Source organism: Thalassophryne amazonica, chromosome 16 (genome assembly GCF_902500255.1).
Source record: "Thalassophryne amazonica chromosome 16, fThaAma1.1, whole genome shotgun sequence".
Taxonomy (NCBI): Eukaryota; Metazoa; Chordata; class Actinopteri; order Batrachoidiformes; family Batrachoididae; genus Thalassophryne; species Thalassophryne amazonica.
In genome coordinates, this window is record NC_047118.1 from 785,821 (window position 1) to 857,909 (window position 72,089).

The 72,089-nt window shown below is 42.3% G+C and overlaps 3 protein-coding genes and 1 long non-coding RNA gene across 6 annotated transcripts in view; 2 read left to right on the plus strand and 2 right to left on the minus strand.

Moving 5' to 3' along the window:
* paqr4a (progestin and adipoQ receptor family member IVa) overlaps positions 1-3,853 on the plus strand; it is a 14,614-nt gene extending 10,761 nt beyond the window's left edge. Inside the window, exons 2-3 of the mRNA XM_034191275.1 lie at positions 2,563-2,781; positions 3,392-3,853. Coding sequence (XP_034047166.1) covers positions 2,563-2,781; positions 3,392-3,825 — 653 coding nt within the window. The 3' untranslated portion in view covers positions 3,826-3,853. The remainder of the gene's footprint in view (positions 1-2,562; positions 2,782-3,391) is intronic.
* A 6,723-nt stretch (positions 3,854-10,576) lies between these two features.
* LOC117528644 lies at positions 10,577-32,650 on the minus strand. Its single transcript, XR_004565841.1, has 3 exons — positions 32,638-32,650; positions 14,940-14,943; positions 10,577-11,218 (listed from the first exon to the last, which is right to left on the minus strand). It is a non-coding gene; the product is annotated as an uncharacterized LOC117528644 (long non-coding RNA).
* On the plus strand, positions 21,282-39,684 carry coro1a (coronin, actin binding protein, 1A). 3 transcript variants are annotated; one of them, XM_034191274.1, is made up of 11 exons: positions 21,282-21,448; positions 22,247-22,450; positions 28,646-28,768; positions 28,857-28,986; positions 34,100-34,281; positions 34,751-34,870; positions 37,215-37,319; positions 37,401-37,546; positions 37,636-37,693; positions 37,777-37,992; positions 38,083-39,684. In XM_034191274.1, exons 2-11 carry the CDS (start codon positions 22,253-22,255, stop codon positions 38,167-38,169), a joined length of 1,365 nt encoding a protein of 454 aa, XP_034047165.1. In that variant the 5' UTR covers positions 21,282-21,448; positions 22,247-22,252; the 3' UTR covers positions 38,170-39,684. The 3 variants fall into 3 exon arrangements, with proteins under 3 accessions (XP_034047165.1, XP_034047164.1, XP_034047163.1); XM_034191273.1 differs by lacking the exon at positions 21,282-21,448 and adding an exon at positions 21,544-21,749; XM_034191272.1 differs by lacking the exon at positions 21,282-21,448 and adding an exon at positions 21,847-22,136.
* A 991-nt stretch (positions 39,685-40,675) lies between these two features.
* Positions 40,676-46,786, minus strand: cldni (claudin i). The gene is made up of 3 exons (XM_034191276.1): positions 46,635-46,786; positions 43,636-43,768; positions 40,676-41,773 (listed from the first exon to the last, which is right to left on the minus strand). Exons 2-3 carry the CDS (start codon positions 43,765-43,767, stop codon positions 41,270-41,272), a joined length of 636 nt encoding a protein of 211 aa, XP_034047167.1. The 5' UTR covers position 43,768; positions 46,635-46,786; the 3' UTR covers positions 40,676-41,269.
* Between the last annotated feature and the right edge of the window lie 25,303 nt (positions 46,787-72,089).

Consider the following 72,089-nt stretch of genomic DNA (forward strand, 5'->3'; position numbering starts at 1 on the left):
GGGTGCTCCAATGAGTACATACTATTAGTACATACTCAGTGCGCCCTGTGCCATTACACACAGCGATCACTGAAAGCAGACGGAGAGCCTCTGATGACAATCTTACGTGAAAGCTGCTTTAGGAGCAGCACAGAACAGTCCAAAACAGTAGAAGTAGAAGTTTGTGTTGTAACCTTTGTGTAATAGCAGACAGAAATTGCTTTGAGATGAAGACAAAAAAATAAAAATAAAAAATGCATAGACCATCCATCCATTTTCTTCCGCTTTATCCTGAGTCGGGTTGCGGGGGCAGCAGCTCAAGCAAAGCCGCCCAGACCTCCCGATCTACACACACCTCCCCCAGCTCCTCCGGGGGAACCCCAAGGCGTTCCCAAGCCAGCCGTGCCTGGAACACCTCTCCAGCGGGGCATCCGGAAAAGATGCCCGAGCCACTTCAACTGACTCCTTTCGACGTGGAGGAGCAGCGGCTCGACTCCAAGCTCCTCCCGAGTGACCGAGCTCCTCACCCCATCTCTAAGGGAGCGCACAGCCACCCTGCGGAGGAAACTTATCTCGGCCGCTTGTACTTGCAATCTCGTTCTTTCGGTCATGAGCCAAATCTCATGACCATAGGTGAGGATCGGAACGTAGATCAATTGGTAAATCGAGAGCTTTGCCCCCCTACTCAGCTCTCTCTTCACCACGACGGTCCGATACAGCGACCGCACCACTGCAGATGCTGCACCAATCCGTCTATCGATCCCACGCTCCATCCATCCCTCACTCGTGAACAAGACCCCGAGATACTTAAACTCCTCCACTTGAGGCAATGACACTCCACCAACCTGAAGAGGGCAAAGCACCTTTTTCCGGTCGAGAACCATGGCCTCTGATTTGGAGGTGCTGATCTTCATCCCAGACGCTTCACACTCGGCTGCAAACTGCCCCAGTGCACGCTGAAGGTCCTGATTTGACGAAGCCAACAGAACCATATTGTCTACAAACAGCAGAGACAAGATTCTGTGGTTCCCAAACCAGACCCCCTCTACACCCTGACTGCGCCTAGAAATTCTGTCCATAAAAATAATGAACAGAACCGGTGACAAAGGGCAGCCCTGGCGGAGGCCAACGTGCACTGGAAACAGGTTTGACTTACTACCGGCAATGCGAACCAAGCTCCTGCTGTGGTAGTCCTCCTCCATGGCCTCCCCAAACTCCTCCCAGACCCGAGTTTTTGCCTCTGCGACCGCACGGGCTGCGGCACGTTTGGCCTGCCGGTACCTGTCAGCTGCCTCTGGGGTCCCACCTACCAACAAAGATAAGTAGGACTCCTTCTTCAGCTTGACGGCATCCCTTACTTCCGGTGTCCACCACCGGGTTCGGGGATTACCACCGCGACAGGCACCAGAGACCTTGTGACCACAGCGACGAGTGGCAGCATTGACAATGGAGGTGGAGAACATGGTCCACTCGAACTCCATGTCTCCAACCTCCCCCGGGATCTGGGAGAAGCTCTCCCGGAGGTGGGAGTTGAAGACCTCGCTGACAGAGGGTTCTGCCAGTCGTTCCCAGCAGACCCTCACGATACGTTTGGGCCTGCCAGGTCTGACCGGCTTCCTCCCCTCCCAGCGGATCCAACTCACCACCAGGTGGTGATCGGTCGACATCTCTGCCCCTCTCTTCACTCGCGTGTCCGAGACACGTGGCCGAAGGTCAGATGATACGACTACAAAGTCGATCATCGACCTCCGGCTCAGGGTGTCCTGGTGCCACGTGCACTTATGGACACCCTTGTGCTCGAACATGGTGTTCGTGATGGACAAACTGTGACTAGCACAGAAGTCCAACAACTGAACACCACTCTGGTTCAGATCGGGGAGGCTGCGCTTCCCGATCACCCCCCCTCCAGGTCTCACTGTCACCGCCCACGTGGGCATTGAAATCCCCCAGGAGAACAATGGAGTCCCCAGTTGGAGCGCTATCTAGTACCCCTCCCAGGGACTCCAGGAAGGTCAGGTACTCTGCACTGCTGCTTGGCCTGTAGGCCGAGACCCACAGGACCAGGATGTGCATAGACCATTTTGTATATATTGTTCAAAATGTGCATTTGTGTTTATTCTTTGAACCTTTTTGTTGTACAGTCTTTCACACAAGACCTCAAATTACCTTTCTAAAGTGTCAAAACAGTTGTTTATTATAGTTTGCTGTGTGTTTTGAATAAATGTGTGTGGAAAATTATTTTCCGCTTTACTTTTTTCTTTCTTATTTTTGTTTGTAAACCTTTATTACACCTATAAAACACAACAAAAACATATATATTCTGAAAGCACAGGTTGTCCTGAAAAAAAGAGACATAAAACTTGATTGTGGGATGCAGGGAGAGCTGCTAAAAGCAGTAATAAAACATTTATGCCAGGCAAGTGAACTGTCCAAAAAATGCCCTCGGACACCAGAGGGTTAAAACAGTCCTTAAACCAGAGCGCAGAGGGAGTTTTAATGTCGTCTGCACTGTATTTTTTTAAGACTTCAGAGGGACGTGTTTGATTTTGATGAAAGTGGACCTGCGTCCTGTTTTGTGTGCAGGCATCCCTTTGGTTTGCTTCGTGGTGCTGCTGCCTCTCAACATCCCCTGGTCTCAGATCAGTGTCACGTGGCTGGGCGTGGTGCACTTCCTGGCCTGCCTGTCCCCCCAGCTGGGCTCTGTGGTCTACCACCTCTTCATGAACCACGAGGGAGGGGAGCCCGTCTACCACACCCTCCTCAAGCTGGACGTGTGCGGAATCTGCATGATCAACACACTGGGTAAGTAGGAAAACCCGCCACACTTATCATGACTGTCCATGTTTTTGCGCTCTTCTCCTCTGGTACCACCTCTTAGTTCCTGCACCAGCTACAGATTTTTAATTCTTTTTTCAAACCGTGTTGAATCGTTGATCTTTATAAGCCGCATGTTGGTTACAGTTACAAAGGAAATCTTGAAAAAGAGCAGAAACACACTCACGCTACAATAACATGAATCTTCTGCTCAAGAAAAAACGATCTTCCTCTTAAAACCTCATTGTTTTTGTCTCTTGACAAAACCAGTCTGTGCAGTATCTCACCAAAGTACCAAATAGTCCTGTTGCATTTTAATGATGAGACACGGCGAGAGCAGTGTAGTGTCAGTTCAGGTAAAAGGTCAAGCAGTTTGACCTCTCAGCTTTCTGATTTTGCATTGCTTTGCATTTTTTTCTTGAGCACTTCCCTGCACGTCATGGTGCCGCGGCCTTGTCGTTGCAGTGTTCCCGTCCTGAATGATTCACACGGGGGAAACACTCCAGCAGCTGTAGTTGGGTTGCTTAGGGAGTAGAAAATGGCAGATATGAAGCAGCGAATCTCTGCACTGACTTTTCTCTGTGTTTCCACAACACAGGAGCGCTGCCTATCGTCTACAGCACGCTGCTGTGCTACCCGTTCACCCGAACCGTGGCCCTGCTAGTCTACATACTGCTTTCTAGCTACGCCATCTACTGTGCCGTCACCGCTCGGAGCAGCGTGCGCCGGCTGCGCTCCTTTGCCTGGCAAGCGCTGTTCCGCTTCTCCTTCTTCCTGCTCCGATGGGTGGGCGTGGGTGGCGGCAGCCCCACGTCGCTTCGACACTTCATCACCATGGACGCGCTGGCCGTGCTGGGCGGGGTCATCAACATCACACGCATCCCAGAGCGCTTTCGACCGGGCCTCTTTGACTACTGGTGCAACAGTCACCAGATTATGCACGTGCTGGTGGTGGGCTCCATCCTGTACCTGCACTGGGGCGTGCTGGACGATTTGCTGTGGATTAACAGTTACAACTGTCCGTCAGACTGACCACGCCCACCGAGACAGGCGGCACCGACACTTAAGGCTACAGGACCTTTGAGGGATTACGGGGGTGTTTGGAGGAGGGACTCGTGTGCTCATAAGTGCACATTTGACTCAAATGTTCATATCTTTGTCTGTCTCTCAACATTTGTACGAGCGCAGGCAAAAAGTATGTGAATCGACACACACGAGCATTTTGCTCTGAACACGGACTCGCAGGCAAACACACACAGAGAGAGAAAATAAATCTTTTAAACTGAGGTCTAGTGTTAAACACTGTAAAGTCTCACGTAAAGGCTTGAGCCATTGCTAAATATGAAGCCTTTACTTAGATGTGTCATTTTTACTTGAGCATTTGTTAACACGGTTGGATAAGACGGTTTGTCTCTAATTGATATCACACGCTAACAGAAGCCTCTCAGATGTCATAGTTGCTAACTATGCAGCACACCCATATCTCACCTCAGGCACATCCCATACAGCACCACAGTGGCAAGCTGTTTTAACATTTGACACGGGACAACCCACAACTATCACATGCATCCAATCAGAATCTGCTGCTGTTGTCAGCGAATGTTAGTTCTGACTTTTTAGGCATGTTGAGGGACCCCCGCTACTGCAAGATTCTAAGAGGAAGGCCACATGTCATCTATATGCCACATAGATGTGTACATTCAGGAGATTAGGATGGACCAGTTGTCCGCCTGGGTGCAAAGGGCACTGAAATCAATAACAGTTTTAAGAAATTGACATACTGCAGATATATATTTTTACAGGCAGCATACTGTGGCATCTCATGCTGGCTCAAGGGTTAGGGTTAGGGTTAGGGTTAATACTTATTTCCAGGGGTAAAAATTATTTAGACACACCTTTTTATCTGTGGAAAAGTAATCCTTAATTACAGAGGAAATTACAAAATTTGTTTTGGATTCAACTTCTTTTTGTGGCCAAAGACCCAGACTTGGGTACTTTTTTTTTTTCTTTTTTTTTAATGGCTAAATACCCAGACTTGGGTACTTTTTTTAATGGCTGAAAACCCAGACTTAGGTACTTTTTAAAAATGGCTGAAAACCCAGACTTGGGTACTTTTTTAAGTGGCTAAATACCCAGACTTGGGTACTTTTTAAAAATGGCTAAATACCCAGACTTGGGTACTTTTTAAAATGGCTAAATACCCAGACTTGGGTGCTTTTTTAAAATGGACTTGGGTACTTTTTTAAAATGGCTAAATACCCAGACTTGGGTACTTTTTTAAATGGCTGAAGACCCAGACTTGGGTACTTTTAAAAAAAAATGGCTAAATACCCAGACTTGGGTACTTTTAAAAAAAAATGGCTGAAAACCCAGACTTGGGTACTTTTTTAAAAAAAATGGCTAAATACCCAGACTTGGGTACTTTTTTTTAATGGCTGAAAACCCAGACTTGGGTACTTTTTAAAAAAATGGCTAAATACCCAGACTTGGGTACTTTTTTTAAATGGCTGAAAACCCAGACTTGGGTACTTTTTAAAAAATGGCTGAAAACTCAGACTTGGGTACTTTTTTAAATGGCTGAAAACCCAGACTTGGGTACTTTTTAAAAAAATGGCTAAATACCCAGACTTGGGTACTTTTTTAAATGGCTGAAAACCCAGACTTGGGTACTTTTTAAAAAAATGGCTAAATACCCAGACTTGTGTACTTTTTAAAATGGCTAAATATCCAGACTTGGGTACTTTTTTTTAAAAATGGCTGAAAACCCAGACTTGGGTACTTTTTTTAAATGGCTAAATACCCAGACTTGGGTACTTTTTTTAAATGGCTAAATACCCAGACTTGGGTACTTTTTTAAAATGGCTAAATACCCAGACTTGGGTACTTTTTTTAAATGGCTAAATACCCAAACTTGGGGAATTTTTTAAATGGCTAAACACCCAAAAGTGGGGAACTTTTTAAATGGCTAAATACCCAGACTTGGGTACTTTTTTAAATGGCTGAAAACCCAGACTTGGGTACTTTTTAAAAAAATGGCTAAATACCCAGACTTGGGTACTTTTTTAAATGGCTGAAAACCCAGACTTGGGTACTTTTTAAAAAATGGCTAAATACCCAGACTTGGGTACTTTTTTAAATGGCTGAAAACCAAGACTTGGGTACTTTTTTCAAAAAAATGGCTAAATACCCAGACTTGGGTACTTTTTTTAAATGGCTGAAAACCCAGACTTGGGTACTTTTTTTAAATGGCTGAAAACCCAGACTTGGGTACTTTTTTAAAAAAATGGCTAAATACCCAGACTTGGGTACTTTTTTTAAATGGCTGAAAACCCAGACTTGGGTACTTTTTTAAAAAATGGCTAAATACCCAGACTTGGGTACTTTTTTAAAAATGGCTGAAAACCCAGACTTGGGTACTTTTTTAAATGGCTAAATACCCAGACTTGGGTACTTTTTTTAAAATGGCTAAATACCCAGACTTGGGTACTTTTTTTTTAAAATGGCTAAATAGCCAAACTTGGGGAATTTTTTAAATGGCTAAATACCCAGACTTGGGTACTTTTTTAAATGGCTGAAAACCCAGATTTGGGTACTTTTTTAAATGTCTGAAAACCCAGACTTGGGTACTTTTTTTAAATGCTAAATACCCAGACTTGGGTACTTTTTTAAAATGGCTAAATATGCAGACTTGGGTACTTTTTCAAATGACTAAATACCCAGACTTGGGTACTTTTTTTAAATGACTAAATATGCAGACTTGGGTACTTTTTTTTAATGGCTAAATACCCAGACTTGGGTACTTTTTTAATGGCTAAATACCCAAACTTGGGGAATTTTTTAAATGGCTAAATACCCACACTTGGGTACTTTTTTAAATGGCTGAAAACCCTGACTTGGGTACTTTTTTAAATGGCTAAATACCCAGACTTGGGTACTTTTTTAAATGACTAAATACCCAGTCTTGGGTACTTTTTTAAATGGCTAAATATGCAGACTTGGGTACTTTTTTAAATGGCGAAATACCCAGAGATGGGTACTTTTTTAATGGCTAAATGCCTTGAAATGGGTACATTTACCACACAGAGTCCTTTATTGCTTGTTTTTGATTGCCAAACAGTTTTGCAATGTCTCCTTATCTTTCATGGTTTAATTATATGCAGAAATACTGTTAAGTCCAATATTACCCAGAAAAGTCCAAAATCACTGTCAAATCAGAAATTAATGTCATAAATAAATAAATAAATAAAACAACAACAACCCTTTGACATCAACATCTTGACCATCACATGTCCCTCATTCAGGAAAGTCCTCCTGCCTAGAAGGTTTGCATTAAAATCAGACCAGATCAGAAATGCAAGAACAAAACCAACTCTTAAGAGTATTAAAAAAAAAAATCACATTTTGAGAGGTTGTCACATGATGCGTACTTGCACTTTGATCGGTTAACCACAGACTTAAGAACTTCTTGCGTAGAAATTACGGGCTTGATTATTTCTTCCACTACATTTTAGTGAGTTCACCACCATCTGCATATCAATGTACTGGACTTGAGTACTGATTTTCTTAATGTCTTGGTTCCAAATGATGCTCTGGTGGCCTTAGTGAATTACAGTACTGGTGTCAGCTCATTTAAAAAGTGACTTAAGTACTTCTTGCACCCGGGTCTTCATTTGAAGTCTGCAATGTCGTCACAAATGTGATGTCAAATTTACTCAACAAATATCTTCAGTGTTTTTGTTACCCCCCCCCCCCCCCAAAAAAAAAAAAAAAGTTGTGACTTGTCAAACATGATGTTTATTGAAATCTTGATTTTTAATATTGAGATAAAAGTTTAGGGAAAAATTGCTGTCATGGTATTCATTAAATGTGAGCTTCGCTTTACAGATAACGAATGTTAGTTCTAACTTTTTAGGCATGTTGAGGGACCCCCGCTACTGCAAGATTCTAAGAGGAAGGCCACATGTCATCTATATGCCACATAGATGTGTACATTCAGGAGATTAGGATGGACCAGTTGTCCGCCTGGGTGCAAAGGGCACTGAAATCAATAACAGTTTTAAGAAATTGACATACTGCAGATATATATTTTTACAGGCAGCATACTGTGGCATCTCATGCTGGCTCAAGGGTTAGGGTTAGGGTTAATACTTATTTCCAGGGGTAAAAATTATTTAGACACACCTTTTTATCTGTGGAAAAGTAATCCTTAATTACAGAGGAAATTACAAAATTTGTTTTGGATTCAACTTCTTTTTGTGGCCAAAGACCCAGACTTGGGTACTTTTTTTTTTTTTTTTTTTTTTTAATGGCTAAATAACCAGACTTGGGTACTTTTTTTAATGGCTGAAAACCCAGACTTAGGTACTTTTTAAAAATGGCTGAAAACCCAGACTTGGGTACTTTTTTAAGTGGCTAAATACCCAGACTTGGGTACTTTTTTAAAATGGCTAAATACCCAGACTTGGGTACTTTTTTAAATGGCTGAAGACCCAGACTTGGGTACTTTTAAAAAAAAAAAAGGCTAAATACCCAGACTTGGGTACTTTTAAAAAAAAATGGCTGAAAACCCAGACTTGGGTACTTTTTAAAAACAAATGGCTAAATACCCAGACTTGGGTACTTTTTTTTAATGGCTGAAAACCCAGACTTGGGTACTTTTTAAAAAAAATGGCTAAATACCCAGACTTGGGTACTTTTTTTAAATGGCTGAAAACCCAGACTTGGGTACTTTTTAAAAAATGGCTGAAAACTCAGACTTGGGTACTTTTTTAAATGGCTGAAAACCCAGACTTGGGTACTTTTTTAAAAAATGGCTAAATACCCAGACTTGGGTACTTTTTTAAATGGCTGAAAACCCAGACTTGGGTACTTTTTAAAAAAATGGCTAAATACCCAGACTTGGGTACTTTTTTAAATGGCTAAATATCCAGACTTGGGTACTTTTTTTAAAAATGGCTGAAAACCCAGACTTGGGTACTTTTTTTAAATGGCTAAATACCCAGACTTGGGTACTTTTTTAAAATGGCTAAATACCCAGACTTGGGTACTTTTTTAAAATGGCTAAATACCCAGACTTGGGTACTTTTTTTAAATGGCTAAATACCCAAACTTGGGGCATTTTTTAAATGGCTAAACACCCAAAAGTGGGGAATTTTTTAAATGGCTAAATACCCAGACTTGGGTACTTTTTTAAATGGCTGAAAACCCAGACTTGGGTACTTTTTTAAATGGCTGAAAACCCAGACTTGGGTACTTTTTTAAAAAATGGCTAAATACCCAGACTTGGGTACTTTTTAAAAAAATGGCTAAATACCCAGACTTGGGTACTTTTTAAAAAATGGCTAAATACCCAGACTTGGGTACTTTTTTAAATGGCTGAAAACCAAGACTTGGGTACTTTTTTTAAAAAAATGGCTAAATACCCAGACTTGGGTACTTTTTTTAAATGGCTGAAAACCCAGACTTGGGTACTTTTTTTAAATGGCTGAAAACCCAGACTTGGGTACTTTTTTAAAAAAATGGCTAAATACCCAGACTTGGGTACTTTTTTTAAATGGCTGAAAACCCAGACTTGGGTACTTTTTTAAAAAATGGCTAAATACCCAGACTTGGGTACTTTTTTAAAAATGGCTGAAAACCCAGACTTGGGTACTTTTTTAAATGGCTAAATACCCAGACTTGGGTACTTTTTTTTAAAATGGCTAAATACCCAGACTTGGGTACTTTTTTTTAAAATGGCTAAATAGCCAAACTTGGGTACTTTTTTAAATGGCTAAATACCCAGACTTGGGTACTTTTTTAAATGGCTGAAAACCCAGATTTGGGTACTTTTTTAAATGTCTGAAAACCCAGACTTGGGTACTTTTTTTAAATGCTAAATACCCAGACTTGGGTACTTTTTTAAATGGCTAAATATGCAGACTTGGGTACTTTTTCAAATGACTAAATACCCAGACTTGGGTACTTTTTTTAAATGACTAAATATGCAGACTTGGGTACTTTTTTTTAATGGCTAAATACCCAGACTTGGGTACTTTTTTAATGGCTAAATACCCAAACTTGGGGAATTTTTTAAATGGCTAAATACCCACACTTGGGTACTTTTTTAAATGGCTGAAAACCCTGACTTGGGTACTTTTTTAAATGGCTAAATACCCAGACTTGGGTACTTTTTTAAATGACTAAATACCCAGTCTTGGGTACTTTTTTTAAATGGCTAAATATGCAGACTTGGGTACTTTTTTTAAATGGCTAAATACCCAGAGATGGGTACTTTTTTAATGGCTAAATGCCTTGAAATGGGTACATTTACCACACAGAGTCCTTTATTGCTTGTTTTTGATTGCCAAACAGTTTTGCAATGTCTCCTTATCTTTCATGGTTTAATTATATGCAGAAATACTGTTAAGTCCAATATTACCCAGAAAAGTCCAAAATCACTGTCAAATCAGAAATTAATGTCATAAATAAATAAATAAATAAAACAACAACAACCCTTTGACATCAACATCTTGACCATCACATGTCCCTCATTCAGGAAAGTCCTCCTGCCTAGAAGGTTTGCATTAAAATCAGACCAGATCAGAAATGCAAGAACAAAACCAACTCTTAAGAGTATTTAAAAAAAAAAAATCACATTTTGAGAGGTTGTCACATGATGCGTACTTGCACTTTGATCGGTTAACCACAGACTTAAGAACTTCTTGTGTAGAAATTACGGGCTTGATTATTTCTTCCACTACATTTTAGTGAGTTCACCACCATCTGCATATCAATGTACTGGACTTGAGTACTGATTTTCTTAATGTCTTGGTTCCAAATGATGCTCTGGTGGCCTTAGTGAATTACAGTACTGGTGTCAGCTCATTTAAAAAGTGACTTAAGTACTTCTTGCACCCGGGTCTTCATTTGAAGTCTGCAATGTCGTCACAAATGTGATGTCAAATTTACTCAACAAATATCTTCAGTGTTTTTGTTACCCCCCCCCCCCCCCCCCCCCAAAAAAAAAAGTTGTGACTTGTCAAACATGATGTTTATTGAAATCTTGATTTTTAATATTGAGATAAAAGTTTAGGGAAAAATTGCTGTCATGGTATTCATTAAATGTGAGCTTCGCTTTACAGATAACAGATAAAATAAATCTTTGCACGTTTATTATCTATAGACAACAGTGTAATGACAATTTACACCAGCAATATTACCTGATGCCAAATTAATTTGGGATCTCTGCAGCTGTATGATCATCATCCTCCTTTACAGATGGTCATAGTTATTTTTTGTGCTCTCTTAAAAGGAGTTATTATGAAGAACTAATTCTCATATTGCCTTTTTAGTGACTATGATTCCTGTCCATGTAATAAATGTCAGAACAGCTTGCCATAGCCACAAACACTCAGGCACTGTCGCACCTATATTTTTATAAACGCTAAAAGCACGTCAGTTTCTCTTTTAAGCCCAAGAGGACTGAGTCTTATTTATGGCACAGGACTGATTGTTATGCTTTCTGTGATTACCGCTCTGTCTTTACATTCTGCACGTGTCTCGCTCTGATTTCTCCTCACCGTCACTGACTGACGAGGAAAGAAAGTTGAGGAAGGGGTTCATTCTGGAACATGCTGGCATGTTGGGAAACACTCTCCTTCCGTTGGGCAGTGGCGTAGAACGCACATTAGAATAAATCGTGTGGCATTAATGCACAGTACCCAAGACATCTGTACATTTTTGAATCAGCAGAACATGCACGTTTACAACCTCTGCTGTGCAGTGGCATTAATATCTGTAGTTGTTAAGATATTTAAGTTGGCCGCTCGCTACATGATACAATGCGCTCTTGCTTTACCAGTCTAACATAATACCGTATCAACATAATGCAGAAACATATGTTAGAAGCAATGCAGAACACAGTGTGGCACAGGTTCTGCTATTAGCAGAGCTCCATTTAAAAAAAAAAAGAACTAAATATGTCACCAGGTTTTATTCAGCACTCAAAATGCTACCGTTTGCACAAAAGTGGCTGTTATTTCCCCCGTTTGATTAGTTCCTGCGCAACATAAACCTTTGTGCAAAATTCCTAAGTGCACAGAGAACTGAGATAGAAATTAACACCCTGCACTGTAGATGTTATTATCGGGTGTATCTGGTGATAATAATAAATACTGAAATACATTTACTGAGCATAGAATAGTTGTTTTGCATGCATATGAGCCAGCACCTGGAGGTTCCCAACAGCTGCATGCCCTGCAGAAATTATTTAAGCATTTACCTCACGCACAAAAATGAATCAGACCGTGGGAACAAATTATATGTTGCTTGCGCGCAACAAGATTTTGGGTGCAGTACTTTCTGTTTTTATTTATTTATTTAATTGTAATTTTATTTCTGTTTGTCCACTGTATGGCCACTCCAGTGCTCCTTGAGGCTTCAGAGTTGCATCCGTAAAAGGAGTGCTGCTTTTCTTTCTTTAAAAAAAATATTTCAGCTGCTTATTTTGGGGTTTCAACAATAGAAATGCACATTTCCACCTCACAGTCTTTATGGAAGCTCAGTGGATTTAGCCACAGGTGAGTGTTTCTTTCTGTTTTGCTCGTGTGCGCACAGGGTGCACCCCTCTGTGTCTGTATGTGCATTATGATGTAATAGCATTAGTAACACAGGTTCTGCACACGCGTTGCACATGAACTTGCTGTGCGATGTTTCTGTACTATCCTGACAAAATGTGCATTTGTATTGCATCATTGTATAGAGAGCAGCCATCTTTCATGCCCCAAATGTTGATTGTAAGTTTGTGGTAATTTTTGTGAGGACACATGCTGTGTGTTTCTCTCATGTTAGAGTTCATACAAATGATGCACCATTATAAAATAACAAAATAGAAACAGCAGTATGTCTAACAATTAAGATTCCCAGTGCGCTGAAGCATAACTTTAAAACTTTGACGCTAAACAGTTGCTAAAGTGCAGTAATCTGGTACTACATGTACTGAATCTGTAGAGATGAGCCCTAAAAGTGACCTCACACTATGCAGACAGAAATACTGTCATATAAAATCTATTTTATTCAATATGTGTTTTGTTGATTATGATGCCGGTAAAATCATTTAAATTGCAAATATGATGTGACTCAGCTTTTTAAACTATATTTGCATGTCACTGCAACTTCCTTATTTTCTGTTTAGTTCATCCTGCTTCTCTAAAACATGACTGGTGAGTTATTTTCTGGCTAGATGATGTACTGCACACATGGGCTGCTGTGCGCATCTGTGACAGCAACAGCTGCCAAAACACTATGTGTGTCAGATCACTGGCTGACAAATCGTGTCATAGGTCACAGAAAAATCTTTTGTTTTATTCACAGTGTGTAAATCTCAACGATTAACGTCTTTGTTTCACTAATCCACATACTTTGTTTTTTTCTTTTTTTGGTTAGACATATGTTGAGAAAGATCTCCATGCCGTTGGGTTTGTATTGACAATAATTACTGCAAAAAGGCCATTTTTAAAAACTGTATAGCTGTTTTCTGAACACGATCTTCAGCTCTGGACGGTCGTGTTCCCGGGTGCGAGTGACGCCACAGAAAGGGCCTCAGTTTACATCACATGTTACAGTTTGAATCCTCTCTTCTTTCAGTCCTTTCAAAGTGGAGTAACATTTTGTTGAGCTGGCTTTAACAAACGGGAATGAACCCCTTCTGAGCTCTCTGTGAGAATAGTTTTGGTGTGAGGTTTCATTTCTGTTCAAAGTAAGCGAACGGTTTATTATTCAATTTTCAAGAAGGCTAGTGGTTGAGAGAATGCTTCCTTTGCAAGAGGCCGACTTTTCTTTCTTATTGACGTTGAACTTGTTTCTTACAGTTGCTCACTGGCTCATTACCAGTCTCGTCAGCCCCTCTTCGTCTTGCCAAATTAGCAACGTCTGAGGTATATTGTGTCCTCCGCTTCCTGTGCCGACGCTGACTCATCGCTGAAGGAGGATTTCCCACAGCCTCAGACGGCACCCCCTCGCTGCTAGGCGCACGCTGGCACAGGGATTTATTCTCCGCAGCATAAGAGCTGGAAGTCAAGCCAGAAAAATAAATGCATGACATTAGCTGTAAAGCAGAAATTGCCTCGTACACTTAAGTAAAAATTCATCGTATCCATCCACAAGCTATGAAATGCTTTTGATGATCATGTGGATATGCACAACCCAAATCAGGAAGAGTTGGGATGGTATGGAAAATGCAAAAAAGTAAATGATGTAATTTCAAACAGGTGATTGGAGATCCTTTGCCCATTTTGCTTCTCAGAGACGCAGCCTTTCATGGATACAGCTTTTGTACCAAATCATGATTACAGATTGTCAACAAATGCCTGAGAAAATTATTGAAATGTTTAAAACGATGTTCCTCAAATTAAATGGGAAGGGATTTGCATGTTTCTCCCTCTACAGCAGACGTCTCAAACGCATTCCACAAAGGGCCAAGAGGATGCAGGCTTTCTTTGCAACCACCTGCTCCACCAGGTAATTTCAATGATTAGGTGATTACAGCTGCTCAAAGTGATGCTAATCAGTGAAATCACCTGGTGGAGTGGATGGTTGCAAAGAAAACCTGCACCCTCTCAGCCCTTTGTGGAGCAAGTTTGAGACCTCTGCTCTACAGTGCATAGTATCATGTAATGATTCAAGGACTTGAGCATTTTCAGTCCATAAAGGCGAGGGTGCGAGTCTAAGATGAACACCTGTGATCTCTGATCCCTCATCCAAGATTGCATCAGAACAGTCATTCATCAATAACTGATATAACCATATGGGCAAGGGATTACTTTTACAAGGGAAATATTTGTCAACAACTACAGTATAGAGTAGCAATCAGAAATGCCACTTTAAACTTTATTGTGCAAACAAAGAAGCCTTATGCTAACCTCACCCAGTTGAGACTTTGACATCTGTGGCGACTTTTGTTGCAGGCCTTAAATGCAGGAATGGATCCATATTAACAAATGAAATTAACTTGACCACACATAGCATGGAATATCTCTGGTTCATACTGAAATAAAAAAGTAAATGTAAGAATTACTGCCTTGTCTGTTTTTTACTTAGCATTTTCCATACTGTACCACCTTTTTGTGATTTTGGGGTTGTATTATACATATATTCACCTCTCAAACTGTACTGTTCTCCAAAAGGGCTTTGGATCAGACTAAATCAAATATTCAAAGTCTGTATAATTAATGCAAATACATGTATGTAGATAATCTATACATACAGCACAGACATTTTTAAAACGGAGACATGGGGGTTGCTAGTGTACTCTTGTCTTTCTGAACCAAAGTGAAACAGGAGTGCGCGATCAGACCGAGGCACAGCGTGATACTTCAGATTTGTGTCAAATGTGTTGGTGTAGCTGTTTCCATCCATATGTATGTGAAAACACACACAAAAAAAGACTGACAGTGGTTCAGTCTAAAGTTTTGTGATCCAAACTAAGAATGCTTTTGATCATTTAAATGTAACCCTCTTTGAAAAGACATTTGTGAGCCTTGTGGGTAATGCTGGCGGGCATGTGAATACCTCGTGACTACCACTGGTCTATCTATGCATTATCAGATGACAGATACACAACAGTGAAATATATTTGTTCAGGTGTCTGATGCCCTCAGCTCTCTAATCCACTGTAGCTCAAACATCCTGGGTCTCGCACTTCTCAGGGTGCCATAACAGTAGCTGTAAGATCCCAGTCCTGAGTTCTGCTGTTTGACACATGGCAGAGACGCTCTCACACTCCTCCGCCTGCTCCCTTTGTCTGATCTCTGCAGGCTCTGGATGAATAGACTACGAGACTGGACTGGAGGGAGAGGGGACGTCCGCTCTACAACCTGACAGCTTAGTCCAACTCAGAAGGTTTGAGGGAACTGATTACCTCAAACCAGTTAAGTTAGCTCATGTAATTCACACATGAATAAAATAAAATTATTAAATCATTGTTACTGATTAAGTCTTTTGAATGCTCTTCTCACTTTTGACAAATGTGTCATTTGAGAGAAATCTTGTTATCCATAAATGACATAGACGGGTATGAGTAAGTCACCTCTACCGCAGTGTTCAATCAACTCAAACCGAATTCTCAAATTATTAGCATATTCTTATGATTACTTAAAAATATGTTGCTGGTGATATTTTTACATTTCTACTGGTATTATTTGTCCACCATTGGTACTTCAACTGTAGATGTCAGCTGGAGATTCAGTGTCCACTTTTGTTGTCGAATGATCCAAAAATCTGAAAATATGAACTGCAAGTTATCTTGTAATAGTGCCAATAAATAAGTTTTGCTTCCATGTTGGCTAATGTAATGGAAAGGCTAGCAACATAGTTTGTTGTTCCACTAACGTACCAACTATTCCAAAACAATTCGGTGGCATTCTTTCTTTCTTTCTTTTTTTTTTTGTAATTCCAAAGCTCATTCTTCACCTGGAGGCCTGATTACTAACAGTTATTTTATATGAGTAGGGCTGAAATAAGCTTATCTGTTCATTTTAAGTATGTAGCATTAATTTGTAACATTCTAGGCTCAATGACTGAACACGTTTTGGACGCCCAGGTGTATAATTTATTGATTTACTTTTAGAACATAACATTGTTATATTCATGTGCATTAATGTAACTACAATTAACATCTGATACTGATCAAAGCTAACTTTTGATGGTTGAATTATTTTGAGTAACCTGAACTTAATTGGTTTGAGGTCATCACTTTCCTAAAAATGCCTCACAGCTAGAAGGTCATGGGTTCGATTCCCACCTGTGGTCTTTCTCTGTGGAGTTTGTATGTTCTCCCTGTGTTTGTGTGGGTTTCCTCCGGGTGCTCCGGCTTCCTCCCACATCCAAAGACATGCAGGTTAGATGGACTGGAAACTTTAAATTGCCCGTATGTGTGAATGTGTTTGTTTGTCTGTATGTGACCCTGTGACAGACTGGCGTCCTGTCCAGGGTGAATCCTGCCTCACGCCCCGTGACTGCTGGGATAGGCTCCACCCCCCGTAACCCTTAACTGGAGTTAGCGGTTGAAGATGAGTGAGTGAGTGTTTCTCTGAAAACCATGTTGCGGGAGCAAAACCAGGACCAGGAAAATTGTCATTTGTTTGTATATTACATGGAAAAAGAGAGAGCGAGAGAACTGTATCTGGAATCATCACTAACAGCAGTTTCTTTTTTAATTTTTTTTAGAAAACGTGGGTGTGGGGATACCCTGTTAATGACCTGTTTACCTGTCTAGAGCTCTTGGAACATACAGATTATTAAGATAACAGTTATTCTGTGGAGAAACTGATCCTCATGGCACTGGTCCACGTGTACAGATAAGGAGACGTCTGTCCGTTTGGAAGAAGGGAGCTGTTGGAGAGTCTGTCTGTTGCCATCTTGACTGTGGCTCCATCTGCTGTAAATTGTTGCACACTGCTGCAGAGGTTACTGTAGGTGGATGTGACTGCGGCTGTGTGTGTGTGAGCTCTCCTGTGGATCTCACACAGGTGTAAAATCTGCATGCAGGTGAACTCAGATTCTATTTTGTCTTATTGCACTGACAGGGTGCTGACTGCTTCCTCAGAGTGCCTCACCGCCCAGTCGGTGTGCACAGGTTCTCTGTGTGTGCTGGTTCTTGTGTCTCCTGTGATGCTGTGACAGACAGGCTCTCACACTCCTCCGTCTCCTGCAACGATTGTGCAATAAACTGAAATCTATATTTTTAATTCTACTTGTCAGTTGTCTCTTTCATTCTCTTTTAGAACTTCAGTTTCAAATGGAAGGTGTCAGAGGGCCGATGCACAGCCTGCGTGCTCGTGCTGCACACAGCACGATATAAAACCTGTCATGCTGGTTTTGATCACGTATGACTTTGTCACATGACTTCATTATGAAGACATTCATACTAATCCATCTAGACTTCTTGGTTGTTGAGATGTACTAAAAAAAGTGTTTTTTGGACCATGTCTTCCTTGAGCTTGGACCAAAATACTCCAAAATCTAGTCACCGCTCCATAATCCCAATAAAATTCCCACCAAGATGGAAGGAAATCTGTCCAGCCATTTTTGAGTTGTCTTGTCCACAGACACACATACATACACACCACTGTGAAAACTATCCTGATATCGCTGCTTCACTGACATGTAGGTTTATTAAAGCGTCCTCGCCTCTGTAGTTTTGTAGCCCAACAGTGGGAATGTTTTGGTTTATCACGTCTTCAAAGTGTTTTTTGAGGATTAAGGCTTAAGTTGAGTTAGCGGCGAGGCTAGCATCTTAAAATTCCATGGGGCCATTGGTAATGTGCTGGTTTGTGGTCCAGTTGTTTTCTCTTCTGTGACACGGCGGGTTTCCATGTATCCATCCTCTGTCTGACTGAAAGAAAAGGGGTTTCAGGAGCAATAATTTGTGTGGAAAAAAAATAATCCTTATTTTTAGTTGGTCCAAATATTTATGGTATCTACTGGAGGGACCGTGAACACAGAAATGGCTGAAATTCCTAAATACAGTTGTGCACAAAACTTTACATACCCTGGCAGATTTCTTTTTTTTTTTTTTTTTCTTTTTTTTGTTGGCCATTTTTCAGATAATATGAATGAAAACTCAAAAACTTTTTTTTCACTCATGGTTAGTGGTTGGGTGAAGCCATTTATTGTCAAACAACAGCTTTACTCTTTTCAAATCATAATGACAACACAAACTACCCAAATGAATCTGATCAAAAGTTTACATCCCCCTGTTTTTAATACCGTGTGTTGCCCCCTTTAACATCAACAGCTTGGAGTCTTTTGTGGTGGTTGTGGACGAGGCTCTCTGATGGTGAAGCTGCCACTGAATATCTTTCAGGCTTTATTTACATCAATTACAATGAAATACAAACAGTATGACACTTTATGGTAAATCTGCATGGAGCAGACAGTTCTCAAAAACTGAGTGACTGTGCAAGAAATACAAGAGTGAGGAAAGCCACCAAGACACCCAGACAACCCAGAAGAAGTTACAGACTTACATGGCTGTGATTAGAGAAATTATGCAGAGTGCAAGCTTTGCATTTTGTATCACCAGTTATCCATCTTCATGATGAAATGGTCTAGAGGAGGATTTTTCTTAAAAAGAAGACCTGAAAGTTTAGTTACAAATTGCCAGAGTGTACATCTGAGATGCAAGCCTGGATTTGATCTGTTTTGGTGAAAGAAAATCCTTCTCTGCTCTACTCCACTGTGAAGCTAAGAGTAGTGGTGCAAAATGCAAAGCTTGCACTCTGCACAATTTCTCCAATCACAGTCACATAAGCCCATAACTTCTCCCATAACTTCTTCACTCAGTTTTTGAGAACTGTCTACTCCATGCAGATTTACCATAAAGTGTCATACTGTTTGTATTTCTTTGTAATTGATGTAAATAAAGTCTGAAACATATTCACTGGCAGTTTTACCATCAGAGAGCCTCGTCCACAACCACCACAAAAGACTCCAAGCTGTCAGTGATGTTAAAGGGGGCAACACACGGTATTAATAACGGGGATGTAAACTTTTGATCAGAGTCATTTGGGTAGTTTGTGTTGTCATTATGATTTGAAAAGAGGAAACACAGATGTTTGACAATAAATGGTTTCACCCAACCACTAACCATGAGGTGGGGAAAAAAGGTTTTTTGTTATCATTCATATTCTCTGAAAAATGGCCCAAAAAAAAAAAAAAAAACTAAACTTCTGCCAGGGTATGTAAACGTTTGAGCACAACTGTATTAAACAGTGTTTTTGATAAACCCCCTGAGCTAAAGCTGAAAGTCTACACCCCAATCACGCCTTGATCATAATTACTCTTCAGAATCACAAAAATTGTGCTACTGTCTGAATACTGATTATAAGGCTGAACTTCTCAGAAGGTTCCATGTGATATTTCCTGACAAAAGAATGTCTAAAAGGAACTTGACCCTCAGAACTTTCAAGGACCACAATGGAAATAAGTGCTGCTTTATTGTTATCTTTTTATTGTGATGGTGTTGTATTTATTTTATACAATGACATTTTAATAATAAATAAAATCAAGCAATCAACCTAAAGGGTATTTTCTTGATTTTATCACAATGAAATTCCTGTTTTAAGGTACTTTATTTTAGCATAATACCCATGTGTTACATATCAAAATGTTCAGAACAGTCTTACCTTTATGTTTGTAAGACATGTATTTGTCTAAAACACTGTATAAAGTTATGGCTGAAATATGATGAAAGTCAACCCCCCCCCCCCCCCCCCCACACACACACACACACACACACACACACAAATAAAATTTAAAAACAACACAAAAACACAACTTGGTGCAAGAAAAACGCATCATCTGTTTGAAGATGATTAACTCTGCAATTTAAATTGCAACATGATTCTGAAGTAACTGTACAGCCTGATATCCTTAATTTATGATAGTCCTTTATTAGTCCCACAAGAGGAAAAATAGTGTGATCCTGATGTCCGCCCTCAAGAAGAAGGAGACTGGAGCAGGGACGCTAAGACAGCCCTCCACTTTCAGATGGTCAGATTGTGTACGTCCCGTAAGACAAGACAGGTTACGAGTGAGTGCTCTGGGCACCCCCTGTTGGGTTGGACATGGTCAATGAAATAAGGAAGTAATTTGTGAACAATTACAAGGACAAAACGTTCCTCTTAAGAAAAAAAAAAAAAAAAAAAATCAATTCTCACCAGTGTTGCTGATTGCAGTGTCCTGATGGGCCACTGATGTGTATGGGCGGGGCATATAGCCTTATTTATTAATTCACACCTGTGGATGTGTGTTGAATTACATGTAAGAATTCAGAAGGTTTAACACATCTGGATTTATGAATGTGTTCATACAAGTTACAAAAGGTACGAGAGAAATTAGACCAAGTTTACAAAAATGTTACACGAACATACAGCCCATGCTGTCTCATGGGCTGTATGTAGCCCCCGAGCTGTTAGTTTGAGACCCCTAAGAAAAGAAATTCCTTGTTTCACTTAATGTGCCCTCCCCAAGTTTAGTGTGTGGGTGTGTGTGTCTGCCTTTCTTCACACAGGTGAGTCTCCAATTGAACCCCTGTAATTTTTCCTGAAAATCTCCCAAAAGCTACAATATAACTTTGTGTTTATGTAATTTTGGTAAAATTATTTGCAGATATTTGAGAGTCACTGATCCTGGAGCTTTCTGCTCTCAGCAGGTTCCAGTTTGTCACGTTCCACTGACAGCTGTGTGACATGTGAGTGACATCACCACTTTTCCTCTCAGGATTCAGGAAGAACCTCCGACTCACTGATGTTCTGAAGCTACAGCCACCTCCCAGTTCAGGGCCTTCCTGCAGTCGCAGCCTGGACGAGCTGCTTCCGCCTGCTGCAGCCGTGAGACTGAACAACGATATCACTGCATTTTCTTGATATTTTAACAAAGCTGATGCTCTCTTATGAAGAATTTCAGAAACTTTGTCCTGTGTCCTCTCTGCATTACACCGTTTGAAACCCAGAATCTCAGAGCAGACGCCGCCCACTTCTACCTTCCTCTGAAACTGACTTCCTCCTCTGTGTCATGCATTAAGTGAACGTTGTCTCTCTGAGTCCTCACTCTGGTTTCTGGTCCGCTGACGAGCCTCCCTCCTCGAGCTGAATCGTTCCCGCGCTGCTCCCAGGTAGGCTCGGCGTGCTGGACTCATGCAGCACACTTCAAACCCAAAAATCCTTTTGTGCATCATTAATTTATTGTGTGCTTTGCACTAATGAGTTCTTCATGCTCCAAGCTTGAGAGAAGTTTCCTATTTCGTATGTTTGTGTTTTTCACCACAGCAGGGTTTGCTGCTGTATTTAGTTTCCTGCTAAAAGTCTGTTAAAGGATTATTAAATTAGCAGCAGTGAAGCTGCTTTGGTCTTGTGATGCACATGCAGCGGAACGTACTGTGCTTTTATTTCAATCAACAAAACCTACAAATGGAGTTAAACCACATTTAGTCTCCTTGATCTTTTTTTTTTTTTTTTGTATTTGGTGTTGAACTCGACGCTCGGCTGTGTGAGCGATCTGTGACTTTAGAGTGACTGCAGCTTTGTTGCGCTCGTAGGATGTGGTGTAACTGACATTTGGGGTCACTTCACCTTTTGAAGCATGCTGCATGTGCAGACCAGTTTGATTATTTGCATGATTGCAGCTTCTGATTTGATAGAGCGGTGGTTTGTGTGTGTGCACAATAGCATTTACATGAGGCTTAAATTAGAAAAATGAGATTCAAAGAAGTGCCATTCTCAGAGCAGAGCAGAGGAAGCACTTGTGAAAGCCCTTTTCTTCCTCTTTTCTTAGCAGCTTTCCTGTGCTGTCTCTTTCAGCATGTGCGTGCTCTCAGGTTTTTTTGGGGTTTTTTTCCCATACATTTGGCTGGTTGGGGTTTTTCAGCTTGACCCTCTCATTAACCTGTGCTGTATTTCCCCCCAACATGTAGCTGAAAATGTCCAGGAAGGTTGTGAGGTCCAGTAAGTTCCGCCACGTCTTCGGCCAGGCCGTGAAAGCCGACCAGTGCTACGATGACATCCGTATCTCTCAGATGACGTGGGACAGCAACTTCTGCTCCGTCAACCCCAAGTTCGTGGCCATGATCGTGGAGGCCAGCGGCGGCGGCGCCTTCATGGTGCTGCCTCTGAACAAGGTCTGTCTGCACAAAGTCACAGAAAGCATGTTGTGTTGCAGACAGAGACGCAACAAGATCTTGATCATCTTTGCTGAAACTTCCTGTTTGTAAAACTGTGTTTTTATTTGCTGATCTGCACTTTACTGTTGCTTTTTTAACTCACAGCTTGCATGCTGTGAGGCGGCATCACACATTCACACAAAAGAGGAAGTTTGATGGTGGCTTTAGGTCTTTCTGCATGTCACTTGCTCTGCCTCTGACTTTTTCACCATATTTGGAGTTGAGTGTTGGCTCAGTCAGGGCAGGATGTGGCGTCTCGTACACGGATATGTTGTAGACTCACACTGTGGAGCGCAGTAGGCCGCCAACAGTTTGATTTCATGCCTCTTTATACACCTGGGAAAGAGGAGGTTTGTTAGCTTACAACCCCAATTCCAGTGAAGTTGGGATGTTGTGTAAAATGTAAATAAAAACAGAATCCAATGATTTTCAAATCCTCTTCAACCTATATTCAATTGAATACACCACAAAAACAAGATATTTAATGTTCAAACTGATAAACTTTATTGTTTTTGTGCAAATATTTGCTCATTTTGAAATGGATGCCTGCAACACGTTTCAAAAATGTGTTGCAGGCATCCATTTACTTAAGGACAAGGGGTGGGAGTAAATACGTTTTACTTCTTCTCACTCCATCGATTATGGTTTTTCTTTATATTATTATTGTTGTTATTTATTTTGTGCCTTGATATTCAAAATAAACATTTCAATCAATCAATCAAAAGCTGGTACAGTGGTATGTTTCCCACTGTGTTACATCATTTTTACTTCTAACAACACTCAATAAGCGTTTGGGAACTGAGGACACTAATTGTTGAAGCTTTGTAGGTGGAATTCTTTCCCATTCTTGCTTCATGTGTGACTTCAGTTGTTCAACAGTCCGGGGTGTCCGTTGGCCAGTCTAGTACCCGCAGTCTTTTACAACAAAGCCACGCTGTTGTAACACGTGCAGAATGTGGCTTGGCATTGTCTTGCTGAAATAAACAGGGACATCCCTGAAAAAGACGTTGCTTGGATGGCAGCATGTGTTGCTCCAAAACCTGGATGTACCTTTCAACATTGATGGTGCCATCACAGATGCTGGCTTCTGAACTTGGTAACAATCTGGATGGTCTTTGTCCTCTTTTTCTGGAGGACACGACGTCCATGATTTCCAAAAACAATTTGAAATGTGGACTCATCAGACCACAGCACACTTTTCCACTTTGCGTCTGTCCATTTCAAATGAGCTCAGGCCCAGAGAAGGCGGCAGCGTTTCTGGATGATGTTGATGTTCAAATGATCTTCTTATGGCCTCGGACAGTGGACTCATCTCTGTGCTTGTTCTGTTAGACCTCAGTGCTGCTTTTGATACTGTTGACCATAAAATTTTATTACAGAGATTAGAGCATGCCATAGGTATTAAAGGCACTGCGCTGCGGTGGTTTGAATCATATTTGTCTAATAGATTACAATTTGTTGATGTAAATGGGGAATCTTCTTCACAGACTAAAGTTAATTATGGAGTTCCACAAGGTTCTGTGCTAGGACCAATTTTATTCACTTTATATATGCTTCCCTTAGGCAGTATTATTAGATGGTATTGCTTAAATTTTCATTGTTACGCAGATGATACCCAGCTTTATCTATCCATGAAGCCAGAGGACACACACCAATTAGCTAAACTGCAGGATTGTCTTACAGACATAAAGACATGGATGACCTCTAATTTCCTGCTTTTAAACTCAGATAAAACTGAAGTTATTGTACTTGGCCCCACAAATCTTAGAAACATGGTGTCTAACCAGATCCTTACTCTGGATGGCATTACCCTGACCTCTAGTAATACTGTGAGAAATCTTGGAGTCATTTTTGATCAGGATATGTCATTCAAAGCGCATATTAAACAAATATGTAGGACTGCTTTTTTGCATTTACGCAATATCTCTAAAATCAGAAAGGTCTTGTCTCAGAGTGATGCTGAAAAACTAATTCATGCATTTATTTCCTCTAGGCTGGACTATTGTAATTCATTATTATCAGGTTGTCCTAAAAGTTCCCTAAAAAGCCTTCAGTTAATTCAAAATGCTGCAGCTAGAGTACTGACGGGGACTAGAAGGAGAGAGCATATCTCACCCATATTGGCCTCTCTTCATTGGCTTCCTGTTAATTCTAGAATAGAATTTAAAATTCTTCTTCTTACTTATAAGGTTTTGAATAATCAGGTCCCATCTTATCTTAGGGACCTCGTAGTACCATATCACCCCAATAGAGCGCTTCGCTCTCAGACTGCAGGCTTACTTGTAGTTCCTAGGGTTTGTAAGAGTAGAATGGGAGGCAGAGCCTTCAGCTTTCAGGCTCCTCTCCTGTGGAACCAGCTCCCAATTCAGATCAGGGAGACAGACACCCTCTCTACTTTTAAGATTAGGCTTAAAACTTTCCTTTTTGCTAAAGCTTATAGTTAGGGCTGGATCAGGTGACCCTGAACCATCCCTTAGTTATGCTGCTATAGACGTAGACTGCTGGGGGGTTCCCATGATGCACTGTTTCTTTCTCTTTTTGCTCTGTATGCACCACTCTGCATTTAATCATTAGTGATCGATCTCTGCTCCCCTCCACAGCATGTTTTTTTCCTGGTTCTCTCCCTCAGCCCCAACCAGTCCCAGCAGAAGACTGCCCCTCCCTGAGCCTGGTTCTGCTGGAGGTTTCTTCCTGTTAAAAGGGAGTTTTTCCTTCCCACTGTAGCCAAGTGCTTGCTCACAGGGGGTCGTTTTGACCGTTGGGGTTTTACATAATTATTGTATGGCCTTGCCTTACAATATAAAGCGCCTTGGGGCAACTGTTTGTTGTGATTTGGCGCTATATAAAAAAATTGATTGATTGATTGATGTTTGGCTTTCACTTTGCATGGTAGAGTTTTAACTTGCACTTGTAGATGTAGCGACGAACTGTGTTAACTGACAATGGTTTTCTGAAGTGTTCCTGAACCCAAGCGGTAAGATCCTTTACACAATGATGTTGGTTTTTAATGCAGTGCTGCCTGAGGGATTGAAGGTCACGGGCATTCATTGTTGGGGATCGGCCTTGCTGCTTACATGTAGAAAGTTCTCCGGATTCTCTGAATCTTCTAATTATATTATGGACTGTAGATGATGGAATCCCTAAGTTCCTATTTTTTCATGTAATTGTTCACAAAGTGGTGTTCCTCACCCCATCTTTGCTTGTGAACAGCTGAGCCTTTTGGGGATGCTCCTTTTATACCCAATCATGACACTCACCTGTTTCCAATTAACCTATTCACCTGTGGAAGGTTCCAAACAGGTGTTCTTTGGTCATTCATCAACTTTCCCAGTCTTCTGTCACCCCTGTCTCAGCTTTTTTGAAATGTGTTGCAGGCATCCATTTAAAAAATGAGCAAATATTTGCACAAAAGCAATAAAGTTTATCAGTTTGAACATTAAATATCTTGTCTTTGTGGTGTATTCAATTGAATATAGGTTGAAGAGGATTTGAAAATCATTGGATTCTGTTTTATTTTCATATCACACAATGTCCCAGCTTCATTGGAATTGGGGTTGTAGTTAATGGTCAGCTGAACGTGTGTGTGTGTGTGTGTGTGTGTCTGTGTGTGTGTGTGTGTGTTTTCAAACCAACATAACTTCCCGTGAGGTCACCTGCATATTCCCTCAGGACTATAAACGTAACATCATCATCTGTGCTCATTTTCTTTCATGGCCTCATAATCAGCAATTGAAGCAAATATGTGTGATAGTTCAGGAAAATGCTGTTGTTGGAGCTCAGTAAGTTGTGATGGAAAGTTATGAGTAATCATAAAACCCTCATTCATTCACATTAAACTTTCCTACCAGAAAGACTCAGGAGTCAATTTTGAAGTTGACAATTTTAACACGTCGAGATAATGTACAGATGTTATAGTCTTTGGGGTAATAGATTTGGTGCTGGTCGTTGTCACCGTACAGAGTAGAGTTGAGATGATCACAAATCCTGCCGATGGAAAAGGTGGGGGTGGAGCCTGCCCCCAAACAGCAGACAGGGACCAACTGGTGGTCAGTGAGGTGGAGGAGGGGATGTGTTGTCAGTGATCTGCAAATAGTGAGAGGTGAGTGAGAAGATTAAAACCCTGGTCCCACCAAATAATGAACAATGAATAATGAGCCACGTCGCGTGTTTTTTTTTGTTTTTTTTTTTGGTACGAGTCCAGTTATTCAACAAACGTGGGAGAATAGTGGCTCTTAGAGCCAGAATATTTGGCTAAAGATGCTCATCTCTGAGTGTGGCGCTAATTTCAAGAAGTTCAAAATTGAGCAAAAACAGAGTGGGGCAGTTTGTGTATGAGGTACTACGAGGACAAACAAGGATGTTAGAGGCATGTTTATGGTGAGGAGAGGCTGTTAGAAGCCCATTATCCGAGCACCTGGCGGCTACAAAGACAGGACAGGCTATTTTGGCTCCCCCCTCTTGTCCACTTTGTCGTGACAGTCCCACCCACTTTGTGCGCTGGACACTGTATATAAAAGAATTATTTCAGAGCGGATTAATAATTTTCTGTCAGAGTTTGGATGTTGAAAACACCCCTAATTGCTTAATGAATCACAGAGGACTGTTTCATCTGCAGCTTTTTTCTCTCTTTTTCCTGCACTGCATGAGGTGGAGAAGGTATTTGGAACAACCTAAAAGGTAATTATTTGTAATGTTTATAGTGTCATGGTTTGGTAAAACAGTTGCATGTAAATTCCTTCTTATAAGCAGCTTTAAAAGTATGTTTATGACAGATTTAACATCTTGTTTATAATTGATCAGATGAGCTGCACTGTGATGTGGTGCGCTGACACAATCACTCACACTCACTCGCAGTGTTTTTTAATTGTTTGCACAATGTTCATGCTGCATTTGTAGGACACTGTTGGACATATAATACTTTAATCATTGGCTACTTGTAGCTAAATGATGTTCGGCCATTCATTCATTTTCCACACTCACTTCCTCCTGTTAAGGGTCATGGGGGCCTGGAGCCTATCTCAGCAGTCAGTGGGTGACAGGTGGGATTCATATAGACAAACACATTCACATTCTTGCTGAGAGCTTTCAGCTCACCGAAACCATGTGCTTTACAATAATGCCTCACATTCACTCTGATGTGAGGGTGCTGCCATACAAGGATGTCCACTACACACCGGGAGCAACTAGGGGATTAAGGACCTTGCCCAAGGGCCCTTAGTGATTTTCCGGTCTGGCTGGGGTTTGAACCAAGGATTCTCTGGTCTTAAGCCCAACGCTTAACCACTAGACCATCACTTTAAATAAAAATGTAACATAATGCCAGTCACTTCTCCTGTTTTTGTCTTTTTTTCATATTCCAAATGGTCATAACAAAAAGCCCATAAATTACGTTTTGGATTATGTATAAATTTCCATCAAACTAGTGTGACTTGTTAGTGTTGAGGACAGACAAGTTTGTTTGATGTTCAGAGATTCCTGTCTTTTAACACCGAAGTCCACTCTACAGTAATCTGACATCAGTGTTAATACACAGCTGACTTCTGGGTATGATTACTCCCTGGCATGTCCAGTGGGACTAGTTGAGTTGGGGCTAATTGGTAGTGGGACAAGTTGGTGATGGTATGAGTTTGGTGGGGCTAATTAATGATGTGTCTAATTGGTGAAGGGGCTAGTTGGGTTGGGGCTAGTTCACCATCAAGTGTTCTCTCCAAAATCAGAAGATTGTCTCACTGATATTCATGATTTCAAAAATACTAACATTCAATACCTTAAATCATGTGAAACAAAAAACTACTTTTTATAAATCACTTCACCAGGAAAATATTGGAGATAAAGCTGCAATAACAATAGAAAAATACAGCTTTCCAAAATCTGCTGTTGTGGAATTAATAAAGGTTGTCCTATCTTTGACACAAATATAGCATTCCTGTACTCCATACAGCATCTAATTAAACTAAATATTAGGCCTCGTTCAAGAGTCGGGTGGATCAGAGGACGACCAAATTAACTTCCTGGCCCAGATTCTGAGGCATTGGAAGCACAACTGGATGGTTTCTCTCAGCTGTCACTGTTTATCGTTGATCTCCTTTGCACAGTCGCTGTTTTACACTTTTGACCTTTCTGAATTCACCCTCCTGGCATTTCTCTCTGCAGACGGGTCGTATCGACATGAATTACCCCACCGTGTGTGGACACACAGGCCCGGTCCTGGACATTGAGTTCTGTCCTCACAATGACAACATTATTGCCAGTGGCTCTGAGGACTGCAGCATCATGGTAACAACCTCATATTTACTTCAACATCTTCATCATCTGACGTTCTACGTATGTTGTGTTATTTAAGTCCTGTATCTGCAACCAATAGATCTGGGAGATCCCAGACTGCGGGTTGACCACGTCACTCACGGAACCTGTTGTCAAGCTGGACGGTCACTCCAAACGTGTTGGCATCCTGAGCTGGCACCCCACCGCCCATAATGTGCTCATGAGCGCAGGTATGACACTAAACCACAGCAACAAGACCTAACGCACACATTCCACAAGCGTCTGTGCAGAAACCTCAGGACCTGGGGTGAGACACAATCTGGTCCATAAGTACTTGGACAATGACACAACTTTTGTCATTTGCTCATTTTGACTGAGCAAGATGGAGTCTACTGAGGGAAGCCGTCAAGGCACCCATGGCACTTTTGAAGGTGTTATATGCTTCTGTGGTTGTGATTGGACAAATTGTGCAGTGTTGTACAGCTTCATGGACCAGAGACGGAGTTTTTTCAAAGAAGACATGAATTTTCAGTTATATTTGTCAGAAGGCAACCAGGAGACTCCAGCTTAGATTGGAGGTGTTTTGTATGGTATCATAGTATTTAATTGTGCATAGATAGCAACATGTGGCTGGCCACACCCCACATCAATTACACACTGTCAAGATAGGGCCCAAAGACTCCGCAGCTTCCTCCAAAGATGTGCGAACATGAGTGGTCTAGAAAATGTAGCTTCAGTAATTAATTTAAAAATGCAGAATATTAACATCAACAAATAGACAACCCTTACCAAAAAGTAGTATATGCAAGTATGTTTCAAGTATACTTCTAGTTTACTTTTTATATAGTTATCAGTACTATTTTTTGGTAAGGGAAAGATGGACAGAAAGATGCTGCGAAGTTTGGCAACAGGGATTTTTATAAATATGCAGACTTTTTAGGGTTTATCTGAAAGCAGAGTGGCAGAATTTTTCAACCTGGGCTCTATTTTTAGATGATTTCTGTGAGTCCTGTGTTGTTTAGAATGCAAACACATCGCAGCCTTAACAGCTACATAATGTAACTGTGAGACAAGCTAAAGCCACCAAAACTGCAACATGTTGCCAGTAATCAGACAAAAATGACATTAGAAGTGTCTGGTAGCACAAAGAGGATCCATGTTCATCTCGCTAAGTGTAGTGTAACGCTTAAAAGGGGAACGGGGGGGGGGGGGGGTGGGGAGCCTCGTTCTGAGATTCCCTGCCAGAGGCACCAACAAAGAGGTTATATGTGACAGCTAGAGTCCACACTCCCAGTGCTGCCCACTAAACGCCAACGTCCCTTCATGGACAACGACATGACGCCTCCTAACCGGGCAAAATATTGATCAAGTTCCCAGATGTTAATGCATTTTCAATGGGGATTCGCAACTGAACACACTCAGAAAAACACTCGCAAAATACGTGTTAAAATGCCGTTCTGACCTGGATATCGAGCCAGTAAAATTAATTAACATTAAATCATGTCAGGAAAGTATTAAACTTACTCTGATACACACACATTCCCAAATATTAGTGTTGAAGTGACACGGATCTGCACTGTTAAGCTGCGCTGCTGTTTTCAGCACAGCGCTGTTCACCCCCAACACATGAATCAGCTACAAATCATGAATTATCTGCAAACCGTTACTTGCAAAAGGTGAATACTGACAAATTATCTCCGAAAACGTAAACGTGGGTTTCACAAAATGTGAATATCATTCATGATATATATATTTTTTTCAGTTTAAGTAGTTTATGGATTTCAGTGTGTCCTGCTCCGGGGACAGTGTGATCAGGTGAGGAGTTTGACTGAGACGGTCCACCTGTCAAACTCACAGAGGACAGAAACCTCCCCCTCCGGTAAACAGCTCAAAAATCTTAAGAGAAACGTTGTAGAAAAACAAACTACACTAGTTTCTAACCTCAGGAATGTAGTCAACGAGCTACAACCTTATTTTTATCAATATGAGCTGTCCTCTGAGCTGGAAAAATAACACTGATGTGAACGAGCGGGCGGCAGATAAACGGAATTATAGGGACCGTCTACACTGTCCCACGTCTGACACTGTCCCCACAGCGGGACACACCCAGTGGGACCGGGCACGTGACACCATCAAGAGCTGCTCGGATCACCTCCTCAAGTTCTAGTGACCCCCCCAAAAAAAAATCATTTTTGCGGTGCTCGGTTTTGCGATCAAGATTTCCTGCAGTAATTGAGCCAGTTTGCGTTAACAGTTAATGATTTGCGGATAATTCACGATTTGCAGCTGATTCACGTTTTGGGGGTTAACAGTGCAGCTCCTAAAACCATTAACAAACATTTACATATATTATATTATATTTTTACACAATTATCCTTTATTGGCCAAGCTTCATTCATGAAGTCAGTGGTGTGTGTACATCTCGTCCGTGTCCTTGGACGACACACCGGCACCAGCAGAAAACATACATCTGTTTATCAACCAAATGTCACAGACAAAGTGACAAGAAGATCCAAAACCACTTACTTATGGAAGGAAATATTGTCTCCCTTCTTCCTCTGTTTGTTGCTTTGCCAACATGCACGGCTTTCCGGCATATTCCACCTGTTTCTTGACGAGACTAACAGAACTTCAATGAGTGAGCTCAGTAAACTGCCTGTCACCCCCCAACCAGTGATGTCAACCAGATGTGTCCTCCACTGACTTCAGCCAGTGGCCCGTTACATGTCAATTTAGAGGCAAATTTGATTCAGATAATACAACCCCTGGCAATAATTATGGAATCACCGGCCTCGGAGGATGTTCATTCAGTTGTTTAATTTTGTAGAAAAAAAGCAGATCACAGACATGACACAAAACTAAAGTCATTTCAAATGGCAACTTTCTGCCTTTAAGAAACACTATAAGAAATAAGGAAAAAAAATAATGGCAGTCAGTAACGGTTACTTTTTTAGACCAAGCAGAGGGAAAAAAATATGGAATCACTCAATTCTGAGGAAAAAATTATTGAATCACCCTGTAAATTTTCATCCCCAAAACTAACACCTGCATCAAATCAGATCTGCTCGTTAGTCTGCATCTAAAAAGGAGTGAACACACCTTGGAGAGCTGTTGCACCAAGTGGACTGACATGAATCATGGCTCCAACACGAGAGATGTCAATTGAAACAAAGGAGAGGATTATCAAACTCTTAAAAGAGAGTAAATCATCACGCAATGTTGCAAAAGATGTTGGTTGTTCACAGTCAGCTGTGTCTAAACTCTGGACCAAATACAAACAACATGGGAAGGTTGTTAAAGGCAAACATACTGGTAGACCAAGGAAGACATCAAAGCGTCAAGACAGAAAACTTAAAGCAATATGTCTCAAAAATCGAAAATGCACAACAAAACAAATGAGGAACGAATGGGAGGAAACTGGAGTCAACGTCTGTGACCGAACTGTAAGAAACCGCCTAAAGGAAATGGGATTTACATACAGAAAAGCTAAACGAAAGCCATCATTAACACCTAAACAGAAAAAAACAAGGTTACAATGGGCTAAAGAAAAGCAATCGTGGACTGTGGATGACTGGATGAAAGTCATATTCAGTGATGAATCTCGAATCTGCATTGGGCAAGGTGATGATGCTGGAACTTTTGTTTGGTGCTCTTCCAATGAGATTTCTAAAGATGACTGCCTGAAGAGAACATGTAAATTTCCACAGTCATTGATGATATGGGGCTGCATGTCAGGTAAAGGCACTGGGGAGATGGCTGTCATTACATCATCAATAATTGCACAAGTCTACATTGATATTTTGGACACTTTTCTTATCCCATCAATTGAAAGGATGTTTGGGGATGATGAAATCATTTTTCAAGATGATAATGTATCTCACCATAGAGCAAAAACTGTGAAAACATTCCTTGCAAAAAGTCACATGAGGTCAATGTCATGGCCTGCAAATAGTCCGGATCTTAATCCAATTGAAAATCTTTGGTGGAAGTTGAAGAAAATGGTCCATGACAAGGCTCCAACCTGCAAAGCTGATCTGGCAACAGCAATCAGAGAAAGTTGGAGCCAGATTGATGAAGAGTACTGTTTGTCACTCATTAAGTCCATGCCTCAGAGACTGCAAGCTGTTATAAAAGCCAGAGGTGGTGCAACAAAATACTAGTGATGTGTTGGAGCGTTCTTTTGTTTTTCATGATTCCATAATTTATTCCTCAGAATTGAGTGAGTCCATATTTTTTTCCCTCTGCTTGGTCTAAAAAAGTAACCGTTACTGACTGCCACAATTTTTTTTCCTGATTTCTTATAGTGTTTCTTAAAGCCAGAAAGTTGCCATTTGAAATGACTTTAGTTTTGTGTCATGTCTGTGATCTGCTTTTTTTCTACAAAAACAACTGAATGAACATCCTCCGAGGCCGGTGATTCCATCATTTTTGCCAGGGGTTGTATTATCTACACTGCGCTCAAACATTCTGCAAGTGTATGAATAACACTTAATTTTTATCAAGGAATGCACAAACAAATTCTCAAAAAGTGTTTCTGTTCCCCTTTAAAACGAGTAGTTGTACATTTAGCCGTCCCAGGTCGGGTGGCGAGTCAGGCATCGGCAGTCGGGTTGCATTCGTCAGGTGAGTTCAGGTTGATTGTGAGTGGACCCGCTCATCACTGTGGTACAGGTGCATGCTGCTGTATAAGCGACGTTCCCAAAGCGGCATTCCACACAGCTCGTTTCTGTGAAGGCACTCACTTGTCCAGGTGGTTTCCATAGTAGAGAAGCTTGAATCTTAGACTGGACTGGGTTGCTTGATGTGAGGACGTTTCGCTTCAAATCACAGAAGCTTCCTCAGCTAAAATTCTTGCTCTGGTGGTCTGACTTCTGTCTTGACTCTTGTAGAGAAGAGTCAAGACAGAAGTTCTCTACTATTCCTCACAGCTCATCATTTCCTGTTCCTGAGGTGGCTGCAACTGGCGCACGGTTCACTTCAGTACCGAGACGTATATGACCATGCGTTGTCATGCTTTGAGAGAGAGAGAGAGAGACAGAGATAGAGATGTATTTTCTGACTTTAATGTCATAAAGCGTGAACTTAAACACAAACAGTAAATGTCACTAAATGATCAACTCAAACAGCTGTAAATAGACATTATTTCACTCAAGTTTTTATTTATTTGAGTATAAATATTTCTAAATCTAAAAACCTAAAAGTAAATTGTCAATCTAATAATTCTGGTCACTTCAGTACTGTGTGTTTGTACCGTGGTGTTTTCCTGATTCTTCCTCCTGTTGTGCCTTGTCCTTCTTTCCCCCTCATTTCGTTGACCTCCTCGTCGCCGGTGTGCCCATGTAGGTTGTGATAATGTTGTGATCCTGTGGAATGTGGCTCGCGGGGAGGCTGTGGTGAGGATCGACACTGTGCACCCTGATCTGATCTACAGCGCCTGCTGGAACAGGAACGGCTCCAGGATCCTCACCTCCTGCAAGGACAAGTGTCTGCGAATCCTTGACCCACGCAAAGGCACTGTCCTGGTGGTAGGCTCACCTGTCTCCCGCTGCTCCCTCCGTAAGGCTGCAGGGGCCACGTCTCTGCAGCTGTCCCCCATCCTTCACCAAGACCCAAAGAGCCCCAGCTTCCAAAAAGGATTTTAAATGACCTGGCCACGCCCCTTTTTGGAGACTAAACACACTAAAACTTTGAATGAAACCTCTGATTGCTGTTCTCATATTTGACAATTTAGCGCATACAAGAAATCCCATTTTCAATCAATTTCTTTAGGAAGCACCACTTAGTCACCAGATTTACAGAAAACCTTACTGGAATTTGCATATTATGGAAGAGCTCCATCCTTTTGACCAGTTTTACTGTAAACTGGACCCAGTTTTGCCCTCAGATGACCTGATTGCATGAGATTTCTTGAGTTGCAAAATGTAGAAAATGTAGACTTTCAAAATGCAGAACATTGTGAACAGAGAAACTAATCCCCCGCCATGCCTCGTACAGGAGAAGGAGAAACCCCACGAGGGCTCCAGACCCGTCAGGGCGGTGTTCATGTCTGATGGGAAGATCCTCAGCACCGGCTTCAATCGTATGAGCGAACGGCAGATGGCGCTGTGGGACCCAGTGAGTATCAGCTTCCATTTCTATTGCACAACACCGCCCCACCCCACTCCCACCCGGTCGATCTGGAGCTAGATCTCAGTAACCACTCAGTGGATTTCCTTTGCTAGAACAAAGAACCATCCTGATGTCCACCATATCAGGAAGACTATGATGGTTTTCCAGTTTTATGGACAGGTGAACTTTGAATTTTTCAGCTCTTTTGCCAAGACTACAAAAAAAAACCCTTTGATGTGTTTCCTGCATAACTGGTTTAATGATGTGCAGATTTATGGCCACAAAACTCAAATTTCATAGTGTAATTTTACTTGTGCATTTACTGCCCCCTACTGGTTGTATGAAGAAAATGGCATTTAGCAGCTTTTTCTGGTTGTTTAAGGTACTAATACAAGTCAGATAAGATTCGTCTTCCTCTTACTTTTCTTTTTTTTAAGGGACAGTCTAGATTTTTTGACCTTGGCCTTAATGTTTTGTTTTTTTAGTTGTTTGAGGGTCCAACTTCTCACTGCAGACAAAAACAGTTTTAGTCCTTCCAATGTGGTGTTGGAATGCAAACACCATCACAGGCTAAACAACTATACAGTGTATTTTATGTGGCAAACTGAAAGTGCATATGATCAACAACACGCGAGACCATGCAGCGGGCGCTGCGCATCAAAACAGCGAGCGTAGTCTCTGGACCTGTTGCTGCATGCAGCTCCACACAGCAGACAGGGGGGCGGTGTGAGTGGCCCGCTGCGGCGCTTACCGAGCCTGCAGACTCAGTAAGCGCATCGGAGGCAGTGAGAGCAATCGCGGTGATGCCGACCGGTGTCACGTACAATTCTTTCCGCCTCGCTTAGGAAACAGCGCTTGGAACTTGAGGTGGATGATGAAAGAAGCAAAACACCTTCGCAATTTATGTCGATATTTTGATGAATTTTTGATTTCTTGATTTACAGCAGCTTCATTAAACAAATGTACTTGAATGATTATCAGCACGACGGCGAGCTTACAGGCTAACCTCCGCTAACACTAGAAGACAGTTGCCAGTTATGGCTTCTGAAACAAGGGAGAAAAAAACAAGAAACAGCACCGTTCAGCTGAAGCATTAGTGGATGTACGTGACACCAGTGGGAAATACACACGTGGAACAGGAGGTGAAGCTTTTAACAGACAGAATATTTTACTTCCACTAATGCTTCAGGTGAACGGTGCTGTTTCTTGTTTTTTTCTCCCTTGTTTCAGAAGCCATAACTGGCAACTGTCTTCTAGTGTTAGCGGAGGTTAGCCTGTAAGCTAGCCGTCGTGCTGATAATCATTCAAGTACATTTGTTTAATGAAGCTGCTGTAAATCAAGAAATTCATCAAAATATTGACATAAATTGCGAAGGTGTTTTGCTTCTTTCATCATCCATCCACCTCAAGTTCCAAGCGCTGTTTTCTAAGCCAGGCGGAAAGAATTGTACGTGACACCTGATTGGCTGATTACTCGGGTGGTATGAAAAATATTACCCGCCCGTGAAAAGGGTGTATTGCTATTTATTCTTTAGTGTTTTATCCAATCATATTGGCGTATCATTTATAGGTATATGGTAAGTGTCATAATGCACTTTTCATGATTTGATACACCTGTCATGATACACCTGTCACAGTATGATACATATCACGATACATAATTACATCACTATTCTCACTAATTATGTACCACGTAATATGTGGTGAATGTTTTAATTTTTAAAGAAACAAATGCTTCTGAATTATAAATTGTTATCCTTGATGTTTCTTATTTGTATATTTTATAAATTGTTTATAATTCTTCTGCAAGAGGTCACTATTTCTTCCTCTAGTAGTTCACTTTTCATGGTATCCATGATGTTAATTTTAAAAAATACACGATTTGACATGATACATTTATCATAATTCAGGACACATTGTAACACCCCTACAACAATCTCACCAAAGATGCTGTATAACTAGTAGTTTTTAAAAAGTTTTTTAATTTTTATTTATTTATCATTTTCTGAGGTAAACATGCACACATGTACCTTTGTAGGGATTAACTCCACGCTGCTAAACACTTTTATTCAATGGTGACAAGAAGTGATTTACTTTGATTTGGTGTTAGCGTGTCCCGTAGCATTCCGTCGTGTCACTGTTTTGCCTGTGATGATGTAGGTGTTGTTACACAGTACTGGAATGATTACAATAAGGTTTGTCCCAAATAAGATTTTGAACTCTAAAACATTTCAAAATAAGACCGAGGATGAAAAGTCCCAGAGGTCGGCTGCACGCTTCTGTTCACACTAATGGTGTTGTTCTGCCCCCTGCTGGCTTCAAATGACATTAAATGTTTTGAATATTACAGAACAACCTTGGCGAGCCACTGTCGCTTCATGAGCTGGACACCAGCAGTGGAGTTCTCCTGCCTTTTTATGACCCTGACACGGGTATCGTCTACCTCTGTGGCAAGGTCAGAGTTCAGTTTGGGAACAGCTGTGCCATGCACATGAGCTCACGCGCCTGATTAGTGTTTGCCACATTGTGTCCGCAGGGAGACAGCAGCATCCGTTACTTTGAGGTGACTGACGAAGCTCCTTACGTCCACTACCTCTCCATGTACAGCAGCAAGGAAAGCCAGAAAGGGATGGGGTACATGCCCAAGAGGGGTCTTGAGGTCAACAAATGCGAAATCGCCAGGTTGAAATATCCAGGCTTTTATTTTGAAAGCTAAATTTGACCACCTTTTTATGTCAGGCTGGTCTGACTCACACGTTCTCCATCTTCAGGTTTTACAAACTCCATGAGAGGAAATGTGAGCCCATCATCATGACCGTTCCTCGCAAGGTAACATCTGAACAAAGTGTGGCTCATCACAGATGAGCAGTGATTTAATGTGGAGGTCACGTTGTCCCTCTCTGCCCGTGCAGTCCGACCTGTTCCAGGAAGACCTGTACCCCGACACCATCGGCCCTGAGCCTTCTGTGGAGGCCGATGAGTGGTTTCAAGGAAAAGACGGGGAGCCGCGGCTGGTTTCCTTAAAGGACGGGTTAGTAGCGACCACCAAACCCAGAGAGTTCAAAGTGAACAAAACCTTCCTGAAAACCATGACTGCTCCCGCAGTGAATCAGCAGGACAGCATCTCGGTGAGACGCTTCACGCCCGTGCACGCACCAGCGCCGCCAGAGCGGCACTGTGCACTTCGCTAAATCTCAGATTGTCTCTTTCTTTGTCAGGAAGTTCAGTCCCTGAGGAAGGAGGTGAAGGAGCTGAAGGCAGCGGTGGAGGAGCTCACCAAGCGTGTGTGTCAGCTGGAGCATTAAACCAGTGAGGAGTTCTAAATATGAGCATCAAAAGAGAACAAACTGAGTGAGCGACAGAAGACAGCAGGGAAAGATTGACCAGGGCTTTATGAATCTTTTTTTCAGGATTTAGGTGCTTGAAGCTTGAATTTTTGAATTTGGTTCATCTTTTTTCTTTTTCTTTTTTTTTTAAAGAAATTCATATTTTAATATATGCTTTTATTTTAAAAATAAAGTCCAGTGTTTTCAAAGTACTGGTTTTATTGTTCTTTAATCTTACTGAAAAACAAGAATTACACCGCTTGTTTGAGCAACACAAACTTTGTTCAATCCCAACAAGAATGACAAAGAAAGTAAAAATAATATATATTTTACAAAGCGTTGGACGTGATGTAACATATCTGAGAAAGAAGTGAAAGAAAATGCTCCCTGAGGTGCCTTTGGTTAAACATTACTTTTACAATGTTTTTTTTTTTTAAAAAAGCATCCACAGCTGAAGATGGATTTCCTGAGGCTTTGGAGAAGTCTGGACATGTAGCTTCTAAACTGCAGGGAGCGAATCGATGAACAAGTTCACGTCGTCCCGTTTATTAACACCACAGCTCCAAAACAACAAGTCAGGTGAGCTTTGATACCCCAGATCGATTAAAAAACAAAACAAAAAACAACAAGCTTGTTTTGGTGATGTAATATCCCCATAGACATTTCTGCCACCTGCTGGATGGTTAGTGTGGACTCTGAGTTGATGATGGATTAGGAGCAGGTGTTTTTGACAGAGACAAACTTAATGTCAATCAGAGAAGTAAACCGCTATTCTTTGTTTCAGAGCATATACGTTCTAAAACACACGATCCCGACCGAAGGATTTTATATGACCATAGCCAAACCTGAGACGTCTTCCTTCTCTCAAGTACTGCTGCTCAATGTGGGGTCCGCGGGCCACATTTGGCCTGCACTCCCTTTGTTTTGACGCACTGTGGCAATTTACACATTCTCTGAAAGCTAATAGATTATTGATGAGGTTTTTTTTTATTTTATTTTGTCAGTCCTTCCATCCCCATGCTGCTGCCAAAGCAGATAAAAATGTTAGATTTTTTTATTTTATTTAGAAATCTGATTTTATTTATTTGGCAATAAAGTACATGTACGTCAGAACAATACAGTCTATAAAATTGCGGAGGATAACACAATAAAGCATCAGACTTAATAATGTTGTGGTCAGAAAAAGAAGACAAAATACAAATGAAGAAATACTGAGTAAAATAACTAACAAATGAGATAATGTAAATACACGTGCTACAACAAGAGTTGTTCATTTAATATTTTTTAATATTGAATATTTTTGAATTTTCAGACTGACTGAAAAAAAGTTTGGATTTAAATGATTTAAATATGTACATCAGTTTCACATGATCATAATGTCTCCAACTGACACAATTTTATTATGTACGGTGGCTTGCAAAAGTATTCAGCCTCTTGGTATTTCACACATTTTAATTTGTTTATGGCGTTTCAAATACAAAAAAGTAAATCAGGCTTCTCAATCTAAAAATTTCTAAAATTATCTTCCTTAGACTCAAACTGAAAGTAAATCTCTACAACCTGATATGAATTAATTAAAAATATAAAAGCCAAGATGATGGGTTGCATAAGTAATCAGCCCCTTTGGTATAATACCTGTAAATAATCACTTTTATTGCCAGTTTTCTTCAGACATGTCAGGGGATGGATACATGAACATTTACAAATCACTGAATATGTCTTTGACTTTATTTACATCAATTATGAAGAAATACAAACAGTTTGACACTCTGTGGTAAATCTGTGTGGAGTAGACAGTTCTCAAAAACTGAGTGACTGTGCAAGGAGAAGAGTGAGGAAAGCCACCAAGACACCCAGAAGAAGTTACAGACTTCTGTGGCTGTGATTGGAGACATTATGCACAGTGCAAGTTTTGGATTTTACATCCCCAGTTATACAGCTTCATGATGAAGTGGTACAGAGGAGGGTTTTCTTAAAAAGAAGACCTGAAAGTTCACCTACAATTTGCCAGAAGGTACATCTGAGATGCAAGCCTAGATTTGATGTGTTAGTGAAAGAAGACCCTCGTCTATACCACTTCATCATGAAGCTGTATAACTGGAGATACAAAGCACAGAATTTGCACTGTGCACAATTTCTTCAGTCACAGCCACACAAGCCTAAAAGGTTTTCTGGATTGTCTGGGTGTCTTGGTGGCTTTCCTCACTCTTCTCCCATGACATGTCTGAAGAAAACTGGTAATAAAAGTGATTATTTACAGGTATTATACCAAAGGGACTGATTACTTATGCAACCCATCATCTTGACTTTTAAATTTTTAATTAATTTCTATCAAGTTGCAGAGATTTACTTTCAGTTTGAGTCTAAGGAGGATTAATTTAGAAATTTTTTATACTGAGAACCCTGATTTACTTTTTGTATTTAAAATGCCATAAACAAATTAAAATGTGTGAAATACCAAGGGGTTGAATACTTTTGCGAGCCACTGTATCTAATTGAGATACATATGATAATTACATTGGGGTTTTTTTTTGTTTGTTTTTTTTGGACACATGATCATGTGCATATTTAAGCTACGTTTCCCATTTTTGTAATTATACAATACAACATATTTAATTGTAATGTGATTGTACATATTTAATTAACTTTTGGCCCTTCACGGACAAGATTTGGACACAGCTCTCAACATGTAATGTTTACGTGTAGTTTTGAAGATATACATAAAGAGTTTGGTTTAGGGAAGTTATTGGAGTTCCGTAGGGTAAAAATTTTTTGCCGTCCCCGTGTCATTTTGACGAAGTCCCATTTCAGTCAACGGCTTTTGACGTTCAAATGTGACAAACTATCGACTAACCCATTTACGTTTCCTGCATGGTATGCACAGCTTATTACTTTTGGTTCATAATAATATGTCAGAAATGCTAAATTATAAATGCCACCAACTTTATAATAATGAAATGTTAAAACTAAAATAGAAAAAAATTTGAAGGTTCTCATTCATCAGTATGTACACTCTCTCCCCCGTTTTACCCAAAGTGACTCCGATGTCATCACCTTTGTTGCTCGCCGCATGCTCTTCCTACACATAGTTTTTGCCCTGTGCAGACGCACCGCTACTGTAGTACTTGGCGGTTCCGCCAGAGCTGCCAGATTTGGGCCGGCTGAAACAACACAGCAGACCTCCAGCCAGAATGAGCACCACGCCGGCCGCCCAGCCCACATAGATACACGCCCCTAGTTCCTTCTTCATCGGGGCGGATACTAACGGATTGTTGAACTCTTGCACTATGTTGTTGGCGGTCCAGCTGACAGGGATGATGACCAGGAGGCCGGCCAGAATCAGACCCACGCCGGCCACCAGGCTCATTTTGGGCTTGGCATCTTCATTCTCCACGCAGGTGGTGAAGTCGGCCCCACAGAAGAGGATGAGGAGGCTGAAGCCACTCAGGATGCAGCTGATGATGGTCATGGCGCGGGATGCCTGCAGGTTGGTGGGCAGCTCCAGCAGGGAATCATACTTCTTGCACTGCTGCTGGCCAGTGCTTTGCACCGCACATGACATCCACAGGCCCTCCTGGCTGCTCTGCTCACACAGAGAAAGACCCTTGATGCTCATCTCTTAACTGGAAGGGCACTCAATAGAGTGCATCCAACAACCATCAGCTGATGGAACAAGTTTATAGACCTCCGTTCTACAGGAACATGTACAAACATTAACAGTATCTTAGCTCTGCCCCTTTACCTGGATCTGCCCAAAAAATGTACATAAACCGAGACAATTTACCGAACAATTTCACTGCATTTCCATAAACCATCTTAAAATCCTCTGTCTTGATATTTCTTCCAGATCCATTTCCCAATTTTATGGTTTCTTTTTCAGGTCAAACCCAATCAGATCAAGTTTGGTTCACAGAAAAAAAGATTAGTTGACCAACTTAAAACACATTACAATTGGTAAAACCTGAATGAATTAAGTTGCTTGACCTTAGGTTTATGAGTTGGATCAACTCTTAACTTACAAACTTAAGTTCAAACAACTTACTTCATTCAGGTTTTACCAATTGTGCTTTTTAAAAGTTGGTTCTTTATTCAGTATTTTCAATAAACCAATAAACTGGATCATACAAAACTGTACAGTTGTGTTTTTAAAACAGTGGTTTAAAGTTGTAAAATAGGACACAGTCAACAGTTTCTATGTATAGATAGACTAAAAAAAATGAACCACCTTAAAAAGTTGTTTCAGTTGGTAATATCTAAATGAATTACGTTGTTTGAACTTCAAACAACTTAATTCATTTAGATATTACCAATTGAAACAAATCATTTAAGTTGGTTCAGCTACTCTCTTTATTCAGTGTAGATAGATATACCATATATTCCAGAGTATAAGTCTCACCTATTAAAAATGTCTCTTGAAGAGGACAAACCCTTATATAAGTTGGACCTTTTTTCTGTATTATGATCTTTTTAATTTGGGATTTTTGTGCATTGTTGAAGTGTACTTCTTATTATCAGCATTTATTCTGTTATTATTTCAGTTTATTTTGTTTAGTGTTTTCATTCATGTGAAAGTCTGATGAAAGCAGTAAAAAACATAATTCTTATTTTGAATAACAAACATGATTTTTCTGTATATAAATTGAACTAGAGTATAACATGCAGGACTTCCCAAAATAAAAAAAGAAAACATGTAATTATGGTATAGGTACATTTACAAAATTTAGTTAACTCAAAAAAGTAAGTTAGTCGCAAAGTTCATATTTTCAGTTAATGTTATTAAACACATATTTTTCAATTATACGAGTAGTAAATAAGTTCATATTTTCAATTGAGGTCAAAATGTTCTTATTTTCAAGTAATGTTATAATATTCGTAATTACAATTAAGGTCATAATGTTTGTATTTTGAATTAAGGTTAAGTTAATATTTTCCTTTAAGATGATTAAGTCCATATTTTCCTTTTGGATTATTAAGTTCATATTTTCTATTAAGGTCATTAAGTTAATGTTTTCTATTAATGTTATTAAGTTCATATTTCCTATTAAGTGAATTTTTTTCTAGTAAGCTTATTAAATTCATATTTTCTGTTAAGATTAAGTTAATATTTTCTATTAAGGTCATTAATTAAGGTTTGTATCATTAAAAATTGCAGTAAAAATAACAGCTCACTTTCTTTCTTTTTGCTGCTCAGTTTCACACCGTTGTTTCCTCCAGCTGGACACACAGAAACACACTCGGGTTCTTCTGGAGCGGTTTCCCACCAGAGTACTAATCAGGGCCGACTCTGGTTTATTTCAGACATGTTCACGCCACTTGGCGTGTGCAGCCCACAAATGCAGCCTTCGAAGGATGCGGCCTCTGAGTTGAGATCCAGCCGCTTAAGTGCACATGTGCAGTGTCGTTGGCCACGCCCACATTGGGGCTGTGGTGTAAAGTTGTCTTTACCTGTGCCGTTATGATTTGGCTTCCGGTGAAGGCCGACACTTTCCAACGTGGGATGGCACAGCACACGATCACTCCAATCAGTCCGAGCACCCCGAGGGCCACACAGACAATCTGAACCCCAACAGATCCCATCCTGGGATGGTCAGAAATCAAAGGTCAGAGTCGTGAACAAGATCAACACTAAACTTACCGTCTGTCTTCAGGCGAATGCAGCGGCTGAAATTTGTTTATGATTGATTGTTACATCTGCCAGCAAAGCTGGGTGTAAGTTTTTACAGAGGATTCATATCCTGATAGGCGAGAGCTGATTAAATGTTCAAGGTCATAGGTCAAAGTCTGAAAAAATCCCTTTCCTTTAACATTGAAGGAATGTTCAAAAATTCATAACTAAAAAAAAAAAAACAAAAAAAAAAATCACATTTCTTTCATATTTGAGAGCGTTATGTAAGATGGTATCCTTTATCAACTGAAAAAGTTTGATCCAGATCTGATCCAGATTATAGATTTAAATACACATTTATATTTAACAGCATGGAAAGAAAAAAAGTAAAAAATACATTAAATGTTTATATTTATGCATTGATTTGTACTATAAAGTTATTTTCTTTTTATCTTTACCAGTTTTAGATTGTGTAGCTCGAGGCCACAGTTACAAAGACATTCGTGCCCCGACAGGCCCGTTTGGTTCTCTCCGGGTTTCCACCCAGGCGTGGCTCACTTACTCCCACTCAATGTCCCCGTTATGATTTACTGCCTTTTTGTTTATTTTTTGGGATTCAAAAACAAACCTGTGCCTGGAAAATGAAAAGAAGATGCATCTGTGTGTTTTATGTTCAATTCCTCACGTTTCTGCGTTTATAATGACGACGTCCGTTCTTCAGTTTCAAACTGTCCCTTTGGTGCATCGGAAAAGTCTATTTCTGTTGCACATTTCAAAGAAAATGTCCCATTTCACTGCTTTAATCAGAATATTATTAAATAATCCTAATCTTCAAACGAGTGAGATCCCAGAACAGGATTTAGACTGAGACCCGATCCCAGAACAAGATTCAGACTGAGGTCTGATCCCAGTACAGGAATCAGACTGAGACCCGATCCCAGAACAGGAATCAGACTGAGACCCGATCCCAGAACAGGAATCAGACTGAGACCCGATCCCAGAACAGGAATCAGACTGAGACCCGATCCCAGAACAGGAATCAGACTGAGGTCTGATCCCAGAACAGGATTCAGACTGAGACCCGATCCCAGAACAGGATTTAGACTGAGACCCGATCCCAGAACAGGATTCAGACTGAGACCCGATCCCAGAACAGGATTCAGACTGAGACCCGATCCCAGAACAGGATTCAGACTGAGACCCGATCCCAGAACAAGATTCAGACTGAGGTCTGATCCCAGTACAGGAATCAGACTGAGACCCGATCCCAGAACAGGAATCAGACTGAGACCCGATCCCAGAACAGGAATCAGACTGAGGTCTGATCCCAGAACAGGATTCAGACTGAGACCCGATCCCAGAACAGGATTCAGACTGAGACCCGATCCCAGAACAGGATTCAGACTGAGACCCGATCCCAGAACAGGATTCAGACTGAGACCCGATCCCAGAACAGGATTCAGACTGAGACCCGATCCCAGAACAGGAATCAGACTGAGACCCGATCCCAGAACAGGATTCAGACTGAGACCCGATCCCAGAACAGGATTCAGACTGAGACCCGATCCCAGAACAGGATTCAGACTGAGACCCGATCCCAGAACAGGATTCAGACTGAGGACCTGATCCCAGAACAAGATTCAGACTGAGGTCTGATCCCAGTACAGGAATCAGACTGAGACCCGATCCCAGAACAGGAATCAGACTGAGACCCGATCCCAGAACAGGAATCAGACTGAGACCCGATCCCAGAACAGGAATCAGACTGAGACCCGATCCCAGAACAGGAATCAGACTGAGGTCTGATCCCAGAACAGGATTCAGACTGAGACCCGATCCCAGAACAGGATTTAGACTGAGACCCGATCCCAGAACAGGATTCAGACTGAGACCCGATCCCAGAACAGGATTCAGACTGAGACCCGATCCCAGAACAGGATTCAGACTGAGACCCGATCCCAGAACAAGATTCAGACTGAGGTCTGATCCCAGTACAGGAATCAGACTGAGACCCGATCCCAGAACAGGAATCAGACTGAGACCCGATCCCAGAACAGGAATCAGACTGAGACCCGATCCCAGAACAGGAATCAGACTGAGGTCTGATCCCAGAACAGGATTCAGACTGAGACCCCATCCCAGAACAGGATTTAGACTGAGACCCGATCCCAGAACAGGATTCAGACTGAGACCCGATCCCAGAACAGGAATCAGACTGAGGTCTGATCCCAGAACAGGAATCAGACTGAGACCCGATCCCAGAACAGGAATCAGACTGAGACCCGATCCCAGAACAGGATTCAGACTGAGACCCGATCCCAGAACAGGATTCAGACTGAGACCCGATCCCAGAACAGGATTTAGACTGAGGTCTGATCCCAGAACAGGAATCAGACTGAGGTCTGATCCCAGAACAGGATTTAGACTGAGACCCGATCCCAGAACAGGATTTAGCCTGAGGTCTGATCCCAGAACAGGATTTAGACTGAAGTCTGATCCCAGAACAGGATTTAGACTGAGGTCCGATCCCAGAACAGCATTTAGACTGAGGTCCGATCCCAGAACAGCATTTAGACTGAGGTCCGATCCCAGTACCTGCTTTCATCTTTTCCCTTTATTCTGCACATTTTGGTGAAGGGAGCATATTGGGATTGGACCTAAGTGATCTTCAGTGTCACCAGGTAAAAAAAAACAAACTTAATTTCACAATTTTTTTTTTTGTCAGAAGCATTACATTTTTTTTTTACATATGCTGCCAATATTTTTGCACCTTTTCTCATTTAAAAATCCATTTTCTTTTTTCTGTCCTCGTTCTGGCTGTATGGAGAAGAACACCTACTTTGTTGTTGTTGTTGTGTGTCTTCTGTCAATCAGCTGAAACGTTCTCTGCAGTTGTCCTCCTGGCGTCGGGGAGTCGGATGCTGCTGGATGCTGCTGGATGCGTTGTGCAGTGGTAGCAGGGTCAGACGGGGTATTTGTAGAGGAATGTGAGGTGCAGGGTGGGGCTGAGAGTCAGCAGAGGAGGAATGTTCCTCCAAACCAGACTGGACTTGTCCTCTACGCACTCATCCTTCTCCTTTTCCACCTCTGCTCCGGAGCTGTGAGGGGAGCTTTCAAAACCCGTGTCTGTGCTACAAACTCATCAATACTCTTTACAAAACCCTCGCTGCTCTCTGCAACTTCTGCTCAGAGTCACACTGAAGACAGTGACGATGAGTCCGGTGATTTATTTTATTTGTATGCAGCCGGAGGGCACAAAAAACCCAAGAATGATATGAGAAGAAGAAGAACCGCCCACTGTCGCTCACCTGCACATCCACCAACATACCACGCTGTTGAAACTGTGATGACGAATCGAACACGGAGACTCACCGAGTCAACAGACAGATTTATTTTTACCATGTTGAGAAACACAACAGCAGGCATTCATCGTGTGAGGAAACCATCCAGCCAGACACCCGGTCCCGCCCCGCCTCTGACAGCTAACCATGTGTCTGTGCCAACGAGGTAAAACGTTGGTGTCCCCTTGGCCTTCTCCAACTGCTGGGGTCTTCTCTGCTGAGGCATCTGCTTGTTGGATCATGTCCAGAGAGATGGGTCACATGGCCAAAATGTCGTAGTTGATGTTCCCTCATAATGCAAGTGGTCCTCCTCATCAGAGTCTCCCTACTTACCATTTGTTTCACACATAGTCATTCCAGTTAATCTGAGGATTCTTCAAAGAGACCTCAGACCAAAGACATCCAGTTGTCACCTTTGGTCAATGGTGAGAGTTTAAATCTCACAATCATACAGTAAGGCAGGAAGCACCAGGACCCTGAAGACGTGGACCTTCGATCTCCTGCGAAGATATCAATATCACGAAACACCTGTCCAGTGACCTCATGACTCTATAAGCTCTTCCTAGGTGTCTCTCAGCCTCACAGACAAAAGACCCAGAGACATGAACATTATGGCTGAGATAAGTGACCACCTCTACAAGTTCACTGCATACAGACAGACTTCTGATGGCCGAGTCCAGGAAGTCAATAAAATCCAGAATCATAGTTTTGATCCAGGACAATCACAAATCCAGACACCACAGACCACATCACGACATCCAGGCTCCCAGTTTGACACCCTGCTTTGGAATGTGCCCTCCTCTGGGAGGTAAGAGGTGTGAAAGCAACAAAAGTTAGTAGATAAAAATAGCGGCAATAAAATTGAATGTTAAATGATCAATTAATTTGATTAATTTCACCAATTTCCTGTCTTACATTCACCATTCCTTATTGATTTTTCCAGACAAAGGTTGGACTACTGATCAGTCAGAGAGCCCACAAAGTAACGCCATAAGGATAGAATTGAATATAATAGAACCCCAATTCCAATGAAGTTGGGACGTTGTGTAAAATGCAAATAAAAACAGAATACAATGATTTTCAAATCCTCTTCAACCTATATTCAATTGAATACACCACAAAGACAAGATATTTAATGTTCAAACTGATAAACTTTATTGTTTTTGTGCAAATATTTGCTCATTTTGAAATGGATGCCTGCAACACGTTTCAAAAAAGTTGGGACAGGGCAACAAAAGACTGGGAAAGTTGATGAATGTTCAAAGAACACCTGTTTGGAAACAGGTGAGTGTCATGATTGGGTATAAAAGGAGCATCCCCAAAAGTCTCAGCCATTCACAAGCAAAGATGGGGTGAGGATCACCACTTTGTGAACAACTGCGTGAAAAAATAGTCCAACACTTTAGGAACAATATTTTGCAACATTCAATTGCAAGGAATTTAGGGATTCCATCATCTACAGTCCATAATATAATCAGAAGATTCACAGAATCTGGAGAACTTTCTACACGTAAGTGGCAAGGCCGAAAACCAGCATTGAATGCCCGTGACCTTCGATCCCTCAGGCGGCACTGCATTAAAAACCGAAATTATTGTGTAAAGCATCTTACCGTGTGGGGTCAGGAACACTTCAGAAAACCATTGTCGGTTAACACAGTTCGTCACTACATCTACAAGTGCAAGTTAAAACTCTGCCATGCAAAGTGAAAGACAAACATCAACAACATCCAGAAACGCTGCAGCCTTCTCTGGGCCTGAGCTCATTTGAAATGGACAGACGCAAAGTGGAAAGTGTGCTGTGGTCTGATGAGTCCACATTTCAAATTGTTTTTGGAAATCATGGACGTCGTGTCCTCTGGACAAAAGAGGAAAAAGACCATCCAGATTGTTACAAGCACAAAGTTCAAAAGCCAGCATCTGTGATGGTATGGGGGTGTGTTAGTGCCCATGGCATGGACAACTTACACATCTGTGATGGTATGGGGGTGTGTTAGTGCCCATGGCATGGACAACTTACACATCTGTGATGGTATGGGGGTGTGGTAGTGCCCATGGCATGGACAACTTACACATCTGTGATGGTATGGGGGTGTGGTAGTGCCCATGGCATGGACAACTTACACATCTGTGATGGTATGGGGGTGTGTTAGTGCCCATGGCATGGACAACTTACACATCTGTGATGGTATGGGGGTGTGTTAGTGCCCATGGCATGGACAACTTACACATCTGTGATGGTATGGAGGTGTGTTAGTGCCCATGGCATGGACAACTTACACATCTGTGATGGTATGGGGGTGTGTTAGTGCCCATGGCATGGACAACTTACACATCTGTGATGGTATGGGGGTGTGTTAGTGCCCATGGCATGGACAACTTACACATCTGTGATGGCACCATCAATGCTGAAAGGTACATCTAGGTTTTGGAGCAACACATGCTGCCATCCAAGCAACGTCTTTTTCAGGGACGTCCCTGCTTATTTCAGCTAGACAATGCCAAGCCACATTCTGCACGTGTTACAACATCTGGCTTCGTAGTAAAAGAGTGCAGGTACTAGACTGGCCTGCCTGCAGTCCAGACCTGTCGCCCGCTGAAAATGTGTGGCGCATTATGAAGCGCAAAATACGACAACGGAGACCCCGGACTGTTGAACAACTGAAGTCATACATCAAGCAAGAATGAGAAAGAATTCCACCTACAAAGCTTCAACAATTAGTGTCCTCAGTTCCCAAATGCTTATTGAGTGTTGTTAGAAGGAAAGGTGATGTAACACAGTGGTAAACATACCACTGTACCAGCTTTTTGGAAACGTGTTGCAGGCATCCATTTCAAAATGAGCAAATATTTGCACAAAAACAATAAAGTTTATCAGTTTGAACATTAAATATCTTGTCTTTGTGGTGTATTCAATTGAATATAGGTTGAAGAGGATTTGAAAATCATTGGATTCTGTTTTTATTTACATTTTACACAACGTCCCAACTTCATTGGAATTGGGGTTGTAGATGTTTATTGTCATTGCATTTGTGCAATGAAATTCTGGTGGAATTTTCCAAACAGCTACATACAAAAAACAACACAACAGCAGCTTTAAAAAAAACCCCAAAATAAAATAACAAATAAAACAACAAGAACAACAACAAAAATAATGAACAGCTTCACAGGATGGCAAGACCTTCTTAAAATACCCCCCAAAAAGTTGCTTAATAAATTGTTTAAGGTGCTTAATTCTTAGTGAAGTAAGATAGTTTTAGAAACAGGCCTTATTTATTGCACATGTTGATATCCATTACTGAATGTCTGTGTTTGTGTTTGGGGGGGGGGGGGGGGGGGGGGGTGATGGAGGCTACAGCTCTGGGGAAAAGCTGTTCCTTAGCCTATTAGTCTGTGTCCTTATAGTCCGGTACCTCTTACCCGACGGCAGAGGAGCAAACAGAGAATGTCCCTGGTGGCTGTTGTCCTTGCAGATGGGCCGTGCTTTCTTTTGCAAGCGCTCAACATGCACAGAGTCTACAACCCCTGGCAAAAATTATGGAATCACCGGCTTCGGAGGATGTTCATTCAGTTGTTTAATTTTGTAGAAAAAAAGCAGATCACAGACATGACACAAAACTAAAGTCATTTCAAATGGCAACTTTCTGGCTTTAAGAAACACTATAAGAAATCAAGAAAAAAAGATTGTGGCAGTCAGTAACAGTTACTTTTTTAGACCAAGCAGAGGAAAAAAATATGGAATCACTCAATTCTGAGGAAAAAATTATGGAATCATGAAAAACAAAAGAGCGCTCCAACACATCACTAGTATTTTGTTGCACCACCTCTGGCTTTTCTAACAGTTTGCAGTCTCTGAGGCATGGACTTAATGAGTGACAAACAGTACTCTTCATCAATCTGGCTCCAACTTTCTCTGATTGCTGTTGCCAGATCAGCTTTGCAGGTTGGAGCCTTGTCATGGACCATTTTCTTCAACATCCACCAAAGATTTTCAATTGGATTAAGATCCGGACTATTTGCAGGCCATGACATTGACCCTAAGTGTCTTTTTGCAAGGAATGTTTTCACAGTTTTTGCTCTATGGCAAGATGCATTATCATCTTGAAAAATGATTTCATCATCTCCAAACATCCTTTCAATTGATGGGATAAGAAAAGTGTCCAAAATATCAACGTAAACTTGTGCATTTATTGATGATGTAATGACAGCCATCTCCCCAGTGCCTTTACCTGACATGCAGCCCCATATCATCAATGACTGTGGAAATTTACATGTTCTCTTCTGGCAGTCATCTTTATAAATCTCATTGGAACGGCACCAAACAAAAGTTCCAGCATCATCACCTTTCCCAGTACAGATTTGAGATTCATCACTGAATATGACTTTCATCCAGTCATCCACAGTCAATGATTGCTTTTCCTTAGCCCATTGTAACCTTGTTTTTTTCTGTTTAGGTGTTAATGACGGCTTTTGTTTAGCTTTTCTGTATGTAAATCCCATTTCCTTTAGGCGGTTTCTTACAGTTCGGTCATAGACGTTGACTCCAGTTTCCTCCCATTCGTTCCTCATTTGTTTTGTTGTGCATTTTCGATTTTTGAGACATATTGTTTTAAGTTTTCTGTCTTGACGCTTTGATGTCTTCCCTGGTCTACCAGTATGTTTGCCTTTAACAACCTTCCCATGTTGTTTGTATTTGGTCCAGAGTTTAGACACAGCTGACTGTGAACAACCAACATCTTTTGCAACATTGCGTGATGATTTACCCTCTTTTAAGAGTTTGATAATCCTCTCCTTTGTTTTAATTAACATCTCTCGTGTTGGAGCCATGATTCATGTCAGTCCACTTGGTGCAACAGCTCTCCAAGGTGTGATCACTCCTTTTTAGATGCAGACTAACGAGCAGATCTGATTTGATGCAGGTGTTAGTTTTGGGGATGAAAATTTACAGGGTGATTCCATAATTTATTCCTCAGAATTGAGTGATTCCATATTTTTTTCCTCTGCTTGGTCTGAAAAGTAACCGTTACTGACTGCCACAATTTTTTTTTCTTGATTTCTTATAGTGTTTCTTAAAGCCAGAAAGTTGCCATTTGAAATGACTTTAGTTTTGTGTCATGTCTGTGATCTGCTTTTTTTCTACAAAATTAAACAACTGAATGAACATCCTCCGAGGCCGGTGATTCCATAATTTTTGCCGGGGGTTGTAAGTCCGGGAGCTCGGCTCCTACAATCCTCTGTGCTGTCTTCACCACCTGGGACAGATCTTTTCTGTCTTCTGCCATGCAGCTGCTGTACCACACTGTGCAGCCCTGGCAGAGGATGATCTCAATGGTGCTTCTGTTGAAGTTCCTGAGCAGCTGTGGAGCCAGACCATCCTGCTTCAGCTTCCTCAGTCCACCCTCTCCACCTCTTCTCCACCGATGTGTAGTGGGGGCTGTGAGTCTCTCCTGGTCCTCCTGAAGTCTATGATGACCTCCTTGGTTTTGGTGGTGTTGAGGACCAGGTTGTTGTCTGTACACCACTCTGTCAGGTGTTTGACCTCCTCCCTGTACCAGGTCTCGTTGTCCCTGATAAGGCCGACCACCGTAGTGTCATCTGCAAACTCTATCAGGGTGTTGGAGGCACAGTCCTGCGTGAACAGAGTGCTTGCCTCTACTGGTGGTTGGCTCTCACTGCGGTATTGTATCACTTCCTGTTCTGGAGCACAGCGGTGTTTTTCTGTATCTGTTAGCTGTTTAATCTGCGCAGTTAGATTGATCTAGTTATCTAGATTACGATTTGTTTCCCAGTGTAATCTTTACGTGCCTTAACTAAAGCACTCCTTCTGCTGAATCACCTCTAAATTATTTACACATTATTCACTTAACGTGTTTTTAGGAATCCGCTAGCTTAGCGTAGCTACTAGCTCTTAGCCGATTTAGCATGGCGGCTTCTCCTGTCTCTCCCGCACTTTTCTGCTCTGGGTGTGAAATGTTTAGTTATTCCTCGGCCTCCTTTAGCAGTAACGGTACTTGTAATAAGTGTAGCTTATTCGTAGCTTTGGAGGCCAGGCTGGGCGAATTGGAGACTCGGCTCCGCACCGTGGAAAATTCTACAGCTAGCCAGGCCCCTGTAGTCGGTGCGGACCAAGGTAGCTTAGCCGCCGTTAGTTACCCCCTGGCAGATCCCGAGCAGCCGGGAAAGCAGGCTGACTGGGTGACTGTGAGGAGGAAGCGTAGCCCTAAACAGAAGCCCCGTGTACACCGCCAACCCGTTCACATCTCTAACCATTTTTCCCCACTCGACGACACACCCGCCGAGGATCAAACTCTGGTTATTGGCGACTCTGTTTTGAGAAATGTGAAGTTAGCGACACCAGCAACCATAGTCAATTGTCTTCCGGGGGCCAGAGCAGGCGACATTGAAGGAAATTTGAAACTGCTGGCTAAGGCTAAGCGTAAATTTGGTAAGATTGTAATTCACGTCGGCAGTAATGACACCCGGTTAGGCCAATCGGCGGTCACTAAAATTAACATTAAATCGGTGTGTAACTTTGCAAAAACAATGTCGGACTCTGTAGTTTTCTCTGGGCCCCTCCCCAATCAGACCGGGAGTGACATGTTTAGCCGCATGTTCTCCTTGAATTGCTGGCTGTCTGAGTGGTGTCCAAAAAATGAGGTGGGCTTCATAGATAATTGGCAAAGCTTCTGGGGAAAACCTGGTCTTGTTAGGAGAGACGGCATCCATCCCACTTTGGATGGAGCAGCTCTCATTTCTAGAAATCTGGCCAATTTTCTTAAATCCTCCAAACCGTGACTATCCAGGGTTGGGACCAGGAAGCAGAGTTGTAGTCTTACACACCTCTCTGCAGCTTCTCTCCCCCTGCCATCCCCTCATTACCCCATCCCCGTAGAGACGGTGCCTGCTCCCAGACCACCAATAACCAGCAAAAATCTATTTAAGCATAAAAATTCAAAAAGAAAAAATAATATAGCACCTTCAACTGCACCACAGACTAAAACAGTTAAATGTGGTCTATTAAACATTAGGTCTTTCTCTTCTAAGTCCCTGTTGGTAAATGATATAATAATTGATCAACATATTGATTTATTCTGTCTTACAGAAACCTGGTTACAGCAGGATGAATATGTTAGTTTAAATGAGTCAACACCCCCGAGTCACACTAACTGTCAGAATGCTCGTAGCACGGGCCGAGGCGGAGGATTAGCAGCAATCTTCCATTCCAGCTTATTAATTAATCAAAAACCCAGACAGAGCTTTAATTCATTTGAAAGCTTGACTCTTAGTCTTGTCCATCCAAATTGGAAGTCCCAAAAACCAGTTTTATTTGTTGTTATCTATCGTCCACCTGGTCGTTACTGTGAGTTTCTCTGTGAATTTTCAGACCTTTTCTCTGACTTAGTGCTTAGTTCAGATAAGATAATTATAGTGGGCGATTTTAACATCCACACAGATGCTGAGAATGACAGCCTCAACACTGCATTTAATCTATTATTAGACTCTATTGGCTTTGCTCAAAAAGTAAATGAGTCCACCCACCACTTTAATCATATCTTAGATCTTGTTCTGACTTATGGTATGGAAATAGAAGACTTAACAGTATTCCCTGAAAACTCCCTTCTGTCTGATCATTTCTTAATAACATTTACATTTACTCTGATGGACTACCCAGCAGTGGGGAATAAGTTTCATTACACTAGAAGTCTTTCAGAAAGCGCTGTAACTAGGTTTAAGGATATGATTCCTTCTTTATGTTCTCTAATGCCATATACCAACACAGTGCAGAGTAGCTACCTAAACTCTGTAAGTGAGATAGAGTATCTCGTCAATAGTTTTACATCCTCATTGAAGACAACTTTGGATGCTGTAACTCCTCTAAAAAAGAGAGCTTTAAATCAGAAGTGCCTGACTCCGTGGTATAACTCACAAACTCGTAGCTTAAAGCAGATAACCTGTAAGTTGGAGAGGAAATGGCGTCTCACTAATTTAGAAGATCTTCACTTAGCCTGGAAAAAGAGTCTGTTGCTCTATAAAAAAGCCCTCCGTAAAGCTAGGACATCTTTCTACTCATCACTAATTAATAAGAACAACCCCAGGTTTCTTTTCAGCACTGTAGCCAGGCTGACAAAGAGTCAGAGCTCTATTGAGCTGAGTATTCCATTAACTTTAACTAGTAATGACTTCATGACTTTCTTTGCTAACATAATTTTAACTATTAGAGAAAAAATTACTCATAACCATCCCAAAGATGTATCGTTATCTTTGGCTGCTTTCAGTGATGCCTGTATTTGGTTAGACTCTTTCTCTCTCTCTGAGTTATTTTCATTAGTTACTTCATCCAAACCATCAACATGTTTATTAGACCCCATTCCTACCAGGCTGCTCAAGGAAGCCCTACCATTATTTAATGCTTCGATCTTAAATATGATCAATCTATCTTTGTTAGTTGGCTATGTACCACAGGCTTTTAAGGTGGCAGTAATTAAACCATTACTTAAAAAGCCATCACTTGACCCAGCTATCTTAGCTAATTATAGGCCAATCTCCAACCTTCCTTTTCTCTCAAAAATTCTTGAAAGGGTAGTTGTAAAACAGCTAACTGATCATCTGCAGAGGAATGGTCTATTTGAAGAGTTTCAGTCAGGTTTTAGAATTCATCATAGTACAGAACCAGCATTAGTGAAGGTTACAAATGATCTTCTTATGGCCTCGGACAGTGGACTCATCTCTGTGCTTGTTCTGTTAGACCTCAGTGCTGCTTTTGATACTGTTGACCATAAAATTTTATTACAGAGATTAGAGCATGCCATAGGTATTAAAGGCACTGCGCTGCGGTGGTTTGAATCATATTTGTCTAATAGATTACAATTTGTTCATGTAAATGGGGAATCTTCTTCACAGACTAAAGTTAATTATGGAGTTCCACAAGGTTCTGTGCTAGGACCAATTTTATTCACTTTATACATGCTTCCCTTAGGCAGTATTATTAGACGGTATTGCTTAAATTTTCATTGTTATGCAGATGACACCCAGCTTTATCTATCCATGAAGCCAGAGGACACACACCAATTAGCTAAACTGCAGGATTGTCTTACAGACATAAAGACATGGATGACCTCTAATTTCCTGCTTTTAAACTCAGATAAAACTGAAGTTATTGTACTTGGCCCCACAAATCTTAGAAACATGGTGTCTAACCAGATCCTTACTCTGGATGGCATTACCCTGACCTCTAGTAATACTGTGAGAAATCTTGGAGTCATTTTTGATCAGGATATGTCATTCAAAGCGCATATTAAACAAATATGTAGGACTGCTTTTTTGCATTTACGCAATATCTCTAAAATCAGAAAGGTCTTGTCTCAGAGTGATGCTGAAAAACTAATTCATGCATTTATTTCCTCTAGGCTGGACTATTGTAATTCATTATTATCAGGTTGTCCTAAAAGTTCCCTAAAAAGTCTTCAGTTAATTCAAAATGCTGCAGCTAGAGTACTGACGGGGACTAGAAGGAGAGAGCATATCTCACCCATATTGGCCTCTCTTCATTGGCTTCCTGTTAATTCTAGAATAGAATTTAAAATTCTTCTTCTTACTTATAAGGTTTTGAATAATCAGGTCCCATCTTATCTTAGGGACCTCATAGTACCATATCACCCCAATAGAGCGCTTCGCTCTCAGACTGCAGGCTTACTTGTAGTTCCTAGGGTTTGTAAGAGTAGAATGGGAGGCAGAGCCTTCAGCTTTCAGGCTCCTCTCCTGTGGAACCAGCTCCCAATTCAGATCAGGGAGACAGACACCCTCTCTACTTTTAAGATTAGGCTTAAAACTTTCCTTTTTGCTAAAGCTTATAGTTAGGGCTGGATCAGGTGACCCTGAACCATCCCTTAGTTATGCTGCTATGGACTTAGACTGCTGGGGGGTTCCCATGATGCACTGTTTCTTTCTCTTTTTGCTCTGTATGCACCACTCTGCATTTAATCATTAGTGATCGATCTCTGCTCCCCTCCACAGCATGTCTTTTTCCTGGTTCTCTCCCTCAGCCCCAACCAGTCCCAGCAGAAGACTGCCTCTCCCTGAGCCTGGTTCTGCTGGAGGTTTCTTCCTGTTAAAAGGGAGTTTTTCCTTCCCACTGTTGCCAAGTGCTTGCTCACAGGGGGTCGTTTTGACCGTTGGGGTTTTACATAATTATTGTATGGCCTTGCCTTACAATATAAAGCGCCTTGGGGCAACTGTTTGTTGTGATTTGGCGCTATATAAAAAAATTGATTGATTGATTGAAGAGTGTTGGACTGAAAAATTTCCTGCTCCAATTCCAATACATAAAAAACACACAACAAAAGTACTGAGTGTGCAGAGCCGCTGCATGCTTATGTGCCGCCATCTTAAAACTGCTTCATATTCATCATCTCTGAAATCTTGAAATTCGAGTGAGACCCAGTGAACCTCTGATATTGGACCATGTTGATATTTTTCAATGTACAAAATGACGACAGCACACAGAATAAGAAAGAAAGAGGAAAAAAAAAAGACACAGGTCTTAAGTGACTACGTGATGATGAAATACTGACATCTAGTCATGAGCCTGCAGTGCTAACCGTGGGGTCACAATGGCCACTGGAGGTCACTGTTACTTCATCATCAATTCAGGAAAGCCCTCAAAATTGAGCGTAAGAAAAATTAAATGATAAAAATGTGTGGGTTTGTCCTGGTAGGGTCATAGGGTTAAGGCAGCCTGGTGTCACAGAGAGAAACCCTGCGGATGTACAGCTGTGTTCAAAATAATATCAGTGGATTTAAAAAGTGAGTTTAACTCAAAATCCTGATAATGTCTTTTATTTCCCAACATGTAAATGCATTGTGAACACTGCACATTCTACTCCAAATCAAAACATGAAGAAAAATTCATCTAATTTGTTATTTCTTTACAGAAAGTGAAGAAAAAGGAATATTAGGCTGTCTAAAAAAGTGTATTTTTTCTGTGACTCTTTTTCCACCCGTACAGGCGAAACGTATTTAAGGACAAAGACAGTAAATGTTCTTCCTGCTGATTGTTCTGCATTTCTCTCTGAAAAATGGATCATTCCAGACACTGATCAGAACAATAGTGTACTTTGATTAAAAAGTTGACTGGAGAGAGAAAAACATAAAGAACTGCTGAAAATGATCTCAAATGCTTTACAATGGAAACAAAACCAGAAAGAGGTGGAAGAAAACAGAAAACCACCATTCAAATGGATCAAAGAACAGACAGAAGGACAAAGACTCAGACAACGATCAGCTCCAGGGGGAACAGAGAAGGTCAGAAGGTACCTGTGAGTAATTAGAAGATGTCTATGTGAAGACAAACTGGACAAGAGACCCCACAAAGTTCCACTGTGGAAAAAAAAAAAACACGTGCTGAAGAGGTTTGACAAAGAACACAGTGACTAGACTGAAGAGAAATAGAGCAACATTTTTTGGACTGATGAAAGAAAGATTGTTCTTCTTGGGTCTCGGGGGTCTCAGACAACCTCAAAAACCGAACTGAAGCCACAGTCCACTGTGAAGCCTGGTGGAACATCACAGTATGGAGATGTTTCTCATACTGAGGTATCGTGTTGTGTGGGCCGCTGAAGAGGAGGTACTGCTGGCCCACCACCACCAGAGGGCGCCCTGTCTGGAGTGCGGGCTCCAGGCACCAGAGGGCGCTGCCACCTCACAGGAGCAGCCCGGGTGACAGCTGTCACTTACCGCCTACAACAGCTGTCACCAATCATCCAATCAGCAGTGGTATATCAGCAGGACGACATCTCCACCTCTTTGCCGAGATATCACTCTACCGAGGAGGTAACGTACTCAGCCGACTTTGTTGTCTTCCTGACAGGAATACCTGTTACTTTGTGTGTTGGATAGCAGATATTTTGTTTCCTTTTTTCCGACGAGAGGTGGAGGTGGTTTTCCACCATACGTGTTGCTGGGTGCAGACGCACCCACATCTAACTGTTTTTGTTCCTCGCCAGCAGTACCAGATCCGACAAGCGGAGGCAGTGGCCACCTGGGAGTTCGGGACTTGGCGGCTCCAGTATTCCCGGGGTTCGGTGGCGGAGGAAATCGTGTGGTTCCGGTTCTGCTTTGGACAGACGTCTCTTATCTTCGAGCCTGCCCACGCGACACATTTTTGTGAATTGACTTCATTGACTATTATTGTAATCTGCTGTGTTTGTTGTGCTTATTCACAACAGTAAAGTGTTGTTATTTGACTTCCTCCATTGTCCGTTCATTTTGCGCCCCCTGTTGTGGGTCCGTGTCACTACACTTTCCCAACAGGATATCTCGGCCAGCGTCATGGACTCCGAGGGGCGTCACCCGGCTGTTGAACGACCAATGGGAGAGCAGGGAGTGCAGGCGTCTGCAGGAGACGTGATTGGTGAGCTGCAGCCCATTCTCACCGCCTTTACGGCTCGGTTGGATCAAATGACTGAGCAAAACATCCTCCTGAACCGCAGGGTGGAGGCTCTCTCCGCACAGATGGCGGCGAGCGCTCAGGGCGCTGCTGCAGCTCGTCCTCCTGCCGACCCTGTGCAGGATATAAACGTTCCAGTGGTGGTTCAACAACCCCTCCCACCATCCCCTGAAGCATACATAAGCCCTCCTGAGCCGTACGGAGGTTGTGTGGAGACGTGCGCGGACTTTCTTATGCAGTGTTTGCTCGTCTTCGCACAACGTCCCGTCATGTACGCGTCAGACGCTAGTAAAATAGCTTATGTGATTGCTCTGCTTCGGGGTAAGGCACGCGCCTGGGCTACGGCGCTCTGGGAACAGAACTCACGGTTGTTATCAGCATACACTGGGTTTGTGGGGGAGTTCAGAACAGTGTTTGATCACCCTAACAGAGGAGAGACCGCTTCAACCATGCTGCTGTCAATGAGACAGGGACGCGAGAGCGCAGCCGCTTATGCAGTCAACTTCCGCATCGCGGCTGCGAGGTCCGGCTGGAATAACGTTGCGCTCCGCGCCGCCTTCATAAACGGACTGTTGTTGGTTCTGAAGGAGCAGCTGGTAGCTAAGGAGGAACCGTGGGATTTAGATGGGCTTATCGATCTCGTTATACGGTTAGACAATCAGTTGGAGGAACGCCGTCGGGAGCGAGGCGAAGGACGTGACCGGATACGCGCCGCCCCTCTCCCTTCCGGGTTCGAAAAGGGGCCGCCCTCCCCACGCTCCACAGCCGCAGCGCTTTGTGGGGCAACAGCTCCCCCTGCTGACGTTGTTAGGGAAATGCACAGGGCCAAAATGGGGAGGCTGATCCGTGGAGAGTGTTTTCTCTGCAGCTCAACTGAGCACACACAGAGAAACTGCCCCAAACGGCCAAAATGACAACACTCGCCCTTAGAGACTGGGCTAAAGGGGGGTCAAAACATTCAAGTGAGACACACACAAATTGCCACACGACTCCCAGTCACAATCCTGAGCGGGGATTTAACCCTTCAAGCCCGAGCACTGGTGGACACGGGGTCAGAAGGGAATCTGCTAGACAGCAGATGGGCAAGGGAGGTAGGGCTCCCTCTGGTGGCGCTTCCTTCGCCGTTGCAGGTGCGGGCACTAGATGGCACCCTCCTCCCTTTACTCACACACAAGACACAATCAGTAACTCTGGTGGTGTCTGGAAACCACCGGGAGGAGATTGAGTTTTTTGTAACTCCTTCTACCTCCCACGTGATTTTGGGCATCCCATGGATGTTGAAGCACAATCCCCGGATTGATGGGCCGTCTGGGGTGGTGGTTCAGTGGAGCGAAACCTGCCATCGGGGGTGTTTAGGATCCTCGGTTCCTCCCGGTTCACAGGCTAAGGAGGAGGTCAAAGTCCCTCCCAATCTGACGGCAGTGCCGGTTGAGTACCACGATCTTGCTGACGTCTTCAGTAAGGATCTGGCACTCACCCTTCCCCTGCACCGTCCATACGATTGTGCCATTGATTTGGTTTCAGGCGCTGAGTTCCCGTCCAGCAGGCTGTACAACCTCTCACGACCTGAGCGCGAATCAATGGAGACCTACATCCGGGACTCATTAGCTGCCGGGCTGATCCGGAACTCCACCTCCCCGATGGGGGCAGGTTTCTTTTTTGTGGGCAAGAAAGATGGCGGACTTCGTCCATGTATTGATTACAGGGGGCTGAATGAGATTACGGTTCGCAACCGATACCCGTTGCCATTGTTAGATTCCGTGTTCACCCCCCTGCATGGAGCCAAAATCTTTACTAAGCTGGATCTTAGAAATGCGTATCACCTGGTTCGGATCCAGAAGGGAGACGAATGGAAGACGGCATTTAACACCCCATTAGGTCACTTTGAGTACCTGGTCATGCCGTTCGGCCTCACCAACGCCCCCGCGACGTTCCAAGCCTTGGTTAACGACGTCTTGCGGGACTTCCTGCACCGATTCGTCTTCGTATATCTGGACGATATTCTCATCTTTTCTCCGGATCCTGAGACCCATGTCCAGTATGTACGTCAGGTCCTGCAGCGGTTGTTAGAGAACCGACTGTTTGTGAAGGGCGAGAAGTGCGAGTTTCACCGCACGTCTTTGTCCTTCCTGGGGTTTATCATCTCCTCTAACTCCGTCGCCCCTGATCCGGCCAAGGTTGCGGCGGTGAGAGATTGGCGCCAACCAACAAGCCGTAGGAAGCTGCAACAGTTCCTCGGCTTCGCTAATTTCTATAGGAGGTTCATTAAGGGCTACAGTCAGGTAGTTAGCCCCCTGACAGCCCTGACCTCTCCAAAAGTCCCCTTCACCTGGTCGGATTGGTGCGAAGCCGCGTTCAAGGAGTTGAAACGACGGTTCTCTACTGCGCCAGTTTTGGTGCAGCCCGACCCTAGCCGCCAGTTCATGGTTGAGGTGGACGCCTCTGACTCAGGGATAGGAGCCGTGCTGTCCCAGAGCGGAGAGACCGATAAGGTACTTCACCCGTGTGCCTACTTTTCACGCAGGTTGACCCCGGCTGAACGGAACTATGATGTCGGCAATCGAGAACTCCTTGCGGTGAAAGAGGCTCTTGAAGAGTGGAGACATCTGTTGCAGGGAACGTCCGTGCCATTCACGGTTTTCACTGACCACCGGAACCTGGAGTATATCAGGACCGCCAAGCGGCTGAACCCCAGGCAAGCCCGCTGGTCACTGTTCTTCGGCCGTTTTGACTTCCGGATCACCTACCGCCCCGGGACCAAAAACCAGAGATCGGATGCCTTGCCCCGGGTGCATGAAGACGAAGTCAAAACGGAGTTGTCGGATCCACCGGAACCTATCATCCCGGAGTCCGCTATCATGGCCATCCTCACCTGGGACATAGAGAAAACCGTCCGGGAGGCCCTGGCACGGAGCCCGGATCCCGGAACTGGGCCGAAGAACAAACTTTACGTCCCACCAGAGGCCAGGGTTGCAGTCCTGGACTTCTGTCACGGCTCCAAGTTCTCCTGTCATCCAGGGGTGCGTAGGACCGTGGCAGTTGTCCGGCAGCGCTTCTGGTGGGCGTCCCTGGAGGCCGACATCCGGGATTATATCCAGGCCTGCACCACCTGCGCCAGGGGCAAGGCTGACCACCGCAGGGCATCGGGACTGCTCCAGCCGCTGCCTGTGCCTCATCGCCCCTGGTCCCACATCGGCCTGGATTTTGTCGTGGGCCTCCCGCCGTCCCAGGGCAACACCACCATCATCACGATAGTGGACCGATTCTCCGAGGCGGCCCACTTCGTGGCCCTCCCGAAGCTCCCGACTGCCCAGGAGACAGCGGACCTCCTGGTCCACCACGTCGTCCGGCTGCATGGGATTCCAACAGACATCGTCTCCGATCGCGGTCCCCAGTTCTCCTCGCAAGTCTGGAGGAGCTTCTGCCGGGAACTGGGGGCCACGGTGAGTCTCTCATCCGGGTATCATCCTCAGACCAACGGGCAAGCAGAACGGGTGAATCAGGAGGTGGAACAGGCCCTGCGCTGCGTGACGGCTGCGCACCCGGCGGCCTGGAGTACCCATTTGGCCTGGATCGAGTATGCCCATAACAGCCAGGTGTCTTCAGCCACCGGCCTCTCCCCTTTTGAGGTGTGTCTGGGGTATCAGCCCTCGTTGTTTCCGGTGGTTGAGGGAGAGGTCGGTGTGCCCTTGGTCCAGGCCCACCTGCGGAAGTGCCGTCGGGTGTGGCGCGCCGCCCGTTCTGCTTTGCTAAAGGCCCGGATGAGGGCCAAAGCCCATGCAGACCGTCGGCGGCCCCCGGCCCCTGCGTATCGGCCAGGGCAGGAGGTGTGGTTGTCCACAAAGGACATTCCCCTAAGAGTGGACTCCCCCAAACTACAGGACCATTACATCGGCCCCTTCAAAATCCTTAAGGTCATCAGTCCAGCCGCAGTGAGGCTTCAGCTTCCGGCCTCACTGCGGATCCATCCTGTTTTCCATGTGTCCCGGATAAAGCCGCATCACACCTCACCCCTCTGTGCTCCGGGTCCGGCGCCGCCTCCTGCCCGGATCATCGATGGCGAGCCGGCTTGGACTGTGCGCCGGCTCTTGGATGTCCGTAGGATGGGCCGGGGCTTCCAGTATTTGGTGGACTGGGAGGGGTACGGACCCGAAGAACGCTCCTGGGTGAAGAGGAGCTTCATCCTGGACCCGGCCCTCCTGGCCGATTTCTACCGCCGCCACCCGGACAAGCCTGGTCGGGCGCCAGGAGGCGCCCGTTGAGGGGGGGGTCCTGTTGTGTGGGCCGCTGAAGAGGAGGTACTGCTGGCCCACCACCACCAGAGGGCGCCCTGTCTGGAGTGCGGGCTCCAGGCACCAGAGGGCGCTGCCGCCTCACAGGAGCAGCTGGGGTGACAGCTGTCACTTATCGCCTACAACAGCTGTCACCAATCATCCAATCAGCAGTGGTATATCAGCAGGACGACATCTCCACCTCTTTGCCGAGATATCGCTCTACCGAGGAGGTAACGTACTCAGCCGACTTTGTTGTCTTCTTGACAGGAATACCTGTTACTTTGTGTGTTGGATAGCAGATATTTTGTTTCCTTTTTTCCGACGAGAGGTGGAGGTGGTTTTCCACCATACGTGTTGCTGGGTGCAGACGCACCCACATCTAACTGTTTTTGTTCCTCGCCAGCAGTACCAGATCCGACAAGCGGAGGCAGTGGCCACCTGGGAGTTCGGGACTTGGCGGCTCTAGTATTCCCGGGGTTCGGTGGCGGAGGAAATCGTGTGGTTCCGGTTCTGCTTTGGACAGACGTCTCTTATCTTCGAGCCTGCCCACGCGACACATTTTTGTGAATTGACTTCATTGACTATTATTGTAATCTGCTGTGTTTGTCGTGCTTATTCATAACAGTAAAGTGTTGTTATTTGACTTCCTCCATTGTCCGTTCATTTGCGCCCCCTGTTGTGGGTCCGTGTCACTACACTTTCCCAACAGTATCGGGTCTATTGATCACATACCAGGATCATGGATCAGTTTGAACTGTAGAGCCATATATGAATATACTAGAGTCCACACATGCGATGCTGCCTACTTAACCCGAATGTTCCTTCATGAAGAGCGACATGCCATTTTCACACCAGGCAAAACATTGACGATGTGCCCGGACGTGAAATGTTTGATGTAACATAACATGGAAGAAGATCGCACTGTAAAAGACATACTTGCCATTACCCTGGGTTCCATAATATCAGAGAATGATAAGATAAGACTTCTACAACTACAAGAAAAATTAGATAAAATATATGAAAGGAAAGCTCAAGGAGCCTACATAAGATCACGAGCCAAGTGGATGGAGGAGGGTGAAAAGAACACTGCCTATTTTTGCAGATTAGAAAAAAAGAGACAAGAACGTAAAACAATAAAATCTTTAGTGATTAATGGTGAGGAATGCTTTAATGAAACATCTATTGCAAATGAAATTACTAAATTCTATCAAAATCTGTACACCTCCTCGTATTCGGCTCCAAAGGCTGAAAGCTTTCTGAAACAAATTAAACAACATATCCCACAAATTGATGATGAGTTTAAAGAAAACTGTGAGCAAGACATAAACCTTACTGAGCTTGACAAGGCAATTATGTGCCTAAAACTTGATCATTCTCCAGGTCCTGATGGGCTAACTGGTAACTTCTATAGACATTTTTGGAAATCACTCAGAAACCTACACTTTCAAATGTTTAATGAGGCCATAGATAATTTAGCTCTACCAACAAGCATGAAACAAGGTATCATCACTTTAATTCCCAAACCAGATAAAGATACAAAAATACTAGAAAACTATCACCCAATCTCACTACTTAATAATGATTATAAACTACTTACATATATATATATATATATACTAACAGACTTAAAAAGAAAATAGACACTATTATTAATGAAACACAATCAGGCTTTGTGAATAAAAGATCTATACATAATAATATTAGATTGGTAAAAGACCTATTAGATTATAGTGACTTAATTGAAGACAAAGGATTCATTCTATTCCTAGACTTTTATAAGGCCTTTGATCAACTAGAGCATCAATTTCTTTTTCAAGTACTGCAGGCATATGGCTTTGGACCTAAATTTTGTAATGTAATTGAAACATTCTATAGAGATACTACTAGTACAGTGACACTTCCAACTGGTACCACACCACGCTTCTCTTTAAATAGAGGAGTAAAACAAGGATGCAATATTTCACCATTTCTATTCATAATGGCAGTTGACATGCTGGCCATTATGCTTAAAAATTCAAGTATAGAAAAATTTAACATTTTTAGTAAACAGCTTATAATTAGTCAACTTGCTGACGACACAACTATCTTCCTCAAAAATTTAGAACAAATTCCTGTAGTATTAAACTTAACTGACCTCTTCTCTGAAGCATCTGGTTTGACACTTAATCGTAATAAATGTGAACTTATGGCCATACACGATTGTAACTTTATAGAAGCATATAATATTCCAATAAAATCTTGTGTAAAATATCTGGGCATTAGTCTAACTAAAGATACTGATGCAAGTGACTCATTAAATATACACCCAAAAATTAATCAGTGTAAATCTAAGTTGAATTCTTGGCTACAACGAGACCTAACAGTTTTTGGAAGAACATATTTAACTAAAATGGAATCTCTAGCAAGATGTATTTATCCAGCCTACTCCATGGCGATCCCAGACAAATCAATAAAAGCCAAAAACAAGCTCAACTTTAACTTTGTCTGGAAAAACAAAGTTCACTATATTAAAAAAAATCTGAAACCATAAAAGAATACGAGGAAGGTGGACTTCAAGTAATTGACTTTGAATGTTTAAATACTGTACTAAAAATAAAATGGTTAAAATCTTTCCTAACATCTGGTTCTGCCTCTCCAACGGCCTATTTGATAAAATGGGAGGTATTGAATTCATCCTTAGATGCGATTTTAATGTTGATAAATTAGTTAAACTATCATCCTTTCATAAACAAGTCCTGTTAAGCTGGAAACTTATGTACAACCACAATTTTACTCCACATCAAACCCCAATATGGAACAACAGAAATGTACTTTGCAATAGAAAATCTATTTTCTTGCAGAACTGGATGGATAAAGGAGTGTAGTCGATACGCCATCTAATGGATGACCAAGGGAACTGGTTATCATTTGAAAACTTCTGCACCCTACACAGTATTACATGTCGAAGGGCAGAATTTAAAAAAATCTCCAAAGCAATCCCTCAAGCTCTCAAACGCCTAATAGAGAGCATGGAAATGAACAATCTGCCTGCTCCTAACCTCCCAAACCTGCAAATCTATGAACAAAATTTCTTAGAAAAAAATATACCCAACAAAACTCTCAGAAAATGTCTAAATAATCAATTATTCCCCATAAAACCAAATAGAAACTCAATCATCCAAAAATTTTCTAAAGTTGAAATTAAAAAAATTAGAACTGAATATCTAAAATTTCCCATTAGTCCCAAAACAAAAGAAACACACTTTAAAATTTTAAATGAAATTTATCCATCCAGGGAACTGCTTAGAAAAAGATTTAATATTGAACAAAACAACTGTATATTCTGTGATAACGACATTGAAACAACGGAGCATTTATTTTACCAGTGCATATATTCCAGGACATTTTGGGATGACTTATGGAACTGGCTATCTTCAAGAATCCAGCTACAAAGTGATCTGAAATGGGATGATATTGTTTTTGGTATTTTTTCAAGAGACACTGAAACAAGAAATGTGCTGAACAACATCTTATTGTTAGCAAAATATTTTATACATACATGTAAATGTAAGAAAGTAAAGCCCATTTTCACTGTCTTTAAAAAACAAATGCAAGATAACTTTGTAAAATCCCTTAAACAGATGACATGTAAAAATGCACTGTCTCTGATGGAAGCCATAGAAGATCTACAACTTTTTGCTGACCTCTAATGTTGTGTGTGTGTGTGTGTGTGTGTGTGTGTGTGTGTGTGTGTGTGTGTGTGTGTGTGTGTGTGTGTGTGTGTGTGTGTGTGTGTGTGTGTGTGTGTGTGTGTGTGTGTGTGTGTATCTATCTTCTTTTCTTCTTTTGTTAAGTTACCAGTGCCTTGTAAACCGCACCAGAATGTTTCAAATTGTTAATTGCCAAGATGGTTTGTACATTTAATCCTGTTGGAAGGGGAAGGAGAGGGAGAGAGAGGAGAAGGAAGGAGAAGAAGAAAACAAAACAACTATTTCTCATAATACTGGGAACGTTATTGTGGCCTTCCCCTTTTTTTTCGTTACTGTATGTTGTTGCATTTGTTGAAATAAAGTTTTGGGAAAAACAAAAAAACTTCACACGAGCCTCGCGCCAGTCCCAGCTAGCGAGCTAGCTAGGTAGCTAGTTGCACATAATGGCAGACAGTTTGAATGTTGTGGACCAGATTTTGGTGAAGCCATTTGATAGTCTTCCTTATGAAGAAGCTGTGGCTGCTGTCATGACTTCAGCTCTCAATGGTTTACAGGCCAAAGTTAAAGCAACAGCCCCCAGGTCAACGTTTGTGCGTTGTTATGTGTGACCTCTGCAAAATGTCCCCTGCACTGAGTGAAAGTCTCGGAGCTGGTCAGAGTCTTGGTAACATAAAGGAACCGATTAAAATAAAAATAGTTTTCACTTTAGAACTTTGACTGTTACCTTTTGTTAAACATTTTTCATAGAGAGCAAATTAATATATAAAACAGTACAAAAATATATTACAAAAGACTTGATAAATTTTCCACTCATGGACTAACACTAACATCTCTGCATTGGTGAACAAAGGCACTTAATTCAGTCACGTAGATATAACATCTCATTCTACGTCTAATGGTGAATCCTCCGTTGCACTGAGGATTACCCATAATGCTTTGCCTTTATTACCCGATGCAGTTACCGCATTCCAACAGTAGATGGCGTAGTTTCTCCATTTAGCGGGATTTTACCTGAACTATTTAACTATGTTACATATGCACACCGATTGAATGTGGTTCTGTCTCAGGGGGCTAAATGCAGAATATTTTTTGCATCACTCTCTGGGTTTGTCACATTTTTCTCTAAATCCACAAAGAGGATGTCTTTTTTTGAGTCTGCAGGCTGCTCAAGGTTGCCCAGAAATGCTCCTACAGGATGGACTTTCACATCACAGATAGTGAGCACTGTGGCAAACAGTTATGATGCCTCCTGCAAACTTTTGTATATAGACTGTTTTCCTCTTACTTCTTTTTCACTTCTTGTTATTTATGACAAATTTTTGTGATTTGCCATTTTTGCCTTTAAACAGTGTTAACTTCTTCACTTGTTGCTTCCTGTTACTTATGATACACAATAGTGTTTGTTATTTCTTCTTATGTGTACATTAATGGGTATAGAATTTACCTCTGTCGTTAGTTCATTTATTTATGATACATGATTGTGTTTTACCATTTTTGCCACTTTAATGTATAGGGGTTTTTTTTGTACATTTTTTGTCACTTCATGGTATTCTGTAATATACAGATTAACTTCTTTTGTTATTTATATGGTGCGACTTTAATGGAGGTTTAAGTCTTGTTCATTATGGTGAATGATACTCTATGATAATGCAAAGTGCACTCTGTTGGTAAAACTGAATGACGTGCAATATTTTGACCATTGGGTGGCGCTGTAGTGCAGTTGTGCTTTCTTAAATACCTGTACTGTACATAGTTGTAATGTGAAGTCACTGAGTCTTTTGTTTTTTTATGTTCAAAAACTTTATTGAAGTAATTATTGTTTATCTTTGTGTTTGTTATTGCAGCAGACATTAAAACTGGGATTTGTGGGATTGTGGGTGTTCTGGACGAAGTTAGTGTTTTCATGGGTGGTGGGGAGGAGGTGGTGGCCACGTTAGTGTGCGCAGGGGGGGCACGCAGGGGGTTTCACCCGGGGAGTAAATCACTCTAGGACCGCCACTGGTTCCAGCGGGGTTGGAGCCTGTCGATCGGCACTCGGAGCGCGGCGCACTCTCAGCAGTTGTGGGCGGTCTTTAAACCGTCTTGATCACTCCTTAATCTGTATAATCCCCATAAAATCGTCCCTGAAAGCCATATTAATTTTCCGAACGGTGTCCACCTGGAGGTCTCTCACAGTTTCTGGAAAATTGATGCAGCAAAGCTCCAAATGGTTCAGACATTTATTCGCAATAAAAAAACGACGAGAGGGGTGGACCACTGCTCACTCAAAGCCTGCTCACAGGCGAATGATGTAACCGACAGGCGTGAAAAAACTCACGCATGCGCATGAAGGTTCAAGCTTGGCTGATGCAGTCACACGTGATTCAAATCCATATGGTTTTTGAAAAAAATAAAAAGGTCGGATAGTTTTCTAACAGACCTCGTACACCAGTTGATCACCCAAAAGTCATGGAAAAAACAAAGAATAACCAAAACAACTTTATTATCCTTACTCTGGATGGCATTACCCTGACCTCTAGTAATACTGTGAGAAATCTTGGAGTCATTTTTGATCAGGATATGTCATTCAAAGCGCATATTAAACAAATATGTAGGACTGCTTTTTTGCATTTACGCAATATCTCTAAAATCAGAAAGGTCTTGTCTCAGAGTGATGCTGAAAAACTAATTCATGCATTTATTTCCTCTAGGCTGGACTATTGTAATTCATTATTATCAGGTTGTCCTAAAAGTTCCCTAAAAAGCCTTCAGTTAATTCAAAATGCTGCAGATAGAGTACTGACGGGGACTAGAAGGAGAGAGCATATCTCACCCATATTGGCCTCTCTTCATTGGCTTCCTGTTAATTCTAGAATAGAATTTAAAATTCTTCTTCTTACTTATAAGGTTTTGAATAATCAGGTCCCATCTTATCTTAGGGACCTCGTAGTACCATATCACCCCAATAGAGCGCTTCGCTCTCAGACTGCAGGCTTACTTGTAGTTCCTAGGGTTTGTAAGAGTAGAATGGGAGGCAGAGCCTTCAGCTTTCAGGCTCCTCTCCTGTGGAACCAGCTCCCAATTCAGATCAGGGAGACAGACACCCTCTCTACTTTTAAGATTAGGCTTAAAACTTTCCTTTTTGCTAAAGCTTATAGTTAGGGCTGGATCAGGTGACCCTGAACCATCCCTTAGTTATGCTGCTATAGACGTAGACTGCTGGGGGGTTCCCATGATGCACTGTTTCTTTCTCTTTTTGCTCTGTATGCACCACTCTGCATTTAATCATTAGTGATCGATCTCTGCTCCCCTCCATGGCATGTCTTTTTCCTGGTTCTCTCCCTCAGCCCCAACCAGTCCCAGCAGAAGACTGCCCCTCCCTGAGCCTGGTTCTGCTGGAGGTTTCTTCCTGTTAAAAGGGAGTTTTTCCTTCCCACTGTAGCCAAGTGCTTGCTCACAGGGGGTCGTTTTGACCGTTGGGGTTTTACATAATTATTGTATGGCCTTGCCTTACAATATAAAGCGCCTTGGGGCAACTGTTTGTTGTGATTTGGCGCTATATAAAAAAATTGATTGATTGATTGATATTATGGAAGGAAATGTTGTCTTCCTTCTTGCTCTGGTTGTGGCAATGCCAACATGCGCAGCTTTCCGGTATTTTCCAGCTTCTTCTTGACAAGATCTGTGAGTGCCAGTGTGTGCTGGCCACTGAGTTGCCTGGTGTTAAAATGGCCACCACGACCCCTTGCCCGTGTCACTAACCAAATGGTCCTTCCTAAAAATGTGCATGCGTCATTAGCTGCGGTTTACAGATTATCACCTTGTTTCTGCTTCAAACTGCCTCAAGTCTTCATCTATCTCAGCGACAGATATCTGAAGCCTTTGTACAACAAATTCAGCATTATTTCATCGTAAAAGACGGAGGACGTGATCAGAACACTGCAGTCAGACGAGCTGCTGCGCCTACGTCATTTCGGTGCGTCAGTCGTGAAATGAGGTGATTATCGCCTCGTTTCTGCTTAAAAATGACAATAGAATCATTTAAGATGTTTTACTTTGTCATCTGATGGTTAATAATGACATTAATCGATTTGATTGCTTTGGGTGAAGACAGTCAGACTCAGAGAGTCAGACTCAGACATACTGCTGTGGTCCCAAAACAGTCATGTGCAGTGAAGGCAGGTGGACTGATCGTTAGTGGGGACCATTCGGTCGGCGACACCGGCACACGTCTCAATTCGAGGGCGGTCTCTAGTACTCATATACAGCTCTATAATTCCAGACCAATTGGATTAACGTTATGAAGTGTCCAGTCCAATCCCAGGACCTTAATCCATTAGAAAACCTGTGGGGTGACATGAAAAATACTGTTTCTGAGACAACACCAAGAAATCCAGAGGAAATGTGGACTGTAGTCCAATGGTCCTAGACTGGAAAACCTGTTCGCAGGTGACAGAAGTTTGTCGACTCCATGTGACACAGATATGAAGCAGTAGAAAGAAAGAAACACAGAAGAAACAGTGTTTATACAACTAAATATGAGTTCAGTCATTCACAGGAAAGAGAAAT

Coding starts and splice junctions, on each gene's coding strand:
- cldni (XM_034191276.1), bottom strand. CDS start 43,767: ATGGGATCTGTTGGGGTTCAGATTGTCTGTGTGGCCCTCGGGGTGCTC. Junction 41,774..43,635: donor GCCAAATCATAACGGCACAG/GTAAAGACAACT, acceptor CTGTGTGAGCAG/AGCAGCCAGGAGGGCCTGTG.
- coro1a (XM_034191272.1), top strand. CDS start 22,029: ATGAGATTCAAAGAAGTGCCATTCTCAGAGCAGAGCAGAGGAAGCACT. Junction 34,871..37,214: donor AGATGGCGCTGTGGGACCCA/GTGAGTATCAGC, acceptor TGAATATTACAG/AACAACCTTGGCGAGCCACT. Junction 37,547..37,635: donor AACAAATGCGAAATCGCCAG/GTTGAAATATCC, acceptor CTCCATCTTCAG/GTTTTACAAACTCCATGAGA.